This window comes from Mercenaria mercenaria, unplaced genomic scaffold (genome assembly GCF_021730395.1).
Source record: "Mercenaria mercenaria strain notata unplaced genomic scaffold, MADL_Memer_1 contig_3608, whole genome shotgun sequence".
Classification (NCBI taxonomy): domain Eukaryota; kingdom Metazoa; phylum Mollusca; class Bivalvia; order Venerida; family Veneridae; genus Mercenaria; species Mercenaria mercenaria.
In genome coordinates, this window is record NW_026461764.1 from 1 (window position 1) to 68521 (window position 68521).

At 33.1% G+C, this 68521-nt stretch overlaps 1 protein-coding gene across 1 annotated transcript; it reads left to right on the forward strand.

Annotated features, from left to right (window-relative positions):
• Positions 1 to 16341: 16341 nt before the first annotated feature.
• On the forward strand, positions 16342 to 58914 carry LOC128553228 (guanylate-binding protein 5-like; the record flags this gene model as incomplete). Its single annotated transcript, XM_053534353.1, is given in 7 exon segments — positions 16342 to 16429; positions 16631 to 16758; positions 18907 to 19019; positions 28210 to 28562; positions 48722 to 49005; positions 49517 to 49708; positions 58776 to 58914. Coding segments are annotated over 7 exon segments (1297 nt in total), but the record flags the coding sequence as incomplete, so codon positions are not given.
• Positions 58915 to 68521: the final 9607 nt, after the last annotated feature.

Below are 68521 nucleotides of genomic sequence, written 5' to 3' on the forward strand. Positions count from 1 at the left end.
GATCGCTCTGTAATCTCTTGTTAGGTTAATAGTTTAAAGGTCAAGGTCAGATTAAACCAGAATGGTAAAACTTTTGTTTACAGTGAGCATATAATTTCTGTTCCTTGTGCAATTACTGAATGCATCAAGGGGGGCATTTCGTGTTCGACGAGCTGCTCTTGTTTTCTTTTGTTGCGTTGTCATTTTTCGCTTTGTTCTGGATGACAAGGGAAGGAAACGGAAAAGAATGATTTTAAACGTGTCGCAAACGGCTTAATAAAATTCTCGCTATTTCGTCTAATCGCGTTGTGCTTTTCGCTTCTCAAGTTCTAAATCTCGCCTTTTTCCCTTTGAATGTCGCGGGCGACAAAGCCAAAAGTCAAAGTTGACAGAAATCAGCCAAAACAGCTTACCCGCTTTTTGTTATAAGTACCTTTTTGAAATTAAGGGTACGCTCAGAGCAATATATTGGTGGCAATTGTTAAAATATCTACACAATCAGCATGTGAATTTTCTCATTTTACGGCTTCGACCTATTTTTGAAAAGTCACAAAAATATACTAAAGTGTCTAAAATCTAGCAAAAACGCTATGAGGTAAGAAAGTGACTACGAAAACAAATTTAAACAACAACCACCTTTTCGTGCCCTATCAAAGGAGAACCATTGTCTTTCTAAGCTAAGTAGTATTAGAACTACCGAAGCGAGCCCGATTTTGACCCAACTTAATTTTAGTCTTTGACCTAAACCGACCAATGCCGGACAATTTAAAATCCACAGGTTTTAAACCCAGTTAAAAGTTTTAAATACATATGATATAGATGAGTTTACAAAATAAAATATATTGTTTGAAAGAAAGAAGATTTACAGATAATATAAACCCCCATTATGTTATAACAAAAAAAGGGGAGAAAAATGATAAAAGCTACCTGTTCATCTTGTGGAAAGATGAAATCAAGTTTGTTAAAAGTACAGGGGGTAATTTAGATATTCACAAAGCAATGTTACCTTTATTACCTAAGAAAGGTTTTAAAAACACTTCCAGGATATAATTATTGTGGGCCAGGAAATCCCCTAGATAATGGACCCCCTGTCAATGAACTGGATGCAGTAGTATGGACCATGATTTTTGCTACGACAGTGATGTAAAAAAGGGTACATGTGATAAGCAAATGCTTTCCAACTTAAATAAAACTAAATCAAAAACATTTGGAGAAAAGATTGAAAAACATTTAGTTGTGAAACCTTAATTAAAACGAAATACACCACTTGGGTTGGGACAAAAACAAAAGCCCAAAAAAGGGGAAAAGGGGGGGGTAGAGTATACCCCCGGAACACATGGAGCGATGAATTAGCAGAAGAATTAACACAAACCAATTAAAAGAAAATTTAGGAAACGAAGAGTGATAGTTAATGAATTGATGATACTTGGTCAGCTGATTTAGTTGACATGCAAGCTTTTTTAAAATATAAAAAGGAGTAAAGTACTTGTTAACCGTTATTAAATATATTTAGTAAATATGCTTGGGTTATTCCTTAAAGAATAAAACTGGAGAATCTGTTACTGAAGCATTTAAAAAAAATAATTTTAGAAGGACGATTCCCAGTAAATTTATGGGTAGATGAAGGAAAAGAATTTTATAATAAAATTTGAATCATTTTTGAATAAAAATAAAATTAATATGTACCATACATTTAATGAAGGAAAGGCTGTAGTTATTGAAAGATTTAATAGAAGTTTAAAAAAAATAATGTGGAAATATTTTACAGCAAATAATACTTATACTTATTTAAATAATTTGCGGGATATGGTTGATAAATATAACAAAACAAAACATTCTAGTATAAAAATGCCCACCAACCGAAGCTAGTAAAAACTTAAATAAAGGTACTGTTTACTTTAATTTATACGGTGATTTAAAGATACCAAAGAGCAAAGCAAAATTTAAAAATTGGTGATCGATTTTCGCTTAAGTAAACTTAAAAGACATTTTTGAAAAGGATATACACCAAACTGGACAGGGGAATATTTATAATTTAAAAATTAATAATACAAATCCCAGAACATACTCTATTAAAGATTAAATAATGAAATAGTTCAAGGTTCATTTTACGGACAAGAACTTTTACCTACTACACAAGAAGTTTTTAAAATTTGAAAAAGTTATTAGACAGACTATAAGAAAAAACAAGCTTTTAGTAAAATGGAAAGGGTTTATAGTGAAAAATTTAATAGTTGGGTTCCTTTTAAAGCGATCTTGAACAAATTTAATTTAGAAAAAAAATTTAATTATAAAATGAGTAATAAAAATCTTATTTCTAATAATAATGGAATAGAAACAATAGATCAATTAATTATTCACTTAACTAAACTAGCTGCTGCTTACAAAAAAAGTTATAAATTTTGCGGGAGAGTAAGTACCGGGATTAAATATTACAGCAGGTGTTTTTGGTTGTTCAGCTGCATTAGTACTTGTTCCAGCTATTCCTATATTTGTAGCAGTTGCTGGCGCTGTTCCATCAGTAATTACCATATTTACAAACAGACTAAAACTTGACGACAAGAAATTTATTTTAAAATCACATCATCAAAAAATAAAAAAACTTAAAACAAAAGCACGGATTCAGCTTAGCTGTTCATGACCCTAATGATCCTGGAAAAGTAAATAAAGAAGAAGAGAAAAAAGTTATTCAGGATATTTTTACAATACAAATAGAAATGCAAAAAGAAAAAAATTATTCAACACCCTTGAAATGCATATGAAGGAATTTAAACTTAACGGATATAAAAGTAAAAAAGAAAAGAGCTGTTTTTAAATTTTACGTTGTTTTTTAAAGATTTTTTTCTATAAGTATATTATATATAGATGGTTAATAGAAAGGTAGATAGAATGATTATGCCAAAATTTCTAGCACTTTAGGAGAAATAATGAATCCAGATAAAAAATTCATATAAAAAAGTTCTTAAAAGAAGAAATGTTATTAAATCAAAACTTGATCAAATAGTTAGCGATGAATATAAAAATCATGTCATTGATAAATTAAAAAATGTTATAGATCCTTATTTTCCCGTAAAAGAACTTTATTTGATTGGGACTGTGGTTGCCTATTAACTGAAGAAGAAAATGATGAAAGTTTATGTGATTATCCCAGACCAAATAATTATCGAAACAATCCTAAAAAATTTAAATTGTAACCGACTGTGATACTAATAAAGAAAAAATATATAGAAGCACTTACAAAGCATCTAAAGAATTTGGTATTAATGCTGGGTTAATAAAAATGTGTTGTGAAGGGACAAACCGAGTAAAATGTGGAATATCAAAAGTTAATGGAAAAAAAAATATAAGTTTTTAAAAATTTTAATTCTTCTTAAAGATAATTTAAAACTTTATTTTTTTTAAATTTTTTTTTTAATCCTTTTTTTCTTGAAGATTTTTTTTCTAAATATAATATATAGATGGAAATTGAGAGATCTACAAAACAATATTATAAAAATTTGAAATTAAAATTACATATGACAAGATCCAAAGAATCAATTATATTTAACTATAAACGACTCTTTTGAAATACTTAAATCTGACTTAAAAATTTAAAAGGATAAAAATAAATGTTGTTTTAAAAAAAACTTTTGCAAAAATGGATAAAACTGATACAATATATAAATCAGCTTATTTTCAATCAAAGGCTTTAGAAATTATTAACACAAACGAAATAAAAAAAACTTTTCATCAAGCTTTTGATGAAATAATAAATAGAATTGGTAATTGGATTTCTGAAGGGAAGGGCTGGAGAATAGAGTCAGTTGATGCTCATTATAATAAATAGATATAAGTATAGTCCATTGGCTGCTTCAAGTTATTTAGAATTACCAAAACCATTTCAAAATTTAATGAAAGGATTAATAAATATAAAGAATGATGATAACGAATGTTTTAGATGGTGTCATTTAGCTTACAAATTTCCTGCTGAAAAAAATCCCAAAATATTTCAAAAAATAAAAAAACATATAAACGATCTTGATTATACTGGAATTAAATTTCCCGTTACATTAAATCAAATACCTAAAATAGAAGTTTAAATGAAATATCAAATTTTAAAATTTTTGGTTATGAAGAAAATAGTAATTTTATCCATTGTACATATCAAAATATCAATACGAAGAACACTGTGATATGTTATTAATTACTAATGATAAAATAAATGATAAAATAAATGTAAAATAACTGATGATGACTGTAAGAGGCTAAAGCCACTGTAGTCCACATTATGTTTGGATAAAAGACTTTAATAGATTAATGACTAACAAAACCAAAGACCAACATAGAAAATATTTTTGTAAATCATGTTTACAGAATTTTACTCAAGAAAGAATATTAAATGAACATATTCCAAATTGTTTAGCTATTAATGGTATCCAAGGCGTAAAAATGCCAAAAGAGGGAAGTAAAGTACAATTTAAAAATTATCATAAAGGTTTAGCAGTACCTTTTGTAATTTATGCTGATTTTGAATCAATAACTAAAAAAGTTTTAACTGCTTTACCATCAACTGAATCTTCATTTACTGAACCATATCAAAATCATATAGATTGTGGTTACGGCTATAAAGTTGTTTGTTGTTATGACGATAAATATACTAAACCAACCCAGATTTATAGAGGTCCTAATGCAGTTTATAAGTTTATTGAAAAAATGCTTGAGGAAAATGAATATTGTAAAGAAATATTTAAAGAAACTTTTAACAAAGAACTAAGAATGTCTAAAAAAAGATTCACCCAATTTAAAAAAAAAAAAGTTTTGTCATATCTGTGAAAAAAGAAATATAGAAGATTCAATCAAAGTAAGAGACCACTGTCATATAACAGGAAAATTCAGAGGAAGTGCTCACTCAGAAAGTAATATTAATTTTAAACTAACACATAAAATTCCTGTTATTTTTCATAATTTAAGAGGTTATGACGGTCATTTTATTATGCAACAAATAGGGAAATTTAAAAAAGAAATTAATGTTATTCCTAACAATAAGGAAAGATATATGGCATTTATGATTTCCGCTTGGTCTTTATTGATTTATTCCATTTATGTCTCAATCATTAGATAACTTAGTAAAAAATATTCCAGAATTTAAATACTTATCTCAAGAATTTGATTGTGAAAGCATTAATTTATTAAAAAAAAAAAGGTGTTTATCCATATGATTACATGGATTCCCTTTAAAAAAATTTAAAGAAACAAAATTACCTTCTAAAGAAGATTTTTTTATTCAATTTTAAATGAAACTAATATTTCTGATAAAAGAATACGAACATGCTAAAAATATTTGAATAAATTTAAAAAAAAACAATGGGAGAATATCATGATCTATATTTAAAAACTGACGTATTACTTTTAGCTGATGTATTTGAAAAATTTTGAAAATTATGTTTAGAGTACTACAAATTAGATCCTTGTCATTATTTTAGTTGTGCTGGGTTAGCTTGGGATGCAATGTTAAAAATGACTGGAATTAAGTTAGATTTAATAACTGATATTGATTGTATCTTTTTATTTAAAAGGACTGAGAGGAGGAATAAGTTATATTTCAAACAGATACAGTAAAGCAAACAATAAATATATGAAGGAATATAATTCAAAAGAAGAAAGCAAATACATTATGTACCTTGACGCCAATAATCTTTACGGTTGGGCTATGTGTCAACCTTTACCCTCTGGAAACTTAAAATTTATATCCGAAAAACAATTTAAGAAATTAAAATTTCAAAAGGTAAAACAACTTTATAGTTAATTGTGATCTTGAATATCCAAAAGAATTACATAAAACCCATAATGATTATCCTTTAGCTCCTGAAAAAATTTTTTATACCAGATCAATGGCTTTTTGATTATAGTAAAAATATTAAAACAGAATTGAAATAGGAAAAAGTAATGTAAAGAAGTTTGGGTTTCCCAAATTTAATGAAAAAACAAAATTATGTAGTTCATTATAAAAATCTTGAACATATACACAATTAGGGTTAAAAGTAACAAAAATACAAAATATTAACTTTTGACGAAAGTCCTTGGTTAAAAAAGTATATTGATTTTAATACTCAAAAAGATCTAAAGCAAAAAATTCATTTGAAAAGGACTTTTTTAAGTTAATGAACAATTCTGTATTTGGTAAGACGATGGAGAATTTACGCAAGAGGGTTATTTTAAATTAACACATGATGAAAATATTTTATTAAAATACATAGCCAAACCTTCATTTTTTATTCAACGATTTTTTAACTCTAACCTTTTTGGTATTCATAAATAAAAGAAAGTTTGTTATTAAACAGACCTTTTTATGTTGGAATGTGCAATTTTAGATTTATCAAAATATTTAATGTATGATTTTCATTATAATTACATTAAGGAAAAGTACGAGAGTAATTGTAAATTAATTTTTTACTGACACTGATTCATTATGTTATGAAATAAAAACCAAAGATGCATATGAGGATTTTTATAAGGACAAAGATTTAATTTTATAATAGTGATTACGATAGTAATTCCCAAAATTTATTTTGATAATTAAAAAAAAAGTAATTGGAAAATTTAAAGATGAAGCTGCTGGTGTAGTAATTGTTTTAATTTGTCGGATTAAGAAGTAAAATGTATTCTTATTTATTAGAAAATGAAGTTAATATTAAAAAATGTAAAGGAATAAAAAACTGTTGTTAAGAAAACAAAAGTTCATAAAAATTACAAAGATACTTTGTTTAATTCAACCCAAAGTAATCACACCTTTAAAGTTATTCGTTCTAAAAACACAATCTTTCCATTATGTTATAAATAAAACATCTTTATCATGTTATGGATAAAAAAGATATATTCTTGATAATGGTATGATACATTAGCTTATTCTTAAATTAAAACTTAAATTAATTCTTAAATTAAAACTTAAATTATAGAAACCATAAAAATTGTTAACTGAATATTCTTAACATTTAAAGAATTAATATAAATAACATCATTTAAATTTTTAAATTCATTTTCATAATTAATAGAAATAGATTCATTTTTCTGTTATTTTTTACATTATAACTTTGAAGAATTACGTTTTCTTTATTTTTTATTTGTAATTTAGCTTCTCCTTTATCTATTTTAATTGCATCAACAAGAATAATTAAAATGCAATTAAAATTAATTCTTACATTATTACCATTTTGAACTAAACCAGGACTAGCATTTACAGTTTTCCATTGAAATAATCCACCATCGGTATCTTGGGTATAACATGTTAAAAACAATGGAGGTTTTCTTTTAATTTGTGTCGACGTCCATCTTTCTATTTTATTTACTTTTTCATTTATATTATTGAATATTCCCATTATATTAATTATTCCAGTTAAATAAAAACTAAAGTTTTAACTTTAATAAAAACACAGTAATTAATTAAGCTTTTAATTAAACCTTTAATTCAAAAGTTTGCTTATATCGGCACGTCCATCCGGTATAGATTCATCCGATATGTAGAATCTAATGTAACTATCCCTCATTAGTGAAAATGTTACTTCTGTAGATGTTGAATCGTCATAATGATGAATGTCAAACATTGTCCCTTGTGTTAAATAAATTTTATTTTTTTTCTTATACATAGATATTAACTGATCAGTGTCAAAGTCCTCAGCTGCCTCAGCTGCTATATTTATTATATTACTGCTAAATTTACCAAAAAATAGATCATCAACACCGTCCCGAAACCTATCATTCCACCACCTAAATATAAAATGTGATATTGGGCTTTTAATCGGTTTATCTGGTCCACCTATGGGCCTGGCCCCCGTTAATAAAATATTAATATCTATTATATAAATTCCAGTTTTTCTGGCTATAAACACACCCTTCAAAGTCACATTTAGTACATCTATTTTATATTCTTGGTTTGTGGTTATAAAATCTTTATAATCTACGATAATTCCAGGTCTTAATTGAAATATATTTAAATAGCCCAGACCGCCCAGATCTTTATATGTTGAATATATCCAGGCACCATGACGGTTAAAATACTTTTTCATTTTTACGTAATCATAAAAACTTTTATTATAGTATTCAAAGAGAAACACTTCATGTTTTAATTTTTCTATTTCTTTTTCCAATTCTTCTTTTATTTTTTTGTCTTTCTTTTTAAGTTTAAGAATTATTTCAGCTAAATCATCAACTCGTTTTGTTGTAGCAACTTCAGAAGCAGATAAACTATCAACAGTATTCTTTGTTCTAGCTAATTGTGTTTCTTGTTTTAAGAAAACATTTTTTACTTTTGTAATTTCTTGAGTATTAGTGGTAATTTCTTCGACATTAGCGGTTATTGCTTTAGTATTAGCAGTAATTACTTGGGTATTAGCAGTGATTGATTCTCCTTGTTTAGCTGATATTTCAACTACAGAGTCCAAATCATTTATTATTTTTTTAATTTGATCATTAATTATGTTAATTGCTTCAGTATTAGCAGTAATTAACTCTCCTTGTTTAACTGATTTTTCAACTACAAGGTCCAGTTCATTTTTATGTTCTTCAACTTTATCATTAAATTCATTAATATCATCTTGTAATTTTTTTGTAATATTACTTAATTCTGCATATTTTAAATTATGACGGTTGTCAACAATACTAATCCAATTTCGAATTTGTTTTTTAAAGTCATCTATTTTAGAATTAATTTCTTTTTAAGGTTATCTAATGCTGTATCATGATCATCACCTCTTTGTGAAGCTGCCTTTTCCAATTCAGATTTATATTCTGCAAATTTATTTGAAAATGTATCGAGTAAATCTTGATTCCCTTTTGCCATTTCAGTATTTAGTTTATTTATTTCTGTTTTGATTTCTAACTGATACATATTTTGTAACTTTTTCTCAGCTTCAATAATCTTATCTTTTAGTTCTTCATGTTTAATCATACTATCTTTTAATTCTTGAACTTGAGTGTATAAAATGTTTAAATTAACTCGAAATACTTCTTTTATGTTTTCATCTGTCAAATCAGATTTCTCTTCAAGTTCTTTAATAGAATCAGTCATAGCTTTCATTTCTTCTTCAATTTTACCTTGTAATTGATTAATTAATAATGAATTCTTTTTAAAATCTTTTGTTAATTCTTCAATATTCTTTACTTCTACTTCTAGTGTTTGTTTTATACTTTTGACATCTTCAAGTTTATAGTCATCTATTACACTTTGAATTTTTTTATACACAAACCGTCTTGAAACTGCATCGTTGGGTTTATCTGGATTTCCTAGGTTGATTATTTCATTACCTCCCATATCTAATGCTCTATTCATTGTGTTATCAAGTTCCTTATTTCTATGAAGATACGATTCCGTTTCCTTTTTAAGCTTTTTGAATTGTTTTTTAGTAGCATAATCACTTAAATCAATATCAAATTTAACTTTACTTATACTGTCAGGTTGATTAATTTGTTTTACATCATTAAAAACTCCCATTATATAATTATTATATATTACCAGTAAAGTTTTTTCTTAAAAACTTCCTTGGTTTGTCAATATATAAGAAATCATATTTTTGATCTGTTGCATTAGCAAAAGAATCACGATCTATATTTTGTTCATCACAAATCCTACCATTTTCCATTTTACCTGGACTTTCAAATAAAATATAATGTGAACAGTTAATTCGAATATCTTTTGGTGTTTTATAGTAAGACTGACTTAAATAAATAACACAAACAGTTTTTGTGACGTCCTTGAATAAAGTATTTTGTTATTTCATTTTGAACTTTTTTATCTCACATACAAAATCATCAAATATTACTACTTTTTGTTTTCTGATTCAAGATTCTCACAAGGTTCAATTTGGTCGGGATCAGCTGAATATTCAAGTATTTCATTTGGATCTAATTTAATCTTTTTTGCAATTTCATTTAAGTTGTTAATTAAATCTTGATATTTAGATTGTTCTAGGTTTTTAGCATATAAGTATAATTTATCATAATATATAAGAGGTTTTCGAAGTATATGCATTAATGTATTTGTTTTTCCAGATCCAGAAGATCCACATATTAACATTCTAAAACATGAATCTGGCATAAAAGGATAAAACTGTTTAAAGTTATTGGATTTATCATTTTTTGTATCATAATTTGGAATTTCCATTTATATAATATTACATTATTTTACAATATCTTACATTATCTTACATTATTTTACATTATCTTACATTATTATATATAAATGCAATCGAAACTTAATGAAATAAGAATAAGAAAAAAATTAGTCGGGCAAAAGATGAGAGATCTTAGAGAAGAAATAATGAGAGAAAAAATAAGAAAAGCTACAAATCGAGATATGTACACTGAAATTTATAAGCCAATTACTGAAAAAATAGAAAGTCAAAAAGAACAATTATCAAGTCAGTTAAAAGCATTACCTGGAATTAAGGAGCAATTAGCGTTACTTCCAAAAAGTTTTGTTGATAAAATAAAAGAAGTAGAACAACAACAAAAATTGGCAGAGATAACGGAAGAACAACCACCTCCGGGACTACAACAACCATTACAACCATTACCGCCGAAAGATACTATGGGTTTGGAAGAGCTATTCCAAAAACGAGAACCAATGCGATTAATACCGCCGAAAGATCATATGGGTTTGGATGATGAAGATGATCCTTTTGAAGAATCAGAAGAAGAATTGGGAGCAAGACCGAAAGAAAAAAAAATACATACAGTAGATTTGGATGCTTTTGTGGATAATGATGTTTTAGAAGAATATAAATATTCCAAACCGTCTGAAATATTTGACCTTTTAAATGCAGATGAATCTAATCCAGATAAAATAAATAAAGACAATCTTGAAGCTACAATAGATAAGGTTACTGAAAATATTAAAAAATTAAATGGTCCGATAGCAAGCAAATCAAGATCAAAAGATCCAAATAAGCAAGAAGAAGCAAAAGAATTAAAACGTAAACAAGGCGAACTGATAAAGTACAAAGACCGGTTAAATTATATTATTGGTACGGATCGTATATATAAAAAAGGAAAAGGAATAAAACATCATAACCCATATAAAGTTTTACCAAATGGACAATATGGAAATTTAATTATTAACTTAAATAAACTTTATGGTCAAAACAAATTAATTGCTAAGGATAGAATAACTGGAAAGGAAGTAATTAACACTAAAGTAGATGATGATTTAATTGATTTGATTAATAAAAGATATAACAATAAGAAAAAGCATTCAAATCATTCAATAAAAATATTTAAAGAATTAACAGAAAAGTCAGGATTACCTATCAATAAAAGATCTATGAAATTTAAAAAAGTAATTAGGGAACAAGGTTATGACGTTTGTCCATGTAATCCAAAAGAATTGGTTAATGACTTGGAGTTAATTTGTGGTTCAATTAATGCTGGAAATAATAATGAAGAACTAAAAAATGAAGGTATTAGAATAATTGATGAACTATTAAAAATGAAAACATTGTTACCAGAACAACATGAAAAGTTATATAAAAATTATTTTTCTTGAATATATAAATGGAACAAAAAATAGTATTAAGTTCTGAAACAGTTAAAGATAATAAAAATACTCCGAGTGATTTTACAATCAGATTTAGTCGTTCTTTAATTTTAGATAAAAATAAAACTTACGTTGTTGGTTTGGATAGTATTAACACTATGACCTACTCTTGGCATAATATCAGTGATGAATATGACAATAAAAGAATTCGTTATCATAATGGTAAGGATTGGAAAAATATTATATTTACAAATGGTTCTTACAGTTACACAGATATTAATAATTATATTAAGGAAACATTAATAAGTAATGATGATATGAATTTGATAATCAGAAATTGCTCCAATAAGTTTGGAATTTGATTTAAGTAGTTTTAAGATTTTGATTTCAATTACAGATAATTTTAAGTTGGATTTGGAAATATCAAATTTTCATACATTGCTTGGATTTGAGAAAAAAAAAATAGACAAAACTGAATGGGAAACTAAAACACCAAATATAACTAACTCTGTGGATACAATTTACATTCATTGTGATCTTATTGATAATTCACTTGTTGATGGTAATTTCAGTGATATTATCTATGCTTTAAGTACTGCAGATTTAACAAGAGCTTATCCATTTACAAAAGAACCACAAAGAGTTGGATATTCTGAAATTAATAAATATATTATAAATTCAATTAGAATATATATTACAGATGTATTTGGTAGAATAATTAATTTTAATGAGGTTGAAACAAGTTTTACACTAATTTTAAAAGAAATTTGAAATTATAAATTTTAGTTTTATATAATGTACAAGAAAGTTTATGACAAAAATAAAGGAATATTTATTTATGTTGATGCTCACACGGGAAAAGAAATCATACATGGAACAGGTATCTTTGACACTTTAACAAAATTGCTTTCAAGTTCAGTCGCATCTTCAATTAGCACAGCTGGAAAAAAAAGCTTTGGAAACAGCAGGAAAAGCAGCACTTGAAAGTGGAACAAAAAAGGTTGGAACAGAAGTTGGAAATTTAGCTGCAGCTAAAATTGTTGAAAAACTTAAAAAAAACCTGCTCCAGCAGTTGGTAATTTAATTGCTAAGGAATTACAAGAAAAAAATAATAATAGTAAAAATAATAATAAAAATAGTAAGGAGGAGGAGGATATTAATATAAGATTAAATAGATTATTGTCAGGATCTGGGACTTTAGCTCGTGCTGGAACTTCAGCTCAACAAAAACGTATTAACAGATTAATTTATAAAAAATAAAATAAAAACTAAAGTTTTAACTTTAATAAAAAATAAAATAAAAACTAAAATAAAAACTAAAATAAAAACTAGAATAAAAACTAGAATAAAAAAATAAAATAATATATAATATATACATGTTTAGAACAAAACAATATTGTGAAAGATATGAACTAACTCCTATTCAATTAGATACAGCCTTAATATCTGTCTTGGGAAATAATGTTAAACAACAAAAAAAACGGATATCACTTTACAATTAATGATAGAAGTTCATATTTTGATTGGTTTAATGGTTATTTTGAAGTAAGTTTTAAAGTAAATAAGCTTGCTGATGGTAATAATTATGATGTTGGAGATCAAATTGCTCTAATTAATAATGCAGCTTCATTAATTGATCAGTTAGTGGTTAAACAAAATGGAAAAATTGTATATGATTGTAATAATTTATACAAAGTAATAAATGTAAAGAATCTTGTTGAATTGTCTGAGGATTATGCAAAATCAACTGGAACAAATGAGTTTATTTATTTAGATATAAATGATACTGCTGAGAGCAGGAAGGATCAAGATAAATATAATTCGGGTTTTGCTACTAGGAAGTTATTAATCCAAGGTGGTAAAGAGGTAAATGCTAAAATTCCATTAAATAATTATTCATTTTTTCAGGGTTTAGAAACTAATATTTTACCTCCAAGTCAAATTCAAATAACACTGCAGCTGACAGATGATGATGAATTAATTTTTAGAGCTAATGCTGCTGATGCTGGTAGAGTAATTGTAACAAAATTAATTCTATGGGTTCCACGTTTGGTTTTTAATGAATTTGGGTTTGATCTAATTGCTACTGAAAGATTTACAAAAGCAAGATGGTCATACCTTCGGGAAATGGTGACGCAATCAACTGATACACGACAGACGGACATAACTTTTAGAATAACAGCTGGTGTAATAAAACCACAACATGTATTTGTTTATTTACAACGACCTGAAAAAAGTAATGCACAAAGACAGAATCCACTTTTATTAGATACATTTAAAGTTGATGCAGCAGCTGATAATACTTGTATTTTGAGCTCTTGTCGTCTTGAAGTTGGTAATGGTGTTTTTTTATCCAGAAACAGAATACACAAGTATATCAAGAATATATGATGATGTAATTAATTATTATTATAAACAAAATAATAAAACTACCGGAAGTCTTTTAAATAGATTTAATTTTCAAAGTTTGTATGGATTTGTTCATTTTAACTTAGAATATAAAAAGGAAGCAATAACAGAAGATCCTAAGCAGATAACATTAACAGCTAAATTAAATGCTCGGCCGGCAGCACATGTCCGTGTTTATGCAATTGTATTGTATGAGGAAACAGTTGAAATAAATACTATTGGAAATGAACTTGTTATTGTTTAAATGAACTTGTTATTGTTTAAATAAAATAAATATAAATTAAAATAAAATAAATATAATTTATATATAATGTCATCAAATTATATTGAATATAAAATTAACCTTACAGATGGACAAAAGAAAAATTTAGCCCGAGCCTGCAACAACAAAACTCCATATAATTTTAGATTAAAACATGAACAATTACATGGAAACGTCCCTTTATTATTAACAAAAACACAAATTAATCAAATTAAAAAAGCTGTTGCAAATAAGAAGGGATTAGAAATTACAATTTCAAAAAAACAAATGTCCAGTCAAGGTCAAAATGGTGGATTTTTAGGAGCTTTAGCTGGTTTGTTAGGAAAAACAATTCTTCCAATGGCAGCAAAATAGCTCCAAAAATTTTAGCCCCTTTAGGCATTGGTGCTTTGTCTGGGCTAGCCAGTACTGGTGTTAGTAAAATACTTGGAAATGGTATGATTTCAGTAGCTAATGATAAGAGAAATATGATATCACCATATCTTACATCTAATCAAAGAAAGCAACTAGTAGGATCTGGAGTGATTAAATTAACACAAAAACAAAAACAAGACGGTGGGTTTTTAGGTATGTTGGCTGCTAGTCTAGGAATACCTTTGATTACATCTTTGTTAAGTGGGAAAGGACATGGTCAGGGTATACAGATTGATTCACAACGAAGACCTTACAGACGAATTCCTATAGTAAAAAAAAAATAAAATTTATAAACAAACCAATATCTAACTTTGAAATAGAACAATGGGTAAAACAATTAAAAATTAAAAACTTTAGGGGTGTGTTTAGTAAAAATAATTTACTAAAATTAAAAGAAAAGGACGAGTGTGGAATTATAAATTTGGATGACTCTATTGGTCCTGGAACACATTGGGTTTGTTACTTTAATACTTTGTACTTCGACCCATTTGGACTTCCTCCACCAAAAGAAGTAATTAAGTATATACCAAATGTAAAATACAACAATGTTCAATATCAAGACAAAACAAGTACACTCTGCGGATATTATTGTTTATTTTTCATTAAAATGTTACAAGATAAAGTACCGTTGTATGATTTATTGTATAAAATACTAAAAATTAACAATCAAAGAGCAAACGAACAAACAATTATTTTATATTTCACATCTCAATACAACACGTAAAGAAATAAGCGTTTACATTGTAAACGTTACTAATAATAAACACAAACATTGTGCATGGTATTTCAAATATAAAAATAGACGTTTACATTGTAAACGTTACTAAAAATAGATTTACTTTATTTTACTATAGGTTTTAACAATAATTTGTTAAAATCTTTTTTTTTCTTTTTTTAATTGTCCGGCATTGGTCGGTTTAGGTCAAAGACTAAAATTAAGTTGGGTCAAAATCGGGCTCGCTTCGGTAGTTCTAATACTACTAAGCTACGTCTCTGCATTCTTATAAAACAACTTTGTGTCTTTTTGAGACTTTAAAAAATGGTTGTACACAATTTTATTTTTGTGTTATTTGATATCTGTTTTATTTATGTTATTAAAATGTTCTTTTTTCCGTATTATTGCTTAATATCAAGAAGGCACTTTAGGTGATACTAAGATATTGGCATATATTTAGAAGCTGCTGGTCCGATTTTGAAATAATTGCAACTGAATTTCCTTAGGTGACACATTGTTCCGAATGTTCAAATTATTTCGATTCGTCAAAGCATGATTCCCAGAGGCGTGGTCCCCTTTCCAATCAGTAGAAACTTTAAAAATCCTGTTTAAACTACTTCGCTCATTTGAAAGTTACTCGCCCACAGTTTTGTTGAATTTTGTCAACATATTCATTTCCATCAAGTTTGCCATAGAAAGTATATATGGCATTGAAAAAGTATAAAGTAGAAAAAGTGAAAACTCCACAGGTCGCTGGTGAAAATATAGGGTAGATATTAGTAAAACTGCAAGAAGAATGTAAATGTTCTGCATTATTTTGAAAACGTTGAAAAGGTTTACTATTTTCTGCACAATAATCTTGGTTATCTATAAGAATATCTTTTGAATAATTTGTATTACCAGCCGCCTCCAGAGTATTCACATTTATGGATTTTTGAGAGAAATTATTTTTCTGCATTTAAGTGTGGGTTGGTTCCTTTAAAATGATTTCCAACAAATGTTCCTTTGCAGACCCTGTACCAGAATTGATAAAATCAATACGATACGTCGATAAAAATGGCGAGGTCACTTTTCCCTGTATGTATACAGTGGGAATTCGAACTGAACCAGATCTTCTTTAAAAGAGTGAAATATGTCTTGAATGGTAAAAATATAGCTACAGGAGTCTGGCTGTATGGCTTTAAACTTCGGAAATCTTCTTAGACACAGCTGACCTGATTTCATAATAATTGAAGGCAATTTTTCTTTGGGTGGTCCACATGTGTTTTATTATACATGGTTGAGCTGTATAAGACATTATGATCCTCTTGATTTATTTTTTCCACAAAGATATTTTATGTTGTAGATGTTTTCGAAACTGGATCGACGTTTGAACGAGTAACCAAGGGAATCTGGATATATATCAAACTGGAAAAAGAAAGAAATCTTGCATTTGTATACATTGATGTAGAAGGATTTGGAGATCCAAAACAGGTATCCTTTTCAATCATAGGAATTGGCCATATGGCACAGGATGACTGTGTGCCAAGGTTGTAATCAAGATAATACAAAGAGTACATAGTTGTCGCTTGGTCATTTTGTAACGCTTGTTTAATGGTTTTTCTGTTCATTGTGTGATCTGCTCATATAAAGTGTTTCTTGCCGATACTGTGAAACCGTTGTGAACCAATGATTCTCAAGGTTTCTAGCCAAAATGCATATATTACAGGTTGATATGACATAGCATGTAGACTGAACTGTAGTGGTCTACCTTCATCTGTCAACAGTAATCAATATATATACTGCCGCAAGCGCTTGGAGAAGTTCGATTAATTTATAAAAACGATTAATCCAGTTTTACTAATGTTATTGCCCTTGAATGAGTAAAATTCCATTTCTTGAGTAGTCTTTATGAAACTAGCAGTATATGTATATTGTTATGAAATCTCTTGCAAGTTTGATTATGCGCAAAGAGCTCCAGAAATTCCGGATGTTTAGATTAGTGAAAATGCATACTTCACATTGTTTGGTGATAAGAAGCCCTAATTCTTGGTTATTTCTTTTGAAATTTACAGAGAATTTGATAACCATAAGATCTCGAACAAATTCGTTTATGGGCAGGATTGGTTCCGAAATTCATAGTTCAATCGAGAAACCTAGTTTATCGAACGTAAACCTGGGTTCACGAGCGTGGTTTACGCCCGGTATCTTATGTTTTCGCTCAAAAATATAGGTTAGTATTTGAAAAACCTAGTTTTACGTTCGAAAAACTTAGTTTATCGATCGTTAATCCTAGTTTTTCGACCGAGTTCACGTCAGTTGACTTGCCATATACTCACACATTTTACACAGCAAAGCTTCAGCAGACAGACCTTCCTGGGTTCTTTAATCGAATATGACTTGTTAGAGGTTCAAGAATGCATGTTGTTCTGCTCCAATGTGTATACAGGAGACCTGGCTAGATTTCGCAGTTGTAGTAAAAAGTCTCTTGTCACAGTACGTGTTTCTGCGTGAAGTGATAACTGAGACTTTACTTTAAACTGAATATACACAAGAATCGTCTCCACTGGCTCATTTTTCTTAAATGTAATGAATGCCAAAATATAATGAAATAGAAATAGCAATGCCTTGTGAGAACTAGGGCGTCATGATTATATATGCTTTTTCTGAAAAAAAAAATGTTTAAAAGAGGAGATATGTATTCTAGAAAATGTAGATCACAAATAGTAAAGCACAGATAACATACCGCCAAATTTCACTTCTTAATACTACAGCCATACATAACTGATGAAACTAACGCAAACAAAGACTTGCCAATGCAAACAGCGAGGTGAACAGACTTTAGGATAAATATATTAAACTTTCAATTTTTCCAATAATCGGTATTATGTTGTTTTTTGTTTTTTTTGACATATTAAATAAAGAAGGATAAATTAGATTTATTCGATATATTTTTTAAATGGTTTAAGATAACGAATTTGCTTTAGCGGCATTCGTTGGTTTAATCTTTCCTCTAAATGATGATATAATTTCAGAAATTTTAAGTTTATTATTTCACTTACCCTTTGAACCCCTAATTTTTTATTGAAGTCAATAGTAAAAGTCTACTTTTGGACAAAGTTTAGTGTCATTATCGTTCACATATTGCGGAAAATGCGGAAAAAACAAAAAACAAGAGGGTTATTGACCCTAAAGCGCTAACCTGTGTACAAGGCTTCAAGTGTGTTTGTATAAGTACAGAGTTAGGTTTTTTCTATGTTAGCCTATATCATATACATGTCACATACACTAACTGTGAGCAAACCCCTAAATGACGTTTGTATGGACGCCGCCATCTTGAAATGGACGTCGCGTCATTTAACGATGCAAGTCTATGGGGAAAAACATAAAATCTTGATTTTTTTACTTCATTTTACATTTTTTTCAAAAAAATGAAAAAGGTGCATAGAGATATTAACCGTCTGGTATTAACGATGTCATTTTTTACAATTTTATATACAGTATAAATAAATTATCGGAGGTCCAAAATTAGGTGGGACAGATTATAGTGTATCGCATACATATTCTGTAAATATACTATTATTAAATTGATTTGTCGCCTGTTTTACCTTGAAATTCTCAAGCCTGCTATATATATTTTAGGCAAATGTCACTGGAAAAAATAACCGACTACTGATGGTTGTCAGCCAGATTTGTGACGTCATAATGTACAATACCAAAGGCGTGCCTGATGACAGTATGCTACAAAAATTAGGGTATCCTTTTCTTAAGTTTGGAAATTGTTTCACATGTGTATAGTTTGTAACAATATGAGGCTACAGATAAGTTCGTTCCCCACTCGATTATCTATCTCGAAAATTGAACGCTTAACTTTCTTTTAAACCAGCTATTTCCATAACGAGTGCGCCGTTTCTTGTTATGCCTCTAGCATATAGCGATTAAACTGTTTCGCATACAACCCACATTAATGACTCGATTTAGTTCATATTCGCACTCAACAATCCTTGTGGGAAGACAACATATTAATGACCTTGACCTGAAAACTAAGAAACGTTCTTCCCTCTTACTGACATAAACAATCCTTTTGGCAAGAGATATGGACATGGAATTTATACGAACTAAATCACCAACACAATATACCAGACTAGTGACATTTTAGTATTTTAACTGATTGGGACCAGAGAAGCTGTATTTTCTCTCTCTGAAAGTTAACTGGATATATGGAGATTGTTTGCAGAACAGTTGACTTTCAAAAACGTGACCTAGGATACAGTTCGCAGTATTAAATATTATATAATTAGAGAACATTTATACGAACTAAAGCGCTACCGCAATATACCAGACTAATTAACGTAAAGCGCCTAGAAGTAAAAACTAGCGCGTACATTCCACAGCAAGATGCTGCTTTATATATAGAACTGAATTATATATATATATATATACATATATATTTTTGTTTTTATATTTTCTCATTACGTTTACTATAAGGATATTGCCTTCTATAAAAAAACAGCGGTATATACAATACACCCAAATAATGTACATTAGTACGTCACAAGTTTTATCTTAAGTATATCTTTACGTCATACTCTTTGACATACTAAATAGTAGTAAACATTTGTCACAACTCAACAATATGAAATAAGTCAAATATACAGACAAACTGTTTTGATAAAAAAAAACTTAGGTAAAAATATACGTTGGATGTACGGTTCGAACCGACAACATTGCTGTATCTCTAGCAGGAGGAAATCTCCCTACCAACTACACCAATGGCTTGGTCACGATAAACGTGGTTTAATCACGTAAGTTATCGTGGTGTATCAAAAATTGCCATATCAAATTTACAATCTAGCCCTTTATTTTCTTAAAAAAATATTTTTCCAACTGAAGCATATACTATTTTTGATCAGAATAACTCAAGTTCAAGTTGATTGTGGCTTAGATCGGACCAGATGTGAAGTGAGAAATGTTAATTTCACATTTCACAGTTTTCATTTCGTATTTTCTAAATGTTTTTGTGTAAATTGAAAAGTGACAAATAGGAAATGGTAATACTGTAATATGAAGTCACCACCGGGCTTTCGTAGAAATAAATACAATATTTCTTTGCTCATTCGATTACAACATTTACCTCAAGTGGGACAGTTTGTCAGTTTGTAACTTTCTAGAACATGTTTAAATCTTTCATTAGGCAAACTACTTGCTAGAGGTTGGAATGACCGGGACGGCTGGAGTTCGAATTCGAGAACAGGAAGGCTTCATTATTACATCTTTCATTTGTCCTACAACTTGTGCAACTTTTTGGCATTTTTTAAATTTTCTTTGAAGTAAGAAGTAGCTTTAAATGCAAAAAAAAAAAAAAAAAAACAGAATAAAAGGGAACCTTCAAATAGATGCATAAAACTTTTGAAACGCAAATAAAACACTAGAATGTCTTTCGGGCACTTTTTATTATACGCCCGTTTGAAAAACGGGACGTATTATGGGAACGCCCCTGGCGGGCGGCGTCCACAGATTTTGTCCAGAGCATATCTTCTTCATGCATGGAGTCATTTTGATGAAACTTGGCACAGTTGTTCACCATCATGAGACGGAGTGTCGTGCGCAAGAAACAGATCCCTAGGTCTAAGGTCAAGGTCACACTTTGAGGTCCAATGTCAAATTCAAGAATGACTTTGTCCGGAGCATATCTTCTTCATGCATGGAGGGATTTTAATGAAACTTGGCACAGTTGTTCATCATCATGAGACAGAGTGTCATGCGCAAGAACCAGGTCCCTAGATCAAAGGTCAAGGTCACACTTAGAGATCAAAAAGCATATTCAAGAATGACCTTGTCCGGAGCATATCTTCTTCATGCATGGAGGGATTTTGATTTTACTTGGCACAATTGTTCATCATCATGAGACGGAGTGTCATGCGCAAGAACCAGGTCCCTAGGTCTAAGGTCAAGGTCACACTTAGAGGTCAAAGGACACAAGAATGAAACATTGTCTGGAGCATTTCTTCTTCATGCATGGAGGGATTTTGATATAACTTGGCACAAATGTTCACCACCACGAGATGGAGTGTCTTACGCAAGAACCAGGTCCCTAGGTCTAAGGTCAAGGTCACACTTAGAGGCCAAAGGTCAGATACAAGAATGACTTTGTCCGAAGCATTTCTTCTTCATGCATGGAGGGACTTTGATGTAACTTGGCACAATTGTACACCATCATGAGACGAAGTGTCATGCGCAGGTCCCTTCTTTAGAATTACTTCCCTTTGTTGTTACTATAAATAGCTTGTATTGTAACTTTTTCATTACTAGTCGTAGGGAAAAGTCGAGACCACTTTTCTGTAATACAACATGCATTTTACATCCAATTCTGAGATGTATTTTGACCTATCTCTACCTGGTATGGAGTTTTTTGTGTGAGTTTACAATTTTTTTTTTTTGGTGGGGTGGGGAAATTTTTGTTTTAAGATTAACTTCCCTTAGTTGTTACTATAAATAACTTATATTGTAACTTTTTTATAATTGACCGCAGGGAAAAACCAAGACTGCTTTTCTGTGGTACAACATAGATGCTACTTTCAAATTTTAGGTGTATTTTAAGGTATCTCTACCTGGTAAGGAGTTTTGTATGGATTTAGAAAAACAAAAGAATTACAGTAATTACTACCACAAAATTAAAATTCCATTTGCAAGTACAGGTGCTAGTGTAAAGAAATTTGCTGTGACGGGCGTATATTGTGACATTCTGGTACTCTTGTTTAAAGTCATTTTGTAATATTTTAACTTGTATCCGTGAATGAAACCGAGTTAGCTTTTATTTGTTTTCTTGCACTTTATGCTTTAAATAAGATATTCTTCATTATTTTTTTGGTTGGGTTTAACGTCGCACCGACACATTTAGGTCATATGAAGACTTTCCAGCTTTGATGGTGGAGGTAGACCCCAGGTGCCCCTCCGTGCATTATTTCATCACGAGCGGGCACCTGGGTAGAACCATCGACCTTCCGTAAGTCAGCTGGATTGCTTCCTCACATGAAGAATTCAACGCCCTTGAGTGAGGCTCGAACCAACATCGATGAGGGGCAAGTGATTTAAAGTCAGCGACCTTAACCACTCGGCCACGGAGGCCCCTTGGATATTCTTAAAAGTGTTCTACCATGACTTCTCATATGATACCAGAACTGTTTTTTTCTTCCAGGAAGCGGACTCGAGAGTGTTTCATATAAGCTTTAAGCTTTCATCACAACTGAACTAAAATGAATTAGTATAAACTAACATAACATAACTCCAATGTTGAAGATTTAGTGTATTTAGTATACTATAATTAAATGACTTGTACATGTATTAATTTCGTAGAATGGATATATAGATGTACATGTAAATGCATGTTTTCCCCCTGTTCAAATGTGAAGTCTTTCCGGATAAATGGTGCATGGATCAAATTACAGTAGCTGTTTTTTTAGTAAAAAAAAAACAAAACAATTGCAAACAGACTATATAGTGTCCCAGCCAGCATTCTATATCGGCCCGATATCAAACCGACGTCGTTGTCTATAACGGCTCAATATCGGCTGCAAATAGGAATGATGTCGGCCCAACGTCGGCAGACGATATCGGGTCAACATCATAATGACATCGGTCCGACATTGGCAAACGATATTTGGCCAACATCAAAATGATATCGGTCCGATATTGGCAGATCATATCGTTGTCGCGAAATAGTGTGACGCAGTGCTTCATCAAAGTTTTCTTCAAATATGCACTTCATAAATTCTCAGAGTAATTTACTTGAGAAAGATGTGTCTCGCATCATGTGTATGATGATTATTTGATTTTATTGATATAAAATTATTCACAAGTATATACTACATGTTTTATTCAGTTACGTAAGTTTTCTGTATATTCTTAACACTATTAAAATTGTTGAGTTAGAATTTTAAACATATTTATATTTTCATGCTTTTGTAAATATAAATATTTCTACGGCGGCATTCTGCATAAAATAAAAATGCATCTTAATTATAACCTCCCTTTATTCCATATGAATTTTTGATAAATACCGTCTACAAATTTTGTTTGGAACTTAATTTAATAAATTCTGGCATACATCATATTTGCTTAAAAAATTAGCACACATAAACAATAAGATTACTTTTTCACGTTTATCAATAATATTTTAAAAATATATATTCATGTTAGAGAATCCAATATCGGCACGATGTCAATCCGACTTACGAAATAGTTACAGTGATTGATTTCGATCTACCGATTTCAATATTTTGCGGTAGTTCAACGGTCCAATCTCTGCGATATATGATCATTTTGTGTCGATTCGCCGTAAAACCTAACTCACTCACTCACAACGGCCCGACGTCGGCCCTACCTCGGCACATTTTGCCGACATTCCGACATTATACCTATATCGGGCCGATATAGTCATGCTGGCTGGGGTAATAGTACCCGTCTCACTGTACTGCTTTCAATGGAAACAATTTCGCGGTTGTCGTAAACAAGAACTATATTTCCATTCTATGTTGTTTGCTGTTTTTCTTTTTATTTCGGAGGAAATACGCGATAACACGCGATAACAATTATAATGAATTATAATGAGTAAAATAGGCAAGGGGATTACCATTGGAGTGCTATGAAAACCGATGACAATGAAGAAGTCGAAATTAGGAAAATTAGTTATGCTATATCAAGGTTATACGTTTGAATCCGTACCTGGGCTGGAATATTACTATATATGCAACTACCAAAATTTAAAAATCATATCTATAATTATCTGAGAATTTTTAGAAAGCAGACCAACCTTTTAATTTACTGAGACCTGAAGTAACCATATCATTAGAAAAATAACCATGTAAACATAACCCAGCCATGCATTTTCACGCATGAATCATCTTAAACATGAACTTCGCATCTCTAACTAGTTTTCAGCCGTTCCTTGTATTTTCACATATATTCGTGATGAAATATTACCCATAACCTCAACAGAAACTATTTACAACTCATTTTGCGCATATCTATGACTATACACAAGTTTCATAGTACAATCCATTTTCCTTCATTTCAACAATTTGTCAATGCGGGAACGCTCAAAACTGTTTAAATGTGACCATAAGGGAAACAAATATCATATGGAACAAGTAAAATAAACATAACATGACAAGTAAAATTTTCTAAAAACAAATATTTTCACATTTACATTTCTTAATTCAGTCTTTTGAGTATTTTCCTCAATGCATTGTTAATCCCCCGCCGTGGCGGAGGGATTATAGGAATGGTCTGCGTCCGTCCTTCCGTCCGTAACAAAATCGTGTCCGGTCCATATCTCCTAAACCTCTTGAAGGATTTTCATGAAACTTGGGTCAAATGATCACCTCATCAAGACGATGTGCAGAACCCATGAGTCAGCCTTGTCGGTTCAAGGTCAAGGTCACAACTCAAGGTCAAAGGTTTGAGCCTGCCATTTTGTGTCCGCTCTATATCTCCTAAACCACTTGAAGGAATTTTATAAAACTTGGGTCAAATAATCACCTCATCAAGACGATGTGCAAAATCCATGAGTCAGCCATGCCGGCTCAAGGTCAAGGTCACAAGTCAAGGTCAAAGGTTTGAGTCTTCCATTTTGTGTCCGCTCTATATCTCTTAAACCCCTTGAAGGAATTTTATAAAACTTGGGTCAAATGATCATCTCATCAAGACGATGTGCAGAACCTATGAGCCAGTCATGCCGGCTCAAGGTCAAGGTCACAACTTAGGGTCAAAGTTTTGAGCCTTTCATTTTGTGTCCGCTCTATATCTCCTAAACCCCTTGAAGGATTTTCATCAAACTTGGGTCAAACGATCACCTCATCAAGGCGATGTGCAGAACTTATGAGTCAGCCATGTCGGGTCAAGGTCAAGGTCACAACTGAAGGTCAAAGGTTTGAGCCTTCCATTTCGTGTCCGCTCTATATCTCCTAAACCCCTTGAAGGAATTTTATAAAACTTGGGTCAAATGATTACCTCATCAGAACGATGTGCAGAAATTATGAGTCAACCATGCCAGCTTAAGGTCAAGGTCACAACTAAGGGTCGAAGGTTTGAGCCTTCCATTTGGTGTCCACTCTGTATCTCCTTAACCCCTTGAAGGATTTTCATCAAACTTGAGTCAAATGACCACCTCATCAAGAACTCATGAGTCAGCCATGTCAACTCAAGGTCAAGATCACAACTGAAGGTCAAAGGTTTCAGCTCTGTATCTCCTAAACCCCTTGAAGGATTTTCATGAAACTTTGGTCAAATGATCACCTCATAAAGACGTTGAGTCAGCCATGTCAGTTCAAGGTCAAGGTCACAGCTAGAATCAAAGGTTTACCCTTTCACTATCCATAGCAGTGGCGGGGGATTTAGCTGTCTTTCAGACTGCCTTGTTTCTTACTGTTTTACGGGTTTTTTCCTATTATTTTACTTTTTTTTAAGAATTTTGTATTAGTATGAGTTAGGTTTTATATCATTTTATAAATCTGAATTTCTTTTCGTGTCTAACAATTGATCAAAATGAATTTACCTTGAAATTTTGTTCAAAAATAGAAACAAAAATTATATTAAAAAAATGACTAGCTTGCGTAATTATACAAGAAGATAGGTAAAATGGCAACTCACAGTTTCTCTTCTTTCGGCTTGGCAGCGTGTCGTCGTTGGCAGTAGTACTTCGCTTGGTAATGTCGCACAACCCATTTTGATATTCGAAATCCTGGTCTGCGGCACCAAAAATTGATAAAGGTTGTGTCACGTAACACAGCACGAGTCTATACATTTTCGATGTTTATTTACACAGTAGAATATTTCGTACATAACTTTCATAATTCAGTCTTAACAAGTGTCATATTTAAAACCTAACTTAATATCTACAGACCCATTACTAGGTCTCATGCACCTGGTCTCTCCTAGACCCTTCTCCCCGAATATATCTAAAACAGCAAATATATAGCAATTCTCTAACATCATATATATGTACTGTCTGACAATTTGACGTATAAAACGTGTGGGTTTGATATAATAAACAATTACAAAAATGCATCATATATCAACTTGACAGATGTGTAGCTGGTGTACTGTCTAACCTTATAAAACAATTGAAAACAAATAAAATAATCTTTGATTATTTTACAAGACGTGTACATTTTATATTGTATTTATATGTATAACCTTATTGTGTTCAAACACCTGGAAATTTAGTAACATAGACAAACCAGACATTTCAAAATCTCCTATGCGACAAAAAAACAACAACAAACAAACAAAACCTCACGGGCTCTTTTCATGCACATTTTTGACTAAGTCAGGGGCCATAACTCTTGTCTGGCTGTGTAAGATTGCAATGAGAACAGGTGCACAATTTCACATGCTCATCAATAATTCTGTAAGGTTTGATCTCCCTTGGTCAATTACATTTTGAGATATGCAAAACAAAAATTCTGACGTACGGACGACAGTCAAAGTTTTAATCTACGAATTTTACGGTTTTCAAATAATGGAAATATAATCAAAGTTAATCTGTTGTCGAAAAAAAAAGTAACATGATGTATCAAAAGCCTGTGATAAGGGTCATATTTTTAAACCTACGCAATATGGCTTCTCTGGAAAACTGATCAAGTGAATTATTCACAACCTTTTAAATCATAGTCAGCAAGTTTAGGTGTGGTCGGTTTTGTCTGCACTGGGGCCATGATGTACATCCGCATGACAGTTGTACCAGTTTTTTTTCTGGAAATAAATACTAAAGTGATGCAAATAAGTTTCAAATTTTCTTCATAGCCGAGGTTTAATTAACACAACGAGATCATGTTTACGTCACTTCGACGTGATATTTAGCCCCATGTAGGTATACATCTAGAAATTGCTCTTTCATATTTGATCAAATATTTTACTTAATACCATATTTTAAACGAAATGTCACATTGAACAACTGTCTTGATTAATTTACATATATGTAAAGTTGGTTATTCGTTTTGCGGAATAATTCGCCATCTTTTGCGCTCAAACTAAACTCTTCCGCAAGTCATATTTCCATTTCCGGTCCTGACGTGCAAAAAAACAAACAACAAAGAGCGTGACGACATAACAGTTGACGCCATGCATGCGCGAATAAACAGTTCTGTCATATTTGTAGGTATACATCTAGAAAATGCTCTTTCATATTTGATCAAATATTTTACTTAATACCATATTTTAAACGAAATGTCACACTGAACAACTGTCTTGATTAATTTACATATATGTAAAGTTGTTTATTCGTTTTGCGGAATAATTCGCCATCTTCTGCGCTCAAACTAAACTCTTTCGCAAGTCATATTTCCATTTCCGGTCCTGACGTGCAAAAAAACCCCAAAGAGCGTGACGACATAACAGTTGACGCCATGCATGCGCGAATAAACAGTTCTGTCATATTTGATAAAAAATTAACCATGAAATTCATATTAGAATAGAAATTATTTATAGAAAAACGTTGTTTTAACACTTTTTATACACTCGGGCGGCAAAACGCCGTTCGAAATAATTCACTCGGGCTACGCTCTCGTGAAATTATTACGCCCGGCGTCAAAGCACCGTTTTGCCATGTTATTTAAGAAATAATTTATAGCAAAAGAGTGTTTCAACACTATTTATGCACGATGGGTGGTTATATGCGCCCTCGTGAAATTATTTGTATGACGTATAAATTACCACCCGAGTGTATAAATAGTGTTAAAACACGGTTTTGCTATGAATTATTTCGATTCTAATATGCGTTTAATCTAAAACATTAGATAAAATATAGAAGCACGCTTTCTTGGTCGCAACAAAATTTTTGACGTCATCGCACGTCATTCTAGCTTAAAACTGTTCTAACAGAGACAAGCATGTTAGAATTCTTAAATAAAAACTTTTTGTCGTATTTATTATTCCTATAAAAAGGTTGGTATGTAACATGTTCGACAAGCATAGGAAACAAGACCAAGTACTGTCAAAGCCCATACTAGTGGTACTTTTGAGAGATTATGAATTGGATGGATTATGTTCTGACCAATCATTCAGAGATATGTTACTAAATTATGCTGGAGGAAATTGTGCAAATGAGGCCTTTCGAGATATAAAATATGTAGAACTGGTAAAGCCAAAGGAAGGAAAAAATATACGGGATCTACAAAATATACCTGATAAAGAATTAGAAGAAGAATTTGTTGAAAAACGTGGTGAAGTAGAAAGATTCATACACATGGAAGCAAAGCCACTGAGCTCAAAATCAGGCAATAACCTCACTGGAAAAGGTAAGTTCGTACAAAATAATACAAAACCAATTTTACTGAACCACTAAAATGTTAAGTAGTTAAGGTATTACATTTGTCTGAAAAGGCTACAGCAAAGCATTAGAGCTATTAGTACATAGAGGATATTCAAGCTTTTGCATGAATATGGTTTTTACTTTGACCGAGTGTTATGAAAATAAAATATTTCATGAGTGGCGTAGTCACGAGTGAAAAATGTTGTTTTTTTCATACCTCGAGATAGAAATAAAAACCATATTCATGCAATTGACTTAATTTTCTGCTTATTATATACACAAATGATTAAAAACGTCTTTTGTTTACACCTAGAACCAGCGACAACAACAACGATGCATTTTCCGTACAGCCGACATTTAGTCTTATTCTAGAAATAAACAAAAAAACGTAACCTTTTCACCCTCTGCAAAGATATTAAATATGAAAGTGAAGTTGTGCGAGTTGCGTACAACACGCATATTGTTGTGTTTTCTTTCTTTGCGTTTCTCAAACGTTCTCTCTAGTAGTGTCCATTCGCGTAAGGTTAAATGCCGTGTACCCGTACAAATACCGGTTAGAATGTAATATAGGCGGGCGCTGCGATCATTGTTAATTCTATATTTTAACTTGAAATAGTTTGCTTCGCTATCCATATACAGTTTTTCATCTTCAAATGGTAGATCTGCCAATGTAACTGCCCAAGAAAATACCAAAGTAGTTCCGAAAAAACAATGAAAATATAGAAAAGTATGTTTCATGTTTCACTGTAGGGATAATACACGTTTATCTATGTATTAACATCTGCAGAAGCCGCGGGATTGTTAGTGACCGAGACCGAAGGTCGAGGTCACAAACATATCCCAAGGGCTTATGCAGACGTTAATACACAAAACAAACGTGTATTGTCGCTATTCTTGCATAAAAAAACATTACACGACGACTAAATGCATTGTTTTTATATGTGATGACTTTACGATTCCGGTACATTTTTTTTAAATTGCCATCCTGTTGTTCTTGGAAACGGTAAACATGTTTATATATCCATAATCAGAGCCCAGAAATCAACAACACTTCCAAAAGCATGTAATGAAGGTTTTTATCCAATTTTTTAATCGGTCATTATTACAAACATGAAATTACCCATATTTTTACATTTCACTTAAAATTTTGGTAAACAGGAACACAATTTCAAAAGTAATAACTTTACATTCGAATTAGTTTGAGTACGAACACATTTAGAGTACGGATGAGTACGAACGTAGTGACAAGCTTTCAGATGTTTTATCCGAATTCTTCGCGAAATTAGATAAAAACAGTCCGACTGATACTTACAAAAATCATTAAAACGATTCTTAAAAACAAACAATTGCACAAGTTACACGCAGTTCTTATACATTCGCGGTTATCAACAAAAAATGAATCGACTCCGACTTCTAAAAGAGTGTAAACAAGGGTGGAGCGAGTACGTACATTTTTAGGGGTAGTGCGTTGGTTTTGGTAACTGATACAACAAAACATACTCTGGATTAGATTGCATCTTTTATGCTACAAGAAGAGAATATTATGGAAGAATCAAGACGCAGATACCAGATGTCAATCTGCTCAGAAATACATATATACATCCCTGATAAAGCATTTCAAAAATAAAAATCATGTATTAACAGTTCGTGAATTGCCTTGTTTGCACACGGATCAAGTAAAAAAAGTAGTTTTTATGCAAGAATGCAGTGGAAATATAAAAAAAATATGTTTCACTGTGCAAACAATGAAAAATAAATACAGTGAAAATATGAATTATATTTCCTCAGTATTTTCCAGTATTTCATCAGTATGAGTATAATAAATGATAATACATATACAATAACGGTAAAAATATACGGAACCTATAAATTATAGTCTACCTAATGAACACTTAGATCTAGAATTTGTCGAAAAACGTGGCAAAGTAGAGAGATTCATATGCATGCAAGCAAAGCTACTGAGCTGAAAATCAGGCAATAACCTCACTGGTAGTAAATATACATTTATTGTGAAATAAATAGTTTTATGTAAGTCGCGAAGAGTATTGGGTTTTATTTCAAGAGGTAGTAGTCCGGAACGATACGACATTTAGATTAGTTATAGTCAACTCTGAAACATGCGTTAGAAAAATTATTCCTTTGTTTCATCGAATAAACCTGTGATTACAGACGTTGTGATGCTTTACTTTCATAGTTTTTAAGACACTATGATGCAGAATCATATCTAGTTGAAGGATGCGTGCAGTGAAACGTTCCACAGTCTTTGGATTTGTATAAGTATCGTTTGTTAAATATTTCACATTCGTACTCGGTCAAATTCGACCAAGTGTAAAATTAGTTGAAATAGTCTAGCTTCTGTTTAAACTACCTCAGTATGATTATCAATGTATAACTTGTATCTCTTGAAGTGTTTGTCATAATGGTAAATATTTTTCTTTGATATTATTGTGTTCTTCTAGTCAGTATTTACTATTTCCAGATGTTTTGAAAATAACTCACTTTATTCGGATGGGGTTATTGTAAAAAGATGATATGCACTGAGCTTATATCAATCTATTTGCAATATATGGCATTAAAGTTAGATCCCCACCTTTGATCATATATGTAATGAATGATATATGTCTTCTTTTGTAGAACTAGTCATATGTTATATTTTAGTTTTATGTTTATTGTGTTTTATCATATTCGTCATTTAGATATTAAATGACAGATTTCAATCAAACTTAGATCTTAGTATGTTTAATACCATCAAACTGAGCTCATAAAGTGGGTTTACCAGGGAGCTTGCATAAATATACATTTATTGTAAAATAAATGGTTTTATGTTAGTCGCGAAGAGTATTGTGTTTTATTTCAAGAGGTAGTAGTCCGGAACGATACGGCATTTAGATTAGTTATAGTCAACTCTGAAACATGCGTTAGAAAAATTATTCCTTTGTTTTCGTCGAATAACCCACCCTCCCAACCCTGTTAAATGCATATTATGTTCTTTATTCAATCGTGAAATTGTTAAGATTGTTACTCATTGCTCATGTTTGGCAAAGTTAGGTCCCATCCTTTGATCATATATGTAATGAATGATATATGTCTTCTTTTATAGAACTAGTCACATGTTATATTTTAGTTTTATGTTTATTGTGTTTTATTATATTCGTCATTTGGATATTAAATGACAAATTTCAATCAAACTTAGTTCTTAGTTTTGATAAATACCATCAAACTGAGCTCATAAAGTGAGTTTACCAGGGAGCTTGCATAAAGAAATTTAAGTTGTCTGAAACAGCTACAGAAAAGCATAGTCAGTACATGTTAACACGTATGTAATAACAATTTATATATTGCTTGCTAGTTACTAATTAATACCTAAAAATGTCAGAAATAGATAAGAAAAGAAAGACATGTGGTATATAATAAGCACTTCAAAAAATAAATCGCAAATCAAGATAAAAGCGTGTTATATCGCGTCTTGCTTAACTGATATGTCGTTGTGGAAGTACGTAACGTGGTTTAATAAAGTTTTGCGTTGAAGTTGATTTGTCCTCTTTTGTTGGGTTTAACGTCTCGCCGACACTACCATAGGTCATATGACGACTTTCGTGCTTTTACGGTGGAGAAAGAGCCCATTATTGCCCTTGCATTATTTCATCATGAGCGGGCACAAAGGTAGAAACATTAACCTTCCAGAAGCCAACTGCATGGCTTTCTCTCATATAAAAGTACATTTATGTAATTTTACCATAGTCGGATCCTATTTATTTGTTTTACTTTTCATAATTTGGTATATTGTCACTTATGTTAGAGCCTCTCTCAGCGGAGAGTTTGGTGGGTGCTTGTCGGTCGGTCTGTCTGTCGGTCTGTTAGTCTGAAGGTCTCTTGGTTTTTAGGGTTTTCAGGCAATAACTCATGAAAGGCTTGACATGTGTGTGATTTAAAAAAGTTCAGGTCAAGTTTGACTTTGCCTTCAAACCACCATTTTCTGACGTGGTTTATTGCCCCATTTAACTTAAAATTGGCTAACCTCATGTTTTACGAACAATAACTCATGAAAGGCTTGCCAGTTTAAAATAAGCTTTGTACACAGGTGTAACATCAAAATACGGTCAAGTTCGATTTTGCCTACAAACCACCATTATTTTATATAGTTATGGCCCTTTTCCAACTTACAATTTGCCCAACTCATGATTTCCGGACAATAACTCATGAAGGGCTTGCCAGATTTAAATAAGTTTTTGTAGATAGGTACAACATCATAAATACAGGTAAAGTTCGACTCGGGCTACAAACCACCATTTTTCACGTACACTGTACCTTCTTGTGGCCGTTTCTTTCTTATTGTTGTCGTACTTCTGTGCCAAGGCCGTATTGTGGGAGTATTATTCTCCACTCATGTGACTGTTATGTCCTACACGACTTGTCTAACTTGTTGAAAATAAGGGAAAAGGTGAAGTAGGTATGCCTAAAACTAGTTTCCTTATGTAGGTTACTGACCGTTCCGCTTCGGTGCCCCTATTTTCAACTTGTTTTGTTCGTTTTGTATTTATTATTGCATATATTGTCTTGCTTGTTGGAGTTTCATTCCCTTCCGAAATACTCATTTGCGTGTACGCCCCTTTCTGAGTGCGGTTGATTGTTTTCTTGCATAGGTGCGTGTGCTTGTTTCGTGCACGCCAGCGTTTGCGATGCTGTGGTTTGCGTTGTATGGAGACTGCGACTTTCAGAACGTAGTTTGTTTTCTGTTGAATATTCATCCTTGCGTTTCTCTACTTCAACAAATACACCGCCCTTTTATCTACCCCTTAACAATTTTGTATTTTGCATATGATTAAAATGTTGTTGATTTTTAAGCAATCCGTCTGCTATATCTTTTGGTTGCAGGCCTATTTTGAGATACATGGTTCTCTGGCTGATCCTCTGAAGATTTCAAACAAACTAATTACTCAAATCGTTTATATTATCATTATTATTTCCACAGCTTCATCAACCGCTTACACAAACTCCCCACAATAAAATCTCATTTTGGACTTTTACTCTTCCTCGTACACGATACATTGCCTGAGATATGATACGCCGTGTTAATTCCGGTTGTTTTGTTGCTAAAATGTTTCTGAAATATGTTAAAGAAAATCCTTTGGAAGCGTAGATTGCAAACATAAAGACAAAGAACTGATTCAGTTGGATCATTTCTGATAACGACCTTTAATGAAATTATAGCAGCACCAGTCTCAGCCCTAGCACCGACTAAAGTGAAATTCCTTTATCTAAATTCATTGACAGGCATAATTATTTCTAAGATGCAAGTTGATAAGAATTTCTAGTATTATCTATTCATTCTCTTTGGGGAGAAACCGTAACAGTTTAAGATATTTCATCAACTAACATTTCAAGTCAGCCTATGTCCAGTTTAAAAACACTTAAGAATCCATTTTGAAATAAACTATAAGTAGTAAAGGATGGTGATATGATACCCTGGCAATGTTACTAAAAATACATTATCTGGTAGATTATGGTACCCTATAGGATTTTAACATAAGGTACCAATATCATCATTCAGCAGTCCCGGTACCATCCACACGTTAACGTAGTAGTAAAAGAGGTGATAAGGGAACCTCCCAGGAGGGGCAATATGAGGACTTTTATAAAAATGTAAAAGTAACGTTTAGAAATTTAGTAAAATGTATGTGTCAATAACGTCATTTCTTATGCTTAGAATCGCGCGTTTTATATTTATATTGCGCATCTCTCTTTAGGTTTTACTGCACTTTCTGGTTTATGTACATTGTTTGAGCTTACGACAGGTGGGGGTTGTGCGTTTTAGTGCTGCGTTAAGCCATCTAGGAGTCCCATGCTGACCGGTTTCAGGCAATAGCAGATGACAAGGCAACCCACACGGAAAAGGATACCGAGATGTAGACCAAGGAGGCCGCTATTCCAGTGGGTCCAGGTTCAAGTCAGGCGAAGCCTATCAGTGCTACCAGTGCTACCAATTGTGGTGAAGGAGGATGATAAGCCGACATTTACATTCCAATGCAGTCCATCAAAGATGATAGACCTACGGTATTGCCAATCCTGTCGTTGCTTGCACTAGGTTGGAGGGTTGATCCCCCAACCAAACCAACAACATTTTTCATTCAGGGTTACGCAAAAAACTTAAAGGTGCATTGTACCAACATTTATATTGTAAAACAATTTATAAAAAAAGAAACAAAGAAAAAAACACACAAGTTTTTATAGTCCCCGAAGTATTTTCTGTGAGGCATCTCCTGACTGGTTAAAAACATATTTATACGTAAGCTCAAGATTTTGTTCTGCTATCTGCTATGTTTGTTCAGGTTCTAAGAAATGCAGGTACACTCGGACTTGCCATCCTAAGCGACCACTTTAAATTCCTCTCTTGCGATTTCAACAGTAATGGACTCGAGACAAGTGACCTCCCGTAAAACGTGACCAGCGACCATCAATTTTACTTTCCATTCATTACATGTACCTGTTACCAAGCGACGAACTTGTAAAACCATATGTACAATGCCTCAGTGATTATTGGTCAATAGTGCGAGAAAAAAAACTACCAAGTTAACCTGAATAGCAAGGAATCCCTGAAATCCACTGTATCCCACATATCACCTGCTTACTTGTGTGGATAGCACATTTAATAGACTACACAGTGTACATGTAAATGCATAATGTAAAACAAAGAAAATGACTTCATCAAAAAGAAAAGTTCCAACTTTAGAACAAAATGTGGAAGTTTTAAAAGAGTTAAAAGAAACGGTGTTTCTTGTCGAAATCTTGCTATAGAACTTGACGTGGGAAAGCACAAATTCAGTCAATTCGAAAAATAAAATTTGAAACTGTTGAATGCTATCAAAGACATAAGCAACAAGACACAAAAAAGTACTTGTAAATCTATATGGCAATGTGAAACATGGTTAAGTGGGTGACGTGAGAGTGACAAAGACTATCTGGTTGTTTATTGACCCTGGCGAAGATAATATGCAAATAAACATTGTTAGTTCAGGAAATATTGGATAAAAACTGCTATATGTGTTAAGTGTCAATGTAACCGTATAAGAACTGCTCAAGTTAGAGAATAGACACTTTCAATTTACTAAACTTTGATTAATTCAAGGACCATAACTCAAGAAAAACTTGGAGGATCCAGCTGGTTATCACACTTGGCCGAACAATTATACCCGTAAACATTATAATCAAGTTTGGTGGACAGTGGATAAGAACTGTTCAAGTTATAGGGCGGACTACTTCAATGGACTCTGCCCGCCCGTCACAGGCGTTCCTATAATACGACACTTTAGGGCGTGCGAAAATTAGATAGTAAAAGATATGTCGCACAGGACTTCTATAAGATACAATTGAGTCGACTGTCCCTTGTTTCATGTTTTAAAAACCTGTGCAAACGTCTTTATAGCTTGTCGCACCGGGATATCATAGAACAACCGAGTAGTTTTTAAAAAAAAATAACAAAATTGATAACGAACTTTAAGCTATTTAACGGAAAAATCACCATTAGATATTTCACGAAATATTTTAACAGCTGAGCCACGGTCTTTAAGGAATACATCAAGTAAGTACTTAAAAAGGAAACAGGAGGCCAGTGGTTATCCCAACTAAGTCAAATCTCAGGCAGATAGAATAAGTTCGCTTTTTCAGGCTGAAGGTTTCCATTCCCGAACATGCTGAAATGAATCCCTGCAAAACAGCAGTGGCCAAAAACTATGTTAAGTTGGCTCAGGGGGAAGAATGCCCAAAATAACGTCTTGCTCAAATCTTAGTACATAGACAAGCTCGCTAGATCATACGGGGTCATGGCTGACCATAAACAAGAAGATCTATTACTTTGATTTCTTTGAACATGTCGAGTTTTCTCTGATCTATTATTCCGATTACATGAATATGCTATGCTGAAGCCAATTACGTGGTATCTGTTAGTTTGACAGAAACATTGTATGTAAATCTACGATCCTGAGAAAGACAACATCCCCATAACAGATGGGAAATTGGACTTATGTACCCAATAGGAGAGTTGTCAAGAATGTAACCCTACGTACTAAAAACTTCGGCTATGAGTATATTGTCAATGAGAAACGCCAAACAGTATGCAAGGTAAAAGGCATCACGCTGGATTACCCAGTGTCCAAAACAGGGAATCCTTATCAGAACTCACTGAATATCCTAACCGTATCAAAATACATACAGACAGAAAGGTCACCAGTGAGCTCCAGACTAAGATTTTCCGTTCAGTATAGACGAAATGAGTCGTTGTGAAACAATATAACAACTTAATGATATCTTCATTCGTCAACATGTTGTCTAACCTACCAAGGCGACTGCATTGTCTCTAGAAATCGAAAGAGTTGAATGAGTTGCATATGGGTGACATCACTCTTAAACATCATGATAAAAGCTCGCATCGTTTTATATCCGTATGTCATGTAAATGATTGTTTTTCTAGCAAGGATAGGCGAATAAAGAATTCAAACATCACCAGGTCATAAACGAGATATTACACATTGTAGAATATTATGTATTTGTTTACAAATCGGGGCTTTTACCGCTGGCGCTACGACAGGGTGCAATCACCGTGTGTTTTGTGGATGCAGTATATGGTAACATCAGACTTGTATCTGAATCACATATTAAATCAATATGTCAGACATTAAAGTTAAAAAATGTTAGATCACTAGAAGGGGGCTTCCGTGACCGAGTAGTTAGCTCGTTGACTTAAATCACTTGCCCTTCATCGATGTGGGTTCGAGCCTCACTCGGGGCGTTGAATTCTTCATGTGAGAAAGCAATCCAGCTGGCTTACGGAGGGTCGGTGGTTCTACCCAGGTGCCTGCTCGTGATTAATTAATGCACGGAGGGGTACTTGGGGTCTTCCTCCACCACCAAAGTTGGAAAGACGCAATATGACCTTAAAATGTGTCGGTGCGACGTTAAACCCAACAAAAAAAGATCATTAGAAATAATGAGTCATGTATATTCAACGGGATGAGTTTAATGCATAGAGCCAACAGGAAGAGAGGATACTGTTGTCATTGTTTTAATTATTGTTGATTATGTTTAGTGAAAAGTATTTCTGTGAGTACGTTGTCATTATCATTTATATTATTGAAACCATCATGGAAGAAGGCAGTTTACTTTTTAAACACCCTTGTAATATTTTTATCTCTGGACCAAAGTAGGTCTGGAAAACACAGTCTGTCAGACAAATTGGTTCAGTTTAAAACGGATATGTTTCAAACAGTACCACAATAGGTGGTGAGGTGTTACAAAGATAGCAGTTCACTTACGCTATGTTGCCAGAAAGGGAATAATCTTATATTAAGTTAGGCAATGGCAACCCAGAGGACGACAAGGACGTTGACAGCGATACCAGTATTTCCCAGTCGATGATGTTTGGTAATGAACACGAAGAAAGTATCAAACTTGCATTTACAAGAAAAGGACATTATCGGATGCCAGTGTAATTTAATACGCACAGAATGCATGCAGAAAATGTATGTAGATTACGTACATGATTTTGTTTCAAAATACTAGATATAAAGGACAAATCAAAGTGTTTGCAAGTCAAAATTATATGCCACATTTACTCTAAGCTTAAAGAGATGTCATTTTAGTCCCTCGTGGATATTTAGTGACTGATTTGCCTCAAAGAAATCCCGAATTCAATTGATGACTGGATGGATTTGAAGAGAAATGTACACGGTTTATAATAAGACATAGGAAGAAAGAATTTACCCCAGAACGATTTGTCATGGATTACACATGGAAAGCTGTCATCAGAGCCTTGGGATCGCTCAGCAAAGATCATTTTCAACTGCCATAACAAACTTTGAGTTTTAAAGAAATAAACAAGTTCATTAGCTGACGCCGATAATGGATGCCTCCTTATTGGGACGGACAAAAGACTTTTAGAAATTTTGAAAAGAAGAAACCTGCAAATTCAAAACGAAAGCCAAAAGATACAAATCTTCATTGAAAGTTAGAATAAGAAATCAAGAAATTGGACAAATCTAAGAGTAGGGCAATTCCTGTGTCCTCTAGAAAACTCTATGATCGGTTTGTCACTCAAAGACGAAAACCTACAACAAGCCATAATGAGATCTCCACGCTCACCCGTCAGTATCATGTTTGGATTTCAAACTCAAAATATCGTGAAATCGAGATAAGAGAGTGCCTAACCGCCTTCTCTGAATTCTAAATATTTCTAAATTAAGCTATGACAACGTGGTGGTGAATCAACATCATTGTTTGACCTATGACTCCAAGCGGTTAGTGGACTGTATGCAAACTGACATCAGGAACAAAATACGCACGCTTCTTTTTGTACAGTACTCCATCTGGAAATCCATCTTGGCCAAGATCGCCTTCTTCTTTATTTACAGAGCATCCGAGTGGAATGTTGGCTCCATTTTCACCACTGAATTGACATGTACCTACGCTCAGGTCAGGTCTGATCAGTAATGCCGCAAAAACCAGCCTCTATTTAAACTCAACTATTCAGAGTGACAACATCATTTGTTGTTGAAAAATTCACGAGGACTGCGCGCAAAACATCGGGCGATAATGTTGGTTAGCCACTGACTCCGTTTAGGAAAAAGTGTATTCAAGGAAGCTACTAAAGATCTTATCAGCTGCGTGGGTGTGTTTGTTTGTTTGTTTTGGGTTTAACGCCGTTTTTCAACAGTATTTCAGTCATGTAACGGCGGGCAGTTAACCTAACCAGTGTTCCTGGATTCTGTACCAGTACAAACCTGTTCTCCGCAAGTAATTGCCAACTTCCCCACATGAATCAGAGGTGGAGGACTAATGATTTCAGACACAATGTCGTTTATCAAATAGTCACGGAGAACATACGCCCCGCCCGAGGATCGAACTCGCGACCCCGCGATCCGTAGACCAACGCTCTTGCCTATTGAGCTAAGCGGGCGGGCTGCGTGGGTGTGTACTATCAAAATCTCTGTCAGAGGTTCAAAAGCGACAGCTACATCCAAAGCGTCAATCACTTAGCAGACAAGAAAGATTCCGATCCAGGAGAACAAAACCGATTCCTCGATCCATTATGACAGATCTAGTCAATGACGTCTCTGACAACGCGAAAGACCCGAGAGGATGGCACGAAATTTCCCCGATGTCTGAGAAAATCTAATTTTCTTCAGGAGTATATCTGCAACAGACAGTGCTGGTAATGGATGCAGAGAAACGAGCTGGAGGAAGATGATGGGGATGACTTTTACAACCTAAACCACATAAGACTATAAAAAGTGAATCCAGAACTTCAACCCAGAGCCCTTTTTACATGGACAGTAAAAGAGAGGCATTGCGTCACAGAAATTACTGCGGTCATGCGATCATATATAATCTACAGGCTTTTCGGGTGTACAAAACGCTATAAACCTATCGCCGTAAATTTAAAAGACGTCAAAGAAGGGAGCATTGATTTAGCAGGGTTTTTTTCTTTCATTATTTGTTGTTTGTCATTACCGTGTTTTCAAAATTTGTTTTGGTTGTCCAGTTTAAAATAACTCTGCTTAAAGTGTAATCCAAACCTTTTTGTGTATATTCTGAAAAAATCGGATCGGTCCACAAAATTCTTGCAAAATGACATAGGATCTGAATTTAAAAAAAAGACTTTCGAAAGTCCTTAAAGTCCAAACATTAATTTTTATATGAATTGAAAATTCTTTAACTCAAGCAAGCATGGTTGAAAGTAAAAATTCGCATTTAGAATAATTCACATATGAAAACAAGTGACATTATATTGTTATTTTAGATTGTATATATATGGCTTCTTGGCAAGAAAAATAAAATTCCAAAAATAAAAATAATTTATTACTCACAAATGAACAACGCGACATGATCCCTTTAACCTATAGCCTGCTGGTGGCAAGTGATTCTGTCTTCGTGACCATTGCAGTCCAAGATTAGCGTGAACTGAAATGGAATTAAAGCAATTTCAGCTTATTAGTCTGGCCCCTTCCCATCCCCACCCCTATGTATTCAGTCTCCGGTGCAGGCGACTCTTTACGATTTTAATTATTTTCAAATCTACTAAAGTATTTTGATACTACTGTAAGCAAATTTAAAAGAGAATTTAAAATATTTGAAGGACAGTTTTTCATATTTTGGTAGTCTTGCATTTTTAAAAAATGAAATTAGAGCACGCAATAAATTGAAGACTTAATTTTAAGATGAGGAAGATGCACGTGCACCACACTATGTAACCCGATATGTTCGGCGCAGGATGCTATGTTCGGCGCAGGATCGATATATTGATTTGAAAACTTTAGTGATGTTATTATTCTCCTTATTTCGGTCTATAAAAACAAATAAGCAGTAAAATCACTTTTTAGTCTTATCACGTAATAAATGAACATTCCAAAGCCGATTTAAAATCCTGAAATGATGCCATTGTAAGCAAAAACTGCGAAGTTAAATGTTAAACTTTATTCCAATTTCAGCAATTTTAAAGTTTATAGCTGCAGTTCTTTGAAAATATTGCAAAACAAAGCCAAAATCTTTATGGAATATATTTATCAACCTTTTTCCGGTCATCATTCCAAATCATAATGTCTAAATCGGTGTTTTAGTGAAGATTTTTAAGTTTGAAATACACCATATGCACGAAAATAGGCGATGTTTGGCGCAGGATAAAGATTTTGTGGCGATGTTCGGGAGCAGGTTATTTTAAACTTCACCACAAATATCGCAATGACCGTTTTTGACGCTGTCAAGCAAACTTTTGATATCTTATAGATTTTGCTGCCTATGTATTTAACGGTTTAGTATACCATATACAATGTACTTGTTTTTATTTGGAGACGTGTTCATAGACATACATATATACATATATACATACAGAGCGTATAAAGTGCAGTGGTCAATTTGGACACTGTCAAGCAATTGTGTCTATTGTTTATATCCGATTTCTTTAGGATATTATCTTTTCTCATGCATGTGCCTGCGTCCATAATTCATTACAAGAAGAGTTGTGCCAGCCAGTTAGTAAGACCATTTTTTGTTATACAAACTTTAAGATCTCCGCTTTGACCCTGATCGTGTTCATACTTCTGAAGCATGTAAAGATTTTTCCATATGATTTTTTTCAAAAAGAAATGTTGAGTTTTAAAAGATATACGCTGATGCAGGAAAATGTTCAGCATTGGCATAGATTATATCATTTATGCCGAGTGTCACAGTATGACTGTCTAAAATATAAGGAAATGAAACTAGATTACTGTACTGGACAGCTGGGGTATCAGACTATTCGATAATGTAGGGATAGCGCATGTTTATCGTGTTACAACATCTGCAGAATTCCGAGGGATTGGTTGGTATCCGGGCCCGTTAAGGCGTGGGAACCAAAGATTCCCGAGGGATTCTGAAGCTATTATAATACGAAAAAAACGACATGCGCTAACGCTATTCTAGTATAAAACGCGTATAAACCAAGTAAACAGAGGATATTTGTTCGTTTTGTGGGAATATGGAATATATCTCACCGAGAAGTGTGAAAATTAAAATATTTTCATAAGCACGTAGCTCGAGTGAAAATATGAACATTTTCTCATTTTGAGGTGAGATATTCTATATTCACTCAAAAAAAGAAGGAGAAAAAAACCCCAAAAAAACAACAAATTTTCTTTTAATTTTATGCTAAATTTCGTTGAGATAAATATGCATTTTGCAACTATTATTAATTTCAGCTTGGGAAACAGACGCGCGTAAATGAACATGACGTCAGACGTGATGTAACGTAAGAAAGACGCACACGACACAAAATTCTATTTTATGTTATTTCTTACTGCATAGCATTATGAAATTCTCATTAAGTAAAATAATTTGAATCTAGAAATTTACTATAAAGAACAAAGTGCGACTACAATTTTCATCCTGTTTTATGCAAATGATTTAAAATGTATAGACAATGTACAAGTAGATCGGCAAAGCTAGAGCTATATCAAAAATTTACAGTGAGTGATATGCTGTGAATGATATAGATTATATCTCACTGATTAAACACAGTATTTCAACAGTTAGCATAAAATAAATGGACATATTGTCAATCAACGTCATTAAATTTCAATGGTAATTTTAAATCCTTTTGATCTATTAATGAAATGCGCGGAAATGTCTACGTTGTTTTTCACGTTGACGTCAGTTCCTTTTAAATTGTCCGTTTTGGGGCCGTAATGCGCTTACGTTTTTCCACGGAACGCGCATAATATATAATATTACAACACTCGTATTCCCTCGTTTTAGATTATTATAACACGTATCTTGCCGTCCTTAGAAACCTGTATGACATGTGATACTAGTTTCACATTTTAGCATAAAACTGCTGTTATTGTCACTTTTCGGGGGTGTTTTAACAGGAGAGAAAACGTGTGTTAACAGAGAAAATCTCGCGCTCACATGCTGTTATAACACCTTTTTATATACTCCATGGTAAAGCGTAAACGGGTTCGGATACCAACCAATCTCTCTGGATTCTGCAAATGTTATAGCACGAAAAAAAAACTAGCGTTATCCCTAGATCATCGAATAGTTTTGTCTGAATACAGTAATTTAGTTTCATTTCCTTATATTTTAGACCTAACAGTCACATTGTGACTATTGCCATAAATGATATATGCCAATGCTGAACATTTTCCTGCATTAGCGGTATATCTTTTAAAACTTAACATTTCTTTTAAATAAATAAAAATTCATATGGATAAATCTTTACATGCTTCGGAAGTCTGAAAACGATCAGGGCCAGGGCGAAGTTTGTATAACAATAAATGGTCTTACTAACTGGCTGACACAACTCTTCTTGTAATGAAATATGGACACAGATATATGCATGAGAAAGGAGAATATCCTAAAGAAATTGGATATAAACAATAGACACAATTGCATGACAGTGTCCAAATTGATCACTGCACTCTATACGCTATGTATGTATATATGTAATTTATGTATGTATATGAACACGTCTCCAAAAAAAACAAGTATATGGTATACTAAACCGTTAAATACATACAGCAAAATCTATAAGATATCAAAAATTTGCTTGACAGCGTCAAAAACGGTCATTGCGATTCTTGTGATGAAGTTTACAATAACCTGCTCCCGAACATCGCCACAAAATCTTTATCCTGCGCCAAACATCGCCTATTTTCGTGCATATGGTGTATTTCAAACTTAAAAATCTTCACTAAAACACCGATTTAGACATTATGATTTTAAAGGATGACAGGAAAAAGGTTGATAAATATATTCCATAAAGATTTTGGCTTTGTTTTGCAATATTTTCAAAGAATTGCAGCTATAAACTTTAAAATTGCTGAAATTGGAGTAAAGTTTAACATTTAACATCGCCGTTTTTGCTTAAAATGGCATCTTTTCAGGATTTTAAATCGGCTTTGGAATCTTCATTTATTACGTGATAAGACTAGTAAGGTGATTTTACTGCTTATTTGTTTTTATAGACCGAATACCAACACCACTAAAGTTTTCAAATCAATGTATCGATCCTGCGCCGAACATAGCATCCTGCGCTGAACATATCGGTTTACCTAGTGTGGATATTAGGCATCGTAGGCATCGTAAAACCACTTATCAACCCTGTCTCTATATATGACAAGCCAATTGTCCAATAATTACGTGAACCCTAGTTCACGGTCGAAAAACTAGGATTAACGATCGATAAACTAGGTTTTTCGAACGTAAAACTATGTTTTTCGAATACTAACCTATATTTTCAAGCGAAAACATAGGATAACACCGTGAACCATAGTTCACGCTCGTAAATGTAGGTACACGATGGTTTACGAGCGTGAACCGGGGTTTACGAGCGTAAACATAGGATAACGATCGTAAACATAGGATAACAACCGAAACTCATAGTTCAATCGAGAAACCTAGTTTATCAAACGTAAACCATGGTTTACGGTCGATATATTAGGATTATAGAATCAACAATGAATTTCGGGCGTGAACATGGGTTTACGACCATGAACCTATGTTTATGACCGTGAACCATAGTTTACGCACCTGAACCTATATTATCGAGCGTGAACCTATGTTTACGAACGTGAACTTGGGTTTACGAGCGTGAACTTAGGTTTACGTTCGACAAACCAGGTTTTTCAAACGTAAAACCAGGTTTTTCAAATACTAACCTATTTTTTCGAGCGAAAACATAGGATAACGTCGTAAACCATAGTTCACGCTCGTAAACGTAGGTTCACGTTCGTAAACCCAAGTTTACAGTCGTAAACATAGGATAACGACCGAAATTCATAGTTCAATCGAGAAACCTAGTTTATCGAACGTAAACCATGGTTTACGATTGATATACTAGGATTATGAAATCAACTATCAATTTCGGCCGTAAACCTATGTTTACGGTCGTGAACCTATATTTACGAGCGTGAACCTAGGTTTACGGCCGTGAACTACAGTTTACCTTCGTAAAACCGTGTTTATCGATTTGTAACTATATGGCAAGCCAGTTGTCCAATAATTATGTGAACCCTAGTTCACGGTCGAAAACCTAGGATTAACGATCGATAAACTAGGTTTTTCGAACGTAAAACTATGTTTATCGAATACTAACCTATATTTTCGAGCGAAAACATAGGATAACGCAGTGAACCATAGTTCACGCTCGTTAATGTAGGTTCACGATTGTAAACCCCAGTTCACGGTCGTAAACATAGGTTCACGTTCGTAAACTATGGTTTACGAGCGTGAACCGGGGTTTACGAGCGTAAACATAGGATAACGACCGAAACTCATAGTTCAATCGAGAAACCTAGTTTATCAAACGTAAACCATGGTTTACGGTCGATATATTAGGATTATAGAATCAACAATGAATTTCGGGCGTGAACATGGGTTTACGGCCATGAACCTATGTTTACGGACGTGAACCTACGTTTACGACCGTGAACCATAGTTTACGGACCTGAACCTATATTTTCGAGCGTGAACTTATGTTTACGAAAGTGAACTTGGGTTTACGAGCGTGAACTTAGGTTTACGTTAACGTTCGATAAACCAGGTTTTTCAAACGTAAAACCAGGTTTTTCAAATACTTACCTATTTTTTCGAGCGAAAACATAGGATAACGTCGTAAACCATAGTTAACGCTCGTAAACGTAGGTTCACGTTCGTAAACCCAAGTTCACACAACATAGGATAACGACCGAAATTCATAGTTCAATCGAGAAACCTAGTTTATCGAACGTAAACCTGGGTTCACGAGCGTAAACTTACGCCCGGTATCTGATGTTTTCATTCGAAAATATAGGTTAGTATTTGAAAAACCTAGTTTTACGTTCGATAAACCCAGTTTATCGATCGTTAATCCTAGTTTTTCGACCGTGAACCGGTGTTCACGTAATTGACCTTACGCCAGATAGCCTGTAGCCACGCCTACCAGTTTTCAGATGGAACAATTCATGCTAGGCCCGACAAACAAAGGAATCAAATGGCGACGGCAGAAATATTTTGCCGGACATTCTAGTTGATTTCGGCGTACGCTACCTCAATTCACACGTATTTCTAAAGTGAAAAGACAAAACACAAAACACGTTAATAAGTGGATGTTCTGGTAGCGAAACATAAATTCTACAAAAAACAACGATACGTTGTTGTTAAAAGCCGGGAACTGCACCCGAGTATGAGGAAAACTAAACAAGGCAGGGGGCCGAGCGGAAAACACGTAAAAAAGACGGAAATCTCTGAAATCATTATAGCTGATTTTGTGGGTTTTTTTAATTGTCCGTTTCTTTTTCATTATAGAAACGTCAAATTTCGATCTCCCGGAAATCATGTAGGGTATGACTATATTAAGCAGACTAGAACATTGATTTTTATTAATTAAGGCTGAAATCAGACTGTGGATTCTGAATCCTATTTCAAAATAATTAGATAAATTAAATAAGGTAATTTACATGTAAAAATTGTCACTTGTGTCATTTAAGAAACGTCGGATTTCGAAATACCGGAACTCATTTAAGATGCTCATATCATTGTTCAACATTATTCAGATACATAGCATTTAATGTCTAATACTTAGACATGATGTGTTTTAAGTATAAGTTAAGAAAGTTCTCTTATTAGAATTAAAACGTGTAAATGATAGATAAATAAATAAGATATAGTCCAAGGCGATGATATAATCCATACTCATATTTCAAGACATATACCGGCGCATCGCAGCTTAAAACAATGTTTGAGCCTACCAAATTTCTTTATAAAGTATACAGAATGAATGTATAATTTTTTGTTTAAGAACATATCTTCTTTATACGAAATGTGCTATTTTTTCTGGAATTTTAGAGGAAGTTTACGCTGTCTATTAAAATGAAATTTAGAACGAAAGCACACACCGAGTGCTAAGTCAAATCTTTGAGCGCCTGGAAAATTGTTGATTAGACTCATTAAAAATAATCTTATATTAATCATAGTTTTTTATCATGTTTATTATTTGTTGTATTATCACCCATGCAGGTATGACTTAACATACACCAGTGGGAGATTGATGTAAACCTTAAAAAAATGCATAAATCATGTTTCCGATACATTAAGGCATAATATTTACACGTTACCATTCAAATAATATAGAACATCAAATACTTGTGTCTTATCAGTACATACCAGTTACTCTGGTAACTGATGGAATATTTTTACTATTGAATAAAGAATATACTAGGCACTTTTGTTAAATAAGAAAGTTAATTTTCATAGAATTTTACGCTGATTTAAATGAAATAATTCAAACGTTATAACACAATGAGTGCTAAGTCGAATTGCTTTGCTTTTAAACACTCTTATAAGATTTTTAAGATCAACTATTCTTGAGGACGTCCACAGAGCCTGATACATCGTTGACAATATTCGAGGTCTGAGAGTGGATTTGGAAAAGGACAGCGCTCTAGTATTACACTCTCTTCCCTGTGTCTGATGTAAAGGTGTCGTAACGTCACCTTTTTACCATTTTGGACGATTTTTCGGTGGTATTAATATTCTTTGACTGGCGAGTCCGGCACTAAGTTTGACGGACAAAATGGCGGCTAACAACAGGGCTTATCAGTTCTGTTATCTGATTGGTCAGTTGGAACCTGTCAATCAACACTGGCGTAAGGTCAAATCGGACAATTGGATCGCCATACCTATACAGTTATGTAGAACACTGTTTCTAGGACTTCTCGATAAACTGTTTCAAACTAAAGCGTGTGAATAATTGTAAATCTGGCTGATTACTTTGATCTTCTTTACATTCACGTGGTACAGAAAGTTTATAAAATATAACTTATTCCCATAGATTATTTCGAACTGAAGAAATTTAAACAGACCATCACGTAACTATCCAGTAATTTTATCAGCTGCTCCTCTTTGAATACAAACTAACACTTTGTACCGTTATGTAATTAATGTCATTACGATTTGTTTGTTTTAGGGTTTTCAAAGTATTTTTATTGATTAAAGGAACATACTATACGAATTGAAAGTTTAACTTGTAGACTGCTGCAGAAGTTAAATATAAAGAATATAAAAAATGCATATTAACGTAGGCATAGCTAACTTATATACGTTCAGATGCTCAAAGGGTTTGATATTAGCGCAGTCACTTTAAAAAGACAACGCGCGTATTCAGACGATGAAGACAGAATGCATTTACGTGCTTCCAGTTATATCTGTGGAGATTCAATCGCTTTGCCAGGATCTGTTTGGTTTCCCAAACATACTTTTAGTTGTTAATACTCTTAGATATTTAGATATGCTATTTGACTGAGTTATATTGATTCTGTTTTCTTTGTTTATAATAGTATAACACTTTCTTTTTCTTGAAATATCCGAGCGACAACAAAAAAAAGGAATTAAAAAAATATTATTTCGGTCGCATGGTATACTATCTATTGCGTGTCTAAGGGTATTAAAATTATTTATGTGATGTTATTATTTATGGACAATTCATGTTCTTGTCTTCTGTGTTTCTATGATCGAAATGCACACCATTTTCCTATTCATAGAAATCGTTTCATGGCTTTTATATACGATGCTTTATTAAACTGAAATTACAAATATGAAGAATCTATGATTTCATTTTCATATAATTTAACTTTTTTTAAGTTCTTACAGAGGTTGTTCGTAAAACAGTTCAAGCTGTTAACAGGGACAGTTTTCAAGGTCTTGAACAAACATTACCAGATATTCTCAAACAACACAATGAGCGCAAAATGCAAGAAGCCTTACAAATGTTTGAAAAACAAATGAAAACTGATTGGCCCGCAACAAATGCCGACGCACTAGAAACACTCGCTGATGTACAGAAATGTACAAAAGAAACTACCAAGGAAGGTTTCCAGAATAAATTGTTTGACATTGATAAAGCTACTTTACAAGAGGATTTTGAGGTAAATAATGATAGATGTGCAGTCCAAAACCGTTATCTAGACTTATATGGATTTTGCCGGTCCCGATGTTTTTTTAGTTTATAAATCAATAAATCAACTATGGTCATTTCATTTTTTTTCTCTCGCTATTTCGATTCAATTCAATTTCAAGCTTTAAAATCTACTTTATTTTGATTGACACCGGTCATCCCGAGTGGACATTGATTGTCTGCCTAACGCATACTAGCTTATTTTCGCCCAGTTGTCTGCCGCCGTACACGTGCAGTTAATGGAGCCAGTTAACTTGTGCTCGCGTGTCATTAATTGTTTGTTTGCAATGCAACCTGTATGACACGCTGATTGAGTAATTCATATTGAATTGTGCCAAAATTAATCGAATTTAACTCTAAAAATAATGAATTGAAAACAATAAGTTAGATTAGAAAGTTCCTAAATGTTCTTAAATTGATATGGAATCTTTCGACTTGTTTTAGTCTGTATACAGGTATTATGCATATTGTGATTTCAACAGATACAAACTCAAACGATTTTCGCCACTATTTCTAAAACAAAATCAGAGGCAGAGCTTAAGAAAATCAACCTGATACTGGAGACAGGACTCAAGGACAAATCTTACGAAATTATTGGCGGACATGAGAAGTATTGTAGAGAAAAGCAGTCTGTAAAAGAAAAATACACTGAATTGAAAAACTTGGGTCCGGAGGTATGTATTTGTTGTTGATCTGTCCCATGAATTTTTTAAAATGTTGAAAGTTTTACTTTATATCCTTTCCACAGCCTTAACGTACTAAAACGTATTAGCGTCTGATGGCCCTTTCACGCTTCCGTAGAAACAACATTTATTAAACGAAACTTATTTTGAAAATATTTCTGAAATGTCTAGGTCTGCAACTCTCAAACACGGTTATATCTTACATCTGAGGCATATACTGACACTCTCAGACAACATCAAAAATGACATTTTGAGCGATTTGATGAAGTTTCAAAAGTATCAATGTACGCTTGGTCTGTTACGGACACCTGTGGGATTTGTGTTTATCAAATATTTTTTCATAGATTAAAAGCTGACATGCTGTACTAAAGCTCAGGTAATTTCAATTCGTAATAAAGCGCTGAAAACTGGCTCCCCAATAGCAAAAAAAAAAAAAAAAAAAAAAAGAAGTCCATGCGCATACATTTAGACGGGGTGACCCCTGCGCGTGACCCCTGACTATCTACGAATCAGAATGCAGCTTTCGTTTTCAAGTTTAACATTTCTACTTTCATTTTATTTACTTCCGGAAATAGCTGAAGGTCGAGTGACGTCATTTACAGTGTTGTCAAAAACATACATATGCCTGGCGAGATTGCATAAATATGTGCTGGCCGTCCTAAGGTTATTAGAGAAATCATCTTTTATCTAAAAATCAGTGCTTTTTCGACATTTTTTAACACGTCTGTACGAAAACTGACGTTTGAGACAAAAATGACTAAACTAAAATGCATTTTAGGAAATCTGTATATCCTTTCCACAACCTTAACGTACTAAAACGTATTAGCGTCTGATGGCCCTTTCACGCATCCGTAGAAACAACATTTATTACACGAAACTTATTTTGAAACTATTGCTGAAATGTCTAGGTCTGCAGCTCTCAAACACGGTTATATCTTACATCTGAGGCATATACTGACACTCTCGCACAACATCAAAAATGACATTTTGGGCGATTTGATGAAGTTCCAAAATTATCAATGTACGCTTGGTCCGTTACGGACACCTGTGGGATTTGTGTTTATCAAGAGCTCAAATATTTTTTCATAGATTAAAAGCTGACATGCTGTACTAAAGCCCAGGTAATTTCAATTCGTAATAAAGCGCTGAAAACTGGTTCCCCAGTAGCAAAATCAAAGGCCTGAAGGGCCTGAGTCGGCTAATGATTGATGTACTGACAGTATAGTCTACCAGTTTCAGTTTTAGTTTTTTTCCCCAGCTAAAGAGAGATTTTGTTACAATAAATGAAATGAAAATTCGGTCGATGCCTAGTAAAACTTTGATTGACATTATACAAGTATTAAAACCCAATATATTTCTCTAAAATTGAAGAGTGGTTCGCAGAAATAAAAATGTTGAAAGTACAAACTACAATTTGACAGCTGACACTAAGATACTGCCCATGACTTTATATATTTTCCAGTAAACATTTGCCTCCGGCATTGCCAAAAGAGGCAATTATCGGGTATATATTCGCACATGATAAAATTTGAATATGACAATTTATAATATTAAAATTTTACAGCGCGGATTGCCACATACAATTTGTAACGGATGGACGAAAGAACTGATATTTTACAGATATTATAATGGGCCTGGCGATAGCCTTGTCATATGTTAGGTATTGTTCAATCATATTATAAGTGATGTCAATTTAAAGTATACTTACTTTTGCGTTTAGAGATACATGTATGTAAATGTTGCTGAGTGTCAATATATAGTGTAACCGATATTAATAAATGCAGTTCTTTTTTAGTTAAAACTATCATTTATTCTATTTCAGACTTGTTAACCCCTTAAAAATCATGTCTGTTATCCCGAAGTCCATCCACTTTCAATTATCCATTTTGATTCATGTAGACAGACAGGCCCAGAGTGGGCAGAAAAAATGTTTGAGCCATTTTTACGTGGTCGGTAGCAGGGTGGGTGTGGGGAGGGGAGTTTCTTTCCGCTTTAAATTGCAGTCAGATTTTGAAATGGGCATTGCGGCAGGTGGTAAAAGGGCAAATGTATCAAACTGTAAAGTGGCAATATGGGGGAAGGGTGTGGGAGGATACCCCCTCCTGCAAAAAGTGTTTGGGGTATTACCACAAGAAATTTTTGAATATGTAGACCCTTGATACAGCCTTTGGTGCGATTTTAACTGAAAATCTTCTGTTTCAATTTCTAAATATTACCTAGATTCTTTCTAGTATTACAATATCCAAAATATGACTGTCACTTCATCTTTTTACTTTCAGATCATGCCTCAGGACTAAAATATGAGTCTGATATAGATTATATGTAGGTGTAATAAAAATAAATTCTAGAATCATTTCTGTTACAATAATATCTATCATGTATGTTACTTGAATGTTAAAATTTCATAACACAGCTCGATATTTACCCAAAATATTATATCCGGATACGATTACACTTTTCTCCAGTTTCAACAATATATTTTACAAATTGTGATGATACGAAGACATTTAGCAGCAATTGGCAGTATCTGACACTGAAGTTTACGGTTAAATTACCTCTTATTTAAATCTTTTCATAAAAACGTTGTTTCGTTTCGTCAAAGCAGCCAAACATAGACGATCTACCTTCAATTTCAAAAACTACAAGAAAATACAATTTAATGTTTCGCCGATTTGTTTATTTCTCGAAAAATCAGAAATAAAACCATTTTTAATATCAGTAGTAACTAAACAAACCAGTAAGAGCTTCTTCTTCCGATAATTTATCCGTTTACTGACTGCAAAATTCAACCCACGCAAAGTAGCGTTGTTATAAACAGGTCGCGCGTGTTCGCCGACAGGTGTCCAGAATGTAGTTAGGATTCATCCGCGAAGTCTCGCGGAAGAATTAACGTACTGCACATATCTTATTCGGGTCATTTAAAATGAAGCTGTCATAATTAAATTTCATCGATGTGGTAAACTCTTTGATCAGAGACATTCAAATGCTTTCAGAGGTACCCACTCAATAAAATACTAGCAGTATGTTCTGGAACTATATTTTGTCTTTCGCTGGATGTTACGCAAGCTTTGTAAGTCTGCGCAATTCATAAAATGCACAGCACAATAAATTTGTTACTTACGCAATGATTTTAAAGATTATTTTTTGAAACGGACAGGGTAACAAATGGATAATTTGGCTAATAAGTTAATATGCAGTTTTTATTTGAATTTGTGAACATCATATTTGCTATTTTGTGACAAAAGGGCATAAAATTCGTCACCATAATCATATGCGCAAATGTATTACCAAATCCCGCAGAATCGTTATGCGTGTTTATGCTCAATGAGTTACCGCGGAAGAAAAAACGTGGCTTTATTCGAGTATTGCACAATTACAAGTCATAAATATGACAGATTACATCGTATATTGGTCATAGCAAATAGGATTGATATAAATGAACTTCATTCGATCAATGAACTCTTTGAAATTAGAGACAATCTAATGGAACTACATCACTTCGCTGTGTTGTGAGGCCATTTAAGAATGAGAAATCGTGCGATAGCAAGGACTCGTCAAACGCTTGACAGCGTTTAGCCGACTCAAAAAAAACAAGAGTGCCATGATGGCCCTATATCGCTCACCTGTTATCATTGCACTTGAGGACAAGAAGGTCCTCAGAAAAAATATCTAAGTCCAAAGGACATGAACAGCAAAGGGAAGAAATTTAACCAAAAAGAAAATAAAAATCCTTACAAGGTATAGATATGTCAAAATACACATAAAAATTGGAGGTACCATCCATGTTGTACCGCAGAAAAGTGGTCTCGGTTTTTCCCTACGGCCAATAATAAAAAAGTTACTAAAAATAAGCTGTTTATAGTAATGTTGCAATTTTAGACTTACCTATTATATGATTCTCTTAAATTGCAAGTAAATATCTAGTCTTAAAACTGATAAAGTATTATTTTAGGTTACTGCATTTGAAGGTTAATCTTTGTTAGCTAATTTCTCCAGGTACCTATTATATCAATTGACCATAACAGTAGACCTGAGATTTCGGGTACATTACATAACTGTAACGGTATCCAGCAATTGTTTGGTAATTAGCTGCAGTGTATTGAACAATAATCCCTAGAGGCTCACTGATCTAATATGTAATAATGTCTCTTGGCTGACCTGAAACTTCAGGTATCTTATGTAATTTTATATATTATGTAATATGCTTTCCAGTTAAAATGACCAGAAAAGTCAGGTACATATTCTATAATTCGGGTTAATCTTATATTTCAGGTTAACCTGATATTTCAGATATAAATTATTTTGGGTTAATCTTACATTTCAGGTTAATCTGATATTTCGGGAATATTATATAATACTTGAGTATATATAGCCTTGGAAAACGAGAGACGGGGGAGTCTTTTTAGAGAAAGTTGAGTTTAGGTTAAAACTTTGTATTTTGCACCAGTATATCCTGTTGAAAGTTACATCTTACTATAATTGACTGTTGTATTTGCATTTAAAATCTTGCGTATTCATATCTGACATTTTATTATACATTGTATTCTGGACTTTATAAAAATGTGTGACTGTGCAGACTGACTGTAAATTAAAATTAGTATTAGAAGTAACAAGTTTTGCTTATTTTATTACTTAATAAGTTTCCAAGTTATCTTGGATGGTGGCAGCGAATAGTTATAAGATTTATCAGGCAGAAGAGGTTCTGCCAACTACTAGCTGAATCAGTGAGGAGTAGATTCGGTTACAGTAACGTAAATGGGAAGTAATAAAAAAAATATTGTAAGTGAACAAAAGAAGGATCTGCCAAATAAATCTGTTGACATAAATGAAATTTCAGATCAGTATCTTTATTAGTTAGGGAGATATACCCATTTTAATTTGAAATAAAGGGAGGTAATTTGAAATAAAATCAGTCCATAGTTATCTACCCTGATTGTCTCAGTCCAACTAATAACAATAATGAAATTTCAAATAAATCTTATAAGTACTTACTGATATAAATCCATTTTGATTACAATCAGGGGAAGTAATTAGATATAAAATAACTCTGGAACCTACAATTGGATCTGATTTGTCATGGAATCCAAGATTTAATGTTGTTGAAGATATTTTGAAAATTTGTATCAAATAAAGCCATAAATGAAGTCTCTATATGGCTGCAAAAGCCAAAAAGACAATTTTGGACCTTTAAGGGGCCATAACTCTGGAACCCATGAAGGAATCTGGCCAGTTCAAGAAAGGAAGCAAGATCTTGTGGTGATACAAGTTGTATGCAAGTTTGGTTAAAATCAAATCATAAATGAAGCTGCTATTGTGCAGACAAGGTCAAAATAGCTAATTTTGGCCCTTTCAGGGGCCATAACTCTGAAACCCATTAAGGGATCTGGCCGGTTCAAGAAAGGAACCGAGATCTTATGGTGACACAAGTTTTGTGCAAGTTTGATTAAATTCAAATCATAAATGAAGCTGCTATTGTGCAGACAAGGTCAAAATAGCTAATTCTGGCCCTTTCAGGGGCCATAACTCTGGAACCCATAATGGAATCTGACCAGTTCAAGAAAGGGACCAAGATCTTATGGTGATACAAGTTGTGTGCCAGTTTGGTAAAAATCAAATCATAAATAAAGCTGCTATTGTGCAGACAAGGTCAAAATAGCTAATTTTGGCCCTTTCAGGGGCCATAACTCTGGAACCCATTAAGGGATCTGGCCGGTTTAAAAAAGGAACCGAGATCTTATGGTGATACAAGTTTTGTGCAAGTTTAATTAAATTCAAATCATAAATGAAGCTGCTATTGTGCAGACAAGGTCAAAATAGCTCATTTTGTCCCTTTCAGAGGCCATAACTCTGGAACCCATTATGGAATTTCGCCAGTTGAAGAAAGGATCCAAGATCTTATGGTGATACAAGTTGTGTGCCAGTTTGGTTAAAATAAAATCATAAATGAAACCACTATCGTGCAGACACGAAATTGTTGACGCACGCACGCACGGACGGACAGACTGACGCCGGACGAAGGGTGATTACAAAAACTCACCTTGTCACTATGTCACGGCTACTAAACGCTAGCGCCACCACCAAATTGTGGTGATAAGGAAAAGAGCTATTGACATTTCCGTGGTGCAGCTATCGCCCGTTTCTACTTGTAAACACATGAGTAAAGTTTAAATTTTATCTTATATTTTCATTGATAGAACTTTTTTCGAAAATCGGAGAATGTAGTTCCGTGTAACAACATTTTTACTACAGGTTGGCTGTGATTTCATTAAAATAATATGCAAATTGTTGTGTCAGGAGCATGTCTCCCGAATCTGACAGTGGCATATTTTCATATCTGCCAGTATTCGAACACCATTCCGATGAATAGACACACTGTAAGAACATACCTGCGCATGCAAATGGTGTAGAAATGAATTACACGTATTCTCATACACCAAACAATTACGAAAAACACAGTAAAAAGTTAAAACACGACTATTTTTGAAAGTGGTGGCGCTATCACTCAAGTGGTGGCGCTATACAGAATTGGTGGCGCTGTTGTATATGATTAATGGCTGATATATTCAATTTTAATATATGAAAATGTCTGTCTGCAAGCCACGGAAATTTCTACAAAATCGATGTTATCAACCTATCCCACACTACACCCAAATTACGTTACTCAACAAAATACATGTAGTGACCTCTACATGATCGTAAAATAATCTGCATGTATATGGATTCAGATTGTACATCTGAGCTCTATTGATTAATCGTATATAATCGATTGGAATTGAAAATGTACTGTACTCACTTTTCAGAAAGAATTGTGAAAGTAAGGTCTTTTGTTTACAATGACATGCAAACGACGTATAAAAACAAAGGGGAGTAACTTTCAGAATCATAATATAACAAATTAATTCTACACTATCTTCAAATTATTTCCTGGACACAAATCTATGTTTGAAATAAAAGTATTGCTACTATTTTTCTTGACCTGAATTTAAAGTACACTTACGTTTGTATTGAAGTAGAATATTTAAAAGTTAGAAATAATTCTACATTAACATTAAACAAAGGAAAATATTTACTTTGACTACAAGAGTCCCAAGGATCTGTGAGTATTTTGTTCTTTTTTTTTTCTTAGATAGAGAATGTTTCATAAAGGTAAGTAAACTATGATCGTGTTTTTCTTTCTTTAATAACATAATTCCTCGCAGGAAAATTATCAATTAGAGAATGTTGGTGTTTGTTTTGTTCCGGATGCGTCAGCAGTTCGTATTATTGAATGCCGTAACAGCGCCACCACTACCGTATAGCGCCATCACTAGAGTTATAGCGCCACACCTTTTAAAAATTCTGGTATATTTCTTCTAACCCGAGATTCTATTATTCATGGTGTGTGCGTATATAATTATTTATCATTTCTACACCATTTGCATGCGCAGGTATGTTCTTACAGTGTGTCTATTCATCGGAATGGTGTTCGAATACTGGCAGATATGAAAATGTGCCACTGTCAGATTCGGGAGATATGCTCCTGACACCACAATTTGCATATTATTTTAATGAAATCACAGCCAACCTGTAGTAAAAATGTTGTTACACGGAACTACATTCTCCGATTTTCGAAAAAAGTTCTATCAATGAAAATATAAGATAAAATATAAATTTCACTCACGTGTTTACAAGTAGAAACGGGCGATAGCTGCACCACGGAAATGTCGATAGCTCTTTTCCTTATCACCACAATTTGGTGGTGTCGCTAGCGTTTAGTAGCCGTGTAGGTGACAGGTGAGCTAAAAAAAAAAAAATAGAAGTCCACGCGCATACATTTAGACGGGGTGACCCCTGCGCGTGACCCCTGACTATCTACGAATCAGAATGCAGCTTTCGTTTTCAAGTTTAACATTTCTACTTTCATTTTATTTACTTCCGGAAATAGCTGAAGGTCGAGTGACGTCATTTACAGTGTTGTCAAAAACATACATATGCCTGGCGAGATTGCATAAATATGTGCTGGTCGTCCTAAGGTTATTAGAGAAATCATCTTTTATCTAAAAATCAGTGCTTTTTCGACATTTTTTAACACGTCTGTACGAAAACTGACGTTTGAGACAAAAATGGCTAAACTAAAATGCATTTTAGGAAATCTGTATATCCTTTCCACAGCCTTAACGTACTACAACGTATTAGCGTCTGGTGGCCCTTTCACGCATCCGTAGAAACAACATTTATTAAACGAAACTTATTTTGAAAATATTTCTGAAATGTCTAGGTCTGCAGCTCTCAAACACGGTTATATCTTACATCTGAGGCATATACTGACACTCTCAGACAGCATCAAAAATGACATTTGCAGCGATTTGATGAAGTTCCAAAATTATCAATGTACCCTTGGTCCGTTACGGACCCCTGTGGGATTTCTGTTTATCCAGAGCTCAAATATTTTTTCATAGATTAAAAGCTGACATGCTGTACTAAAGCCCAGGTAATTTCAATTCGTAATAAAGTGCTGAAAATTGGCTCCCCAATAGAAAAAAAAAGTCCACGCGCATACATTTAGACGGGGTGACCCCTGCGCGTGACCCCTGGCTATCTACGAATCAAATTGCGGCTTACGTTTTCAAGTTTAGCATTTCTACTTTCATTTTATTTACTTCCGGAAATAGCTGAAGGTCGAGTGACGTCATTTTCTGTGTTGTCAAAAATATATACATATGCCTGGCGAGTTTGCATAAATATGTGCTGGCCGTCCTAAGGATATATCTTTCTCTAAATGGCAGATATGTTTGATTAAAGGATTTGATTTGTTTATTACAAACAAACTAGTTTACAGAGATATTTGTTACAGTTTTGTTATGGTCGGATGACACTTTACTTAACTTGTTACTAGTTCATTATTCATGACAGCAGATTCTGCACCTGCACACATAGGGCTGTGAAAATGAAAGTATTACATGTATTAGGAGTCAGATACTCTACATCTATGTTCTAATGGTTTTAACAGCCCATCATTCCTATGTATTTGTCTGTTATTGATGTCAGTTCTAGAATGTTGGTGTGTTTTTTCACACAGAAGGAAGACTTGTGGAAGAAGTATGAAGAGAAACTAAATTTAAATGAAGTTTGGATAAAAGAAAAAGATGAGATGCTTTCTCAAGTAGACGAGGCAAGGAGAAAACAATCAGAAGCAGAGAAAGCAGCAAACAGTTGGGGTACAATATGCTTCCATTCTAGATATTAGTCCATACTGACAAATGATCCATAATGAAACTGAAAATATGCAAAAGTTTTCTCAGTAGAGAAAGAATTACTTTCGTGTATTAATGATATAATATTATCAAATGATCAATTACAACCCTCATCAAAACAATAATTAGTCAAACAATAAAGAAATGTTTAATCTAACCTAGATCGGTCGCTTACTGTGGAATATAGCGATGCTGTAAAAGAAGTGAACAGAACAGATAATTTATTTAGACTTTTACATAAATAAAATTGCAGACACAGTGGTCAAAGTTAGGATGTTCATGTTTAAAAGATACAGAGCTGAGGATGAATTATTCTGTATTAATGGTTGATAAAGAATTTCTAAGCGAAAGTGCGGTTATAATATTCAAGCATAGATTAGTTAACATATTTCTATTGTCCGTCTTTAACATCCCAATATACTTGTACGAACCGAGTCTTATATAATAACATCGTTTTATTTACTTTTTTCTGGGGCCTCCGTGGCCGAGTGGTTAAGGTCGCTGACTTCAAATCACTTGCCACTCATCGAGGTGGGTTCGAGCCTCACTCGGGGCGTTGAATTCTTCATGTGAGGAAGCCATCCAGCTGGCTTCCGGAAGGTCGATGGTTCTACCCAGGTGCCCGCTCGTGATGAAATAATGCACGGAGGGGCACCTGGGGTCTTCTTCCGCAGTTAAAGCTAGAAAGTCGCCATTTGACCTGTGTCGTTGCGGCGTTAAATCCATAGTATATATATATATTTTTTTTTATATATATCAGTGTAACAGGGGAATATTAAAATAAAATGATACTCGTCCTCAACATCATGCAGATTATAGTATGTACAGTATTCACCAATAACAGTTGTAACCACAGTAAGAATTTTCTTAGATTTCTAGTATTTTGCGGTATATTAAGGTAACTCTCATACATAAACATGACTTTTAACATGGTTATATAAATCCAATATAGCGCTGTTCTCTTTAATATACTGCCATTTTTGTATAAACAGTTTATAACTCGTTCCCTAAATATAGATACAAAAACTTTATCATTTACAGATTCGGGATATTCCCGAACAATATTAAAGCCGTAATTACAAAGCAAACTATTGATATTTGACAGAAGATATTTCTGTCCAAGGCTACAATCAGCAAATGCAACTTTAGAAACTCTTTTCAAATATATATTAAAATAACATTATTAGTTTCCAACAATTCAAACCAGTATTTAATGACGTTCACATATCTTGTTATATACAAAGGGTAACGTGCAAGTTCCCCATATACAAATGTACAATAGCATTACATGTTTGTTTAACATTTAGTATCTTTTTTACAAGATTTGAGATGGACTCTTTCTATTTCTTTTGATTTACTTTTACCCCATATTTCAGCAGCACAGCTTAATCATGATCCCACAAATAAATAAAAAAGTTGACATAAGATTATTGGCATAAGTTGATATCTGTTGCAATTAACCATTGAGAGCTTTAATTGCTTTTCAAATAAAATTTTCTTGATAAAAGGTGAAACATCCTGTAAATATTTTTAAAAAATCCAAGGTAATTAAAAAAAAATTTACAGCTTCAAGATAATTACTATCATATACGAATTGTCCATTTTGCTTCAAATCTCCACTTTTTTCTAAACACACTTACTTTGATTTTATCTATATCTACATCTATACCCCACTTCTTACAGTTAATAGTCTTCTTGAAGTGTTAAGCTTTTATTAATTTCTGTAGGCGATTTCCTCTAAATTACCATATCGTCGGCAAATTACAGAAGTATAAGTACAATGTCATTTAAAGTCAGACAACGATATCTTTATGCGAAAATAGCTCACAGTCATCTATAAAAAGAGAACATAAAATTGGAGAAATTACCTTCCCTTGACGTAAGCCCACAGCATACTCAAAGAAATAAAAGAAAAAGCTATTACAAAATTTTGATGATTTAACTTTGTTGTACATATCTTTAACAGTACGTAGCAATTTGCCTCTAATTACACATGTAAACAAATTTAGTCAGAGTGCATTTCTATTGATGCGTTCTAATACTTTTTTTAAAAAAATCTATAAAACACAATACAATAGGATTATTATAACAGTAGCTTGATCTGGGGTGCAGTATTCGGCTCGAGTGGATTTTGCCAGATCGGATCTCACGAGGCGCGCAAGCGCCGAGTGTGATCCGACCTTGCAAAATCCACGAGAGCAAAATACAAAGTCCCAGATCCAGCTACTGTTATAATGACCCTTTTATTATATACCTTTACCATTTTGATTCTTGTTCTGTTCTTGAACGAAATCTTCAATGTTTATCGATATTAAATGGAACTAAGTGAAGTTTTTATGTGCGCTGTTTATAGAAATGTGCCGGGTCATGCATATTAATGAAAATAGTCCGGCAGCATACAATACGGAAGGTACAATACGGAATTTAAAAGGTACAATACGGAATTTTTTGTCTGCCTAGTCATATTTAATTGTAAAATACAAGCCGATTTTTTTACAGAATTTATATAGGTATATAATAAAAGCATTTATTATCGTTAATGGAATTCTGAACAACAGTCACAGATATAATGCATCTGTAGTAGACTTTCCTTTTCTAAATACATACTGGGCATCTGATAAGACTGAATTCTCTACACAATAATTGACAATTCTTTTATTTAAAATAGAAGTAAATAGTTTTCACAAACAACTAACTAATGTTATACCTCTGTTATTGTTTACATTATTTTTATCTCCTAAAACACATTCAGTCCATTTTTTTCTGGAAAGTAACCACTATTAAGAAAACAATCTAATACATCACCAGCTTATATAAGGGACAATTCATGTATTTTTCTCAAAGTGGCAGCAGACAGAGCAGAATTTCATAATTCTATTTCTATTCACGTATAACGACATTTGGGCATTAAATGGAGGCTTATTTTTAGATTATTTTTTTTTGACCAAATTTCCGCACACGATGTGATAATTTCGCTAAATCTGGTGCCGAAAAATCCCGTATTTGCACGCTTTAGACATGAAATCGCGATGGATTTGTTAAATTCATGGTTTTATAAAAGAAGAAAAAACTTATTTTACCTTCTTTGCATCAAAACACTTGTGGAACTCGTGCAAAACACTCGAAAAATGCGAAAACTGGCACATGAGGTGAAAATTTTGGCCGAAAAACGGACAAGGGTTGGCCTCACAAAATCGCGAATTTCTCGACTTTAACATATGTCTTGTAAATGGACAAGACAATGTAAATTGTTACAGAAGTTTTTCTGAGAAATAAATGCAAAAGTTGCCGAAATATGAATAAAGTAGTTCTCTTTATAGGATATATAGCAGTAATTCGGTCAAAAATGTGCTTCTGCGGTGTGGTCCGAAAGTAGTCCATAATAAATAGACCCTATTTTTACATTTTTCGCGCATTAACCGGGGGCCAAATGTGCATTATTTCATTGGTGGAATGAATTTTACATAAAATAAGACACTTTTCACTTATATTTGCATGTTTTCGTGTTGTTTACAGATATACGTTGCGTGATTACGAGTATCTTTACTATTTTCATTAATAAATAATTGCAAAAATTTAAAATAACTTGGATGGTGCCAGAAATACTTCCTGATATACTGTTTTCTTAAATCTACAAAATCCTGACATTTAATGACAAAATGATACTCGTCTTCTAATATGTGACAGTTAGTACAAATTCTATTTTCATAAGGTATATTATTTGGACGGCTCCATCTACCAGTCTCAACAGCCAATCTATGCGATGACAACCTCAATCTTGTTAATGCTATTCTGAACTTCCTTATATTTATTACTGTTAAGTAATTTCTGAAACTGAAATCAAGTATATTCTTGTAAAATAGTGGTCGGCTGGATTCATTTATAGATGTGTTCAAATCCTGTATGTAAATGTCCCTTAGACGCTGTTTTTAAATATTAAGAAAGACCTTTGTGTCTCCTACACTCTGAGCAAGCCAAACATGATAGAATCCTAATTTTGATAACAGAAATTTCACCTTGGAGACCCAGTTTATTTTGCGAGGATTTAGATCTATACAATTTTTCAAAGAAATACATGTTGTATATACTTGTTTAGTAAATTTAACCTGGTCACAATTGCTAATTTTCAACCAGTATTTTATAATATTATAATGTCTATCTGTTACTAAGTTGTATTTACTACCTGTTTCCGCATAAATAAAACTGTTCTGTGCGGTAATTTTCACCCCGAGTAACCTTTTACAGAAGCTTAGATGTGTTGGTTCTACTTGTAAACCTTTATTAAAGCCCCAAACTTCACTTGAATAATTCAAAATTGGAATGATGAGTTTATCAAAAAGATCTAATGTATGTTTTGGCCCTATATCTGTAAACTTGTAAAGATATTTATTCATTTTAAAAATTGCCTTAAGTGCCTGTCCTGAAAGCATTTTGTCAGTCTCATTAAAAGAGCCACCTGAGGTAAATAAGATACCAAGATATTTAAATTTACTCACTATTTCTAACTGAATATTCTTATATCTGAAATTGAAATATACTTCCAATTTTTAGGTCTATTTTTACATACCTGTACCTGATAAGGATTTTTTTGTAGACTTTGAATATTGTTTTGTGGACTTAGATTTGTTTTTTGAAGTTTTCCTTTTGTTGTTCCAGTCCTTTGGGCTACAACAGTCAAGTTCTTAAAATTTTGCTCCCATCCTATGACGTACGCCTTCGGGCGTATATTGCCCCGCTTGGCGGTGCTCTTGTTAATTTTACAACACAACTAAAAAATCTTAACTCGAGGTTGATTCCATCTGGAATGGGTGTTGAGAGCGAATAATCAAAGTTGTAAGAACTAGTTTCACAATAGAGAATTAAGATACTAGTATCAACTTAAGATACAAGAATTTTTTATACCCCCGTTTGAAAAACGGGACGTATTATGGGAACGCCCCTGGCGGGCGGGCGGCATCCACAGACTTTGTCCGGAGCTTATCTTCTACATGCATGGAGGGATTTTGATGAAACTTGGCACAGTTGTTCACCATTATGAGACAGAGTGTCATGCGCAAGAACCAGGTCCCTAGATATAAGGTCAAGGTCACACTTGGAGGTCAAATGTCAAATTTAAGAATGACTTTGTCCGGAGCATGTCTTCTTCATGCATGGAGGGATTTTGATGAAAGTTGGCACAATTGTTCATCATCATGAGACGGAGTGTCATGCGCAAGAACCAGGTCCCTAGGTCTAAGGTCAAGGTCGCACTTAGAGGTCAAAGGATACAAGAAAGAAAACCTTCTCCGGAGCATTTCTTCTTCATGCATAGAGGGATTTTGATATAACTTGGCACAAATGTTCACCACCACGAGACGGAGTGTCATGCGCAAGAACCAGGTCCCTAGGTCTAAGGTCAAGGTCACACTTAGAGACCAAATGTCAGATACATGAATGACTTTGTCCGGAGCATTTCTTCTTCATGCATGGAGGGATTTTGATGTTACTTGGCACAATTATACACCATCATGAGACGAAGTGTCATACGCAGTTCCCTTCTTTAGAATTACTTCCCTTTGTTGCAACTTTTTCATTACTAGTCGTAGGGAAAAATCGAGACCACTTTTCTGTAGTACAACATGCATGCTACATCCAATTTTGAGGTGTACTTTGACCAATCTCTACCTGGTAAAGATTTTTGTGTGGACTTACAATTTATTTTTTTTGATTTTTTTTTAAAGATTAACTTCCCTTAGTTGTTACTATAAATAACTTACACTGTACCTTTTTTATAATTGACCGTAGGGAAAAAACTAGACCACTTTTCTGTGGTACAACATAGATGTTACTTTCCAATTTTAGGTATATTTTAAGGTATCTCTACCTGGTAAGGAGTTTTTTTGTGGACTTAGAAAAGCAAAAGGCTTACAATGATTACTAAACAACCACAAAATTAAAATTCCATTTGCAAATACAGGTGCTAGAGTAAAGAAATTTGCTGTGACGGGCGTATATTGTGACGTTCTGGCACTCTTGTTCAATGATGATTATCGCGCCTGACAAAATTGCAGAGGCTTTTTTTACTCAACTTATCATTTTTCGAGTAAAATTATACACACTCAATTTAATACTGTTTTAAACTCTTTTATTTTAGTTTTCAAAAGTTTTTGTGAAGATCATGATCTGTTTTATCAGTTAAAACTGAAAATTGAACTATAGTTCTTGTTTTTGAATAGTAGAATCAAGGAATTGCATATTAAAATCTCAATATTTTGGACATAAAATTGTCCAGTATACCCGAGTACACCTCACTTGAATGATTATATTTTTTACTTTGAATCTATCGATTTTTATAATTTATATAGCATTGTGTTCCCAATAAGTTGCTCTATAATGTGTCGAAAACCGCATCTAAAGATAACAAGCGGTTACGGAACTACATTCGGAGTAACATTACATATTGAACGCCCCTCATATAAATGAAAACACGATCTTACAAAATGATCTTGAAAAAAACACTTGTTTTGTTTTTTATTGTTTTTTTTTCCCAGCATTTTTTTCCGATCAGATTGTCGAAACATATGACACTGCACCTGTTTAGTGTTTTAAATGCTGGCAAATTCTTGATTAAAGTTTAAGATGAATATGCCAATGTTTTGTTGTTTGTTTGTTTTTTTGTTTTTTTTTTTTCCTTTTGATGTGGTGTAAATAAACGACCGGGACAAAAATCAGTATTAAAGACGGTGTTTAAATTTTACTGTATATAGTTTAATATGTTTATGGCTCATTTAAATACATTTTACCTACATTCAAATCCATTTACGATGATTCGTGTTTATCAGTGAAGTATAATTCATGACAGTAATATGAAGAAAGTAAGATTATGTCCTATTTATCAAAGACTGGAAAAAACTTATCATTTTGTCCCTGTTTTAAAATTGCAGTTTTGAAAATTTCATCTTATTAATCAAGCATTAAAATATATCTTTACCGGAATCTCGGACATCAGGACCTCTGATTGAAGTCCCATATACATAGAGAATAAATGCTAAAATGTAGTAGGATTGTAACCATACATAGACTTCAAACAGTAAAGAAATTTAGATCGGTCGCTTACTGTGGAATAAATGTTATCAGATGTCTATTAGTCTTAAGGTGCTCTTTTTAAAATATTTAAGCAACGTTTTTTTCTTGTTTTTTTTTCTATTATTCTAATAGATATTTATTTAAAGTACTAGAAGACACTTCACACATAAGCGCTTTAAGAATTGATTGTTTCATTATTTCTTGTTCAAGTTCATAATAACCTCCCTTAAATATGAAATAATTTATAAAATGGACTATTTCATTTTATTTCTATTTTTTGCCCTGTTCTACATTTGCATGTAATAGATACAGTGATATATCAGCATTCTGAACCAGAGGACAAGTTTTAATCAAAACAGAACAGAAAGTTTATTATCATTTTGGATTTAAACATAGTTTATCATCCATACACAGAGTATATATATACAAATATATATCATGTCAAAACATTTTATCATATCAAATACTGACATCAATATAATTTATATATTAAAAGGAAAAACCAATCAAAATTTAATGAGGATAGATGTGCAACTACCATAATACCAATGGCAAATATTAGATGCAGAATAAATACAAATTCATCCAGATTGTCGTAAAATATTTTCTCGTATTTTCAATGCACAACTTATAAACAACATTATTTTTGAAACCATAACCTGGTCGCTAAGTTTAAACAACGTCACCAGTTTAAACATGTTCGAACGACGTATATAAAACTCAGAAATGTAACATTTGCGTACAGCCTTATATTTGTTACATATTAACATGAAGTGGTATTCGTATTCAACTTCACCATTTCAACAAATCTGACATAACCGTTCAGATCTTTCTAGTCTATTGTTACCATACGGTGCAGTCTCTATGCGAAGGCAATGAGAAGATACCCACATACGTGTTACATGTACTCTTTCTGACTGACTCAAAATAGTTAAATAGTTTTCATATGCAAGATTTTCTTTCACGTGTTTATACAGTGCCAGTTTATCGTTCTACATTCTTGTATAAAACAGTCAATAACTCTCTGTTTAAAGTACGGTATAAACATTTTACCGTCTATGATACTGTCTTGCACTAGCCACATGTATCCAAAACCATATTTCTCAAGTAAACTTTTTACCTTATAAGCCCAGTTCTTATTTACCCAAGGCAGTATCTTTCAAGCTTTGCAAGTACACAAACTTAACAATACAATTTTCTGTATTCAATACTTTTATCCATTTCTTGATTATTTCCACCAAACGATTCACATACAGCGGATAACGCCTGAGTTCTCCATAGATACAAACATTACTAGTTGACATTTTAACATTAAGGAGTTTTTTACAATACGTTAACTGCACTCTCTCAATATCTTTTGATTTACAAAATCCCCATATTTCCGCTGCGTATCCTAAAATTGAGCATACAAAAAGAATCAAATAGTTGACATTGTACCTTGGGTGTAAAATTAAAATCCTTTAAGTTATATATCAGTACATTTAAAGCTTTTACAGCCTTACCAATCAAAAATTGCTGGTTATAATTAAATTGTAGTTGGAACCAAAAACAGTTCCCAAGTAGTTAAAAGAGTCAAAAATCTCTAGAACTTTTCCATTATACTCCCATCTTTCGTTGTTTCTTATACGTCCGAGCGCCTACACACTACGATTTTTGTTTGATCATCATTCACCTTCAGTCCCCACCGGTTACAATACAGTTTAACATTATTTAAATGTGCCTGTAAGTCTGCTGGTGTTTCGACTAATAACACCATATCATCTGCATACAGTAGCAAAATAAGTGTTATTTCACCTATATGTTAACCGCTGTTTGGGTTTTCCGTTAAATACAGTTTCTAAGTCTTCAGTAAATATCGACCACAACAAAGGCGAACATATTTCACCCTGTTTTAATCCGACTGCAATTTCTATAAAATCAGATCCCTCATTACAATGACGCACATTACTTGATCTGATAATGCGTAAACATTTTCCGGAAATACCCAATTTAAACACAGAGCATTTCTATATACACTGTCAAAACATTTACTCATGTCCACAAAGACTGCGTATAAACGTTTACCATTATTCATCATATTTTCAATTAAGACCACTTAAACAGTAAATAGCATCAACCGTAGAAAAAAAACTTTCCTAAAACCAAACTGTGCGTCTGAAATAATGTTATTATTGTAACACCTTTCTGTCAAGCGTTTATTCAAAACGATTGTGAAAAGTTTGTTAAAACGCATATAAGAATGATTTCCCTATAATTGTTCACATCTGATTCGTCACCTTTTTTTTAAAGTGGAATGATAATTCCTTCAGTCCATAAGTCAGGAAAGTGTCCTGGCTCGAATACAATATTGCAAATATCAGTCAAATGGCTTGATAAAATATCGCCTGATTCTATCAGTTTCTCATTTATCAAATTGTCCTTAGAAGCGGCTTTACCTCGTTTCAAAGTTTTAGCGCAACGCAACAAGTACTTCAGATATATATATAGGCTCGTCAAGCTCTGTGAA